Consider the following 72,089-nt stretch of genomic DNA (forward strand, 5'->3'; position numbering starts at 1 on the left):
GACATAATCTTTTCGTCAACTTGTCCTTCTGTGCAATAAATAAATATTCCAAAGATACTCTGGGATAGTTGTGGGATGCGATTGATCCCAAATGAATACAACCACTCACATAAAAAAAAAACTTTAAAGCAATGAGGCTGATCGTTTAGCTTAAATTTTTTATGAACTATTAAGCTATTTTTTCACATTATAAGTGCAGCAATGTGCACACGGCAGTAGGCTATAAGGGCGAATGTTCCAAAATGCAATCAATTGTTCTCGAAAGTGACGGCAAATGCGGTTATGCATGTAATGCTTTATTATAAAGGTGCATTTTTATGGTGAAGATTATCTTCCCCAAACTTGAAACTCACGCGCAGCCTATGTATGCCAGTTAGGCTCTACACCGGTTATAAAGAGGATTAATTTGCTTAATTTTTATAAGTTATTTGGACACTTTAGTTGTGATACAAACCTTATCAAAACATATAGGCCTATGGGCTAGGCTACATGAGGTGTGCGACTGATTTGAAAAAATCACACAAAAAAAGGTATGCGCTGTTTCATGCCTTAATGCACAAGTTGGGCATCATTCACAAGCGATAATACATCATTCACAAATGATAGCCTAATATTGTCACCCTTCAGACTATTCTTAATTTAATGTTGTCTTTACAAATACTAAATCATATATGTGATATTATTTTTGATTTAGAATGGACCATTATCGTGCACCTGTCTCGGAACAGGGGCATGGGAAATAAAATATGTAATGCACTTAAATAGCAAATGGAGGACTATGCACATAAATAGCGAATGGAGGACACTTTTTTCCCATTGTACATTTTCATGCCAGCCAGGTAGGCTATACTCCTGTTGTAAAGCAAAGCAATGTGCTTAATATTAGGAAACTTGACAAATAAATATAGAAGGCCTTGCCTATAGAAAACTGTTTTTTCAAGCAATTGCACAGCCTATAGAAATGTTGCATAACATGAGCACTTATGAAGTATTTGATTAGATTTTCGATAACATTTGCATTGACGTCAGAGTGATTTGGGACAATAGAGTGCTGAGTACCAGACAGTTATTAAGTTTGGTAGGCTACTAATGACCATCAGCAGCATCAGAGCTTGGAGAAGCCTAATTACCGTGACTAAACGGTCACATGGAATTTGACTGATGTCATGACTCGTGAATCACTGTAACAGCCCTAGTTGCACCACAACATAAGCAATCAATAGCCGTTTTGAGAAACACTGTAACGCCCTACCAGAATTTCCCTTCAGATCGAAATGGTAATTCTGAGGGCCTCTTTTTGAACAATAACCGCAAGAGAGTGGGGGAGAAGAGACTTACTCTCTGGGTCGCCATTTCTGTTCAAAACTAAAAGTAGATGAAGATAAAAAAAAGTGGAACACAAGCAAAACCATGATACATATTTTATCTACATCAAAGACAACTTACCATTGGCTCGAGGCCCAGAATTGACCTGCAAAATGTACAAAATCAATACAAATATTTTATGTATACCGGTAGAAAGGGGAATGTCAAGATTCAACAGACAGGGAAATAAGAAATTCTACACAAAGCCCAGCGATCCCTAGTGTATTTGAAATAAAGTTGCTTCTGGAATGACAACTAATGAAACTTTATTTACATATCGATTGTATCATTGCAAACACATTAACAATGCCATTTTATCATTATATAGTCAACCAAACCAATTGTCACAATGCAAATAACTTTCTAGCCTACTAAATATCAAAACATAATAACCTATGATAATAACGCTACCTGCGAGTCTCTTTGACCATAATCTCCACTCATTGTCAATTTGCTTGTAAAGCATAGACACAAGATGCCCAAGGTAAGAATATGAGGTTGACGGAGTAGTCTGGATAGACTGGAATCATTGCGCACTGGGTCCGGTTTTCTGGCAACTGCCATGCTGAAATCAATTAAAATAATGTTGCCTTCTGCCCTACATGGTTCTTCCCTACAACAGTTCACTGATTTCTGGTAAGATCACGTTAGAAACATGGAAACCGATGAGAAATAGGGTCACCTTCTGAATGACAGTAAATACTCAATTGTCAGCCTGCAATGCAAAGGTGACAGCATTTAACCATATTAAAAACGGTATATGAAACAATTCATGCAGCCATTTAAGTGTGAACTTTTACAGAATTTCACAGTACAATTTTGGAGGTCCAACACATTAAACCACTTCATCACAGGACAAATAAGTAGTAGAAAATTTATTCAGTTTTACAACATAATTATACAATTGAGGGAAGTTTTATTATCAGTCTTCACATGATTAATTAAACACACACAAACGCATCCTAGCTACAACCTCACATGATAGCAGGGACAAAACATAAACAATTATTTTTCAAATAATTATCTGTACATTTTCACCATCAAAAATTCATAATCCTGGAGAAAAAAAGCTCATCGAATGATTGACAGACAAAAATACATTTACAGTTCAGTTCAAGGGTTTCACTACTGTGGTCATTTAGACTTCCTTCTCTTAGCCTGGGTAGGACTGGCACCTGTTTCTGAAAGGACACACACAGAGACAGAGAGCGAGAGCGAGAGACATGTTTGATGAGACGAATATCTTTCAAATAAAAACGTAAGCTATATGTAAGAGTATGTTATGTCAGCGAGTTTGTGCCCTAAATCAGCGGGAAGTGTGTGTGTGTGTGTGTACCTTTAGCAGCGGCACTGGCTCCAGGCCTGGCCGGTCTCTTCCTCTGCATGCTGTCTGCCACAGTCTCCTCCTCCACCTCCTTGTCGGCCCGCGAGCTCCGTCTGCTAGGACCCTTCGGCTTCTCCACGGCAGCCCTGATAGATGCCAGACAGAAAACAGAGCCACAGACAACAGGGGAGATAGAAAAGAAAAGCAGGAGAGGTCATTTACAAAGATAAAAGGAGTAAATACAGTAGCTACCCAGTAAAAGCTGGAATATCGCTCCGGTATTCCTCTGAGTTGGGAAAACCGCTTCGGATTGGGCTGTTTTTCCTCGTCTACCACAGATACTGTCCGTCTTCACCGTAAACGGTATCCGATAGATAACAAAATGGTGGACACGACAGGGCTGCTGCGTGCGTCCTGGCAGCGCTCACGTGTAAATACATACCTTGAGACTAAGTTGACGGGCGTCTTTCTTTTCTTTGCCCATCTGTGATAGAAGTGGAAAAACAGCGGTAAACTAAACTGTGATGAAGCTGAACAAACATGGTTTTAGTCCCCCAACATACTCTTAGTGATAATAATCATCCCCAGAAGAAAACAATCATCATCAGACATGGCCATATTCATACTCAATTAGTACAGCCAAGTTCTTATGTAGTGGTAGTACTTGTCGTCTTTTGACATTTGGATATAGTTTGCATGCTAAGCATACATACACTATATATACACAAAAGTGTGAGGACACCCCTTCAAATGAGTGGATTCTGCTATTTCAGCCAAACCGTTGCTGACAGGTGTATAAAATCGAGCATACAGCCATGCAATCTCCATAGACAAACATTGGCAGTAGAATGGCCTTACTGAAGAGCTCAATGACTTTCAACGTGGCACCGTCATAGGATACCACCTTTCCAACAAGTCAGTTCGTCAAATTTCTGCCCTGCTAGAGCTGCCCGGTCAACTGTAAGTGCAAATATTGTGAAGTGGAAATGTCTAGGAGCAACAACGGCCCAGCCGCAAAGTGGTAGGCCACACAAGCTCACAGAACGGGACCTCCGAGTGCTGAAGCGCATAGCGCCTAAAAATCGTCTGTCCTCACTTGCAAAACTCACTAGCAACGTCAGCACAAGAGCTGTTCATCGGGAGCTTCATGAAATGGGTTTCCATGGCCGAGCAGCCGCACACAAGCCTAAGATCACCATGCGCAATGCCAAGCGTCGGCTGGAGTGGTGCAAAGCTTGCCGCCATTGGACTTCGGAGCAGTGGAAACGCGTTCTCTGTAGTGGTGAATCACGCTTCACCATCTGGCAGTCCAACGGATGAATCTGGGTTTGGCAGATGCCAGGAGAACGCTACCTGCCCCAATGCATAGTGCCAAGTATACAGTTTGGTGGGGGAGGAATAATGGTCTGGAGTGGTTTTTCATGGTTCGGGCTAGGCCCCTTAGTTCCAGTGAAGGGAAATCTTAACACTACAGCATACAATGACATCCTAGACTATTCTGTGCTTCCAACTTTGTGGCAACAGTTTGGGGAAAGCCCTTTCCTGTTTCAGCATGGCAATGCCCCCGTGCACAAAGTGAGGTCCATACAGAAATGGTTTGTCGAGATCTGTGTGGAAGAACTTGACTGGCCTGCACAGAGCCCTGACCTCAACCCCATCGAACACCTTTGGGATGAATTTGAATGCCGACTGCGAGCCAGGCCTAATCGCCCAACATCAGTGCCCGACCTCACTAATGCTCGTGGCTGAATGAAAGTAAGTCCCCGCAGCAATGTTCCAACATCTAGTGGAAAGCCTTCCCAGAAGAGTGGAGGCTGTTATAGCAGCAAAGGGGGGGGGACCAACTCCATATTAATGCCCATGATTTTGTAATGAGATCTTCGACGAGCAGGTGTCCACATACTTTTGGTCATGTAGTGTACCACATGGCTCATTGATTTTCCTCATGTAACCCCCCTGCCCTTGCCAACCAAATTAACTCCCTGAATTTCAGTTGTTACAAATGTCTAAGCATTTCTGTTTACAAACATGGCACTTACTGTAGACAAGGCAAACTACTAACAAAGACTTAGAGAATACTGATGATAACCTTTACAGGCAATGGAATAACCCAATCACCCCTGGCATGACAAGTATTTATTTCATACTGACATTTTGTTAAGTTTGAAATAAGTCTTGAGAACCTCACCCTTGCTCGGTTACAGTGGCAACTTCTTCTGCTGTAGAAGGAAAAAATACAAACAAAAAAGTTACTAAATATCACAGCAAGCAGCATGTTATGTTCACAGCATACAGTGCATCATTTAAAGCATGGTCCCAGAGCTGTACAAGTATATTATAGCAAAAGCATTTTCAGATTTGGTCCCAGACTATAACATTACTTAATACACTATATATACAAAAGTATGTGGACACCCCTTCAAATGAGTGGATTCGGCTATTTAAGCCACACCCGTTGCTGACAGGTGTATAAAATCGAGCACACAGCCATGCAATCTCCATAGACAAACATTGGCCTTACTGAAGAGCTCAGTGACTTTCAACGTGCCACTGTTATAGGATGCCACCTTTCCAACAAGTCAGTTCTTCAAATTTCTGCCCTGCTAGAGCTGCCCCGGTCAACTGTAAGTGCTGCTATTGTGAAGTGGAAACGTCTAGGAGTAACAACAGCTCAGCCGCGAAGTGGTAGGCCACACAAGCTCACAGAACGGGACCGGCGAGTGCTGAAGCGCGTACAAATCGCCTGTCCTCGGTTGCAACACTCACTACCGAGTTCCAAACTGCCTCTGGAAGCAACGTCAGCAAAATAATTGTTAGTTGGGAGCATCATGAAATGGGTGTCCATGGCCGAGCAGCTGCACACAAGCCTAAGATCACCATGCGCAATGCCAAGCATCAGCTGGAGTGGTGTAAAGCTCGCCACCATTAGACTCTGGAGCAGTGGAAACACATTCTCTGGAGTGATGAATCACGCTTCACCATCTGGAAGTCCAACGGACGTATCTGGGTTTGGCAGATGCCAGGAGAACGCTACCTGCCCCAATGCAAAGTGGCAACTGTAAAGTTTGTTGGAGGAGGAATATTGGTCTGGGGCTATTTTTCATGGTTCGGGCTAGGCCCTTTTGTTCCAGTGAAGGGACATTTTTACGTTACAGCATACAATGACATTCTAGACTATTCTGTGCTTCCAACTTTGTGGCAACAGTTTGTGGAAGGCCCTTTCCTGTTTCAGCATGACAATGCCCCTGTGCACAAAGCGAGGTCCATATTGAAATGGTTTGTCGAGATCAGTGTGGAAGAACTTGACTGGCCTGCACAGAGCCCTGACCTCAACCCCATCGAACACCTTAGTGGAAAGCCTTCCAAGACGAGTGGCGGCTGTTATAGCAGCAAAGCAGCAACTCCTTATTAATGCCCATGATTTTGGAATGAGATGTTCGACGAGCAGGTGTCCACATACTTTTGTAGTGTAACTTGTCCTTCTGTGCTGTAGTAGTTACATTTTATGGTGCCCTCATCATATACCGCAATCTTTGTATATGTTATGGGATGTTCCATTTGTGCTCTGTTACCAAGAAGCCATATCATGTCATTACATAAAGGGTCCGGAGCATCCACCATTTTCTTATAGATCAGTTAGTGTGACAGTACTTACCAGTCTTTTCGGTAGCTGCAGGCTCCACTTGCTGTAGCGGTTCAGGTTGGACTGACACTGGGAGGAAGGACATGGTGGAGGTTATTATTATCACTGAAAGGTCGACATGTGAGGAATAAGTTACTCAATCATTGATTGATTGATTGATTAGTACCTGGGGTGATCTGGGTATTCGCCGCAGGTGCTGGGGCCTCTGGTGGGGCTGGCTGGCTGGGAGCCTCCATGGCTGTGGGGACAGGCTGAGCCCCAGTAGAGGTAGGGGCCGCTGGGGAGGATATGGCTGAGGAGTCCCTGGGGGGATTGGAGGGTCCAGGGGTGGCAGCAACAGGAGAGGTAGATTGGGAGAGATTTGGTACCGGGACTGGGGCTGAAGGAGGAGCCGGATCAGGGAGAAACGTAGCAGTGGTAGGAACAGGGGCAGTAGTAGGGATTGGGGTGTTGACAGGGACTAAGACTGGAGGAGGGGTGGTGGGGGTAGAGGCTGGGGCAGAAACAGGGGACTGGGCTGGTGCAGCAGGTTGAGCACGGACAGGAGTTGGAGCTGATACGGGAGGAGGACGAGTGGTGACTTTCGGAGCAGCAGCAGAAGCAGTCTGAGTCTGTGCTCCAGACACCGTGGCCTCAGTCTGGGTGAGAGATGCAGGGGAAGTATGAGGGGGCATATCCCCAGCGTTCAGACCTGTCTGGAGCTGGGAAACCCCCCCTAAAGGCTGGGCTGGCCGTTCCTTAGAAACCTGCTGGGAATCTGGTGGACTACTCAATGGTGCAGAGCCAGGAGCCTGGACAGGCTTGCCCTGGGCAGCCGGGGAGGGGGAGCATGGAGGAGGGGACCCTAAGGGCTGCTGGAAGGGAGACATGGCAGACGCAGAGGCTTTGGGATAGGGGCTGGGACGGCCGGACGGCTGCCTAACTGGCGGGCTGGATTTCTGGCCGGGGGGCGCCTCACCAGGGGTCTCTGGCTTGGGAGTGCTAGGGCTTTGCTGCTGGGGAGGAGGCAGGTTACTAACAGGGACAGGGGAAGCCTGTCTAGTGGCCATCTGGACCTGCTCACCAAGCGTTCGGGCAGGCTGGGTGCTGGCCACACTGACCACAGAAGCCTGGGTCCAGGCAGAGCCTGTGACTGGGGCTTGGGCCTGGGTTGGAGCAGTGGTGAGCTGGATATTAGTGGTGGACACCTGTATGGGTCCTTCCATGGTGATCGGCTGGGACACCATTGTGGTGTTGGGGGCCACAGACGCAGAGGGGACCTGGAAGATTGGGGTACCGGTATTAATAAACACAGGCGTGGTAATGAATTGGGGCCGGGGGGCAGTGGTCTGATGGCTGAGCTGCTGGGGTCTGATGTTCTTATTGGGCATGGCCACCATAGTGGAGACGACGGCTGGGGGTGCCTGGGTGGTGGAGGTGGAACTGATAGGGTTGGAGGTGACAAACACGGTTATCTTGTTGGGGGAGATGGTGGCAGAGGACGCAGGGATCTGCAGGACTGTGGACACACTGGCCAGGGGTTTAGGGCTGGGGATTGGTTTGCGGCTAACTGCAGGGTTTGAGTTAGGGTTTGGGCTGGGGGAAACGTTGAGGCTGGGACTACTGTGACTGACTGTGGCTGTGTTGGGGCTAGCGCCCACACTGACACGGAGACTAGGAGTAGGGTTTAGAGTAGGGCTGGAGTTAGAGTTTAGGTTGGGGCTAGCAGTCGGGTTTAGATTGGGGCTAGGGCTGGGATTAGCATTAAGATTAGGGCTTGCATTAGGCTGCAGGTTAGGACTACCGGCTGGATTTGGGAGTTTGGAGCTGGGGGTTGAGCTGGGCTTGGGTTTAGCTTCTGGCTCGTTCACAGCAGCAGCAGTAGCAACAGCAGTAGCCCCCACATCTGAGCTCTGAAAAGCACTGGATGGGTTATCTTGATCTATGGAGGCTTTTGTGCTCTCCTTGCAGATAGTATCCCCAGCCAGAGCACTCCGAGTGGGCCTGGCAGGCACGCTGGGGGTGGCTGCGTTATCCAGCAGCTGGTTGAGGGAGGTAGGAGCATCCCTGAAAGCATGAGAGGCCTCATACACAGATACAAACTCCTGCTGAGGAGCTTTCTGTACAGGCTGCCTCTCCCCTGCTACCATCGTGTGCTCAAGCCCAGCTTTAGCCTCCTGAGGAGTTGGGACACGAGGGCTAGCTATCCGGGAGGCGGGGAGCTCCCTCAGAGGCTGGGGCATCTGCCGCTGCTCTACACCTGCCATTCCTTGCCCTTCCCTGGGCATCTCAGCTGTGTTACCCTGGAACCCCTGGAAGGGGCTCTGGATCTGATGGGCCTCCAGGCCCACCCCAACCGCTGGTGGGATAGAGACCGGGCTAGGAGGCACTGGGGTAGGGCTCAACATCATGGTCTGCGCTGTCTGGGGGTTGACTATGTATTGCTGGTGAGGAGGGGAGGTTAGGGCAATCTTGGCCCCCTTCTGCCTCCCCGGGCTGGGGGTAGTGGCTTTGCGGCCGGAGGCAGGGCTGGATCTGCGGCTGTTACTGGGACTAGCCCTTTTAGCCTGCCCTCCTCCAGACTGCTTGTCCTGTTTCCCCTGGCCTGAGTTGGCCATTCCACTGCCTGTAGGGAAAGACTGCTGACTGTTGTTAGAGTTACCTCCACCACTTCCATTGTTGCTGGGCATAGTTAGGCTGGGAGGGGCCTGTCCTATGGCTTTGAGAGTGGTGGGGTTGAGCCCACCCTGCTGGTCGAAGCCCCGGCTGAGGTTGGGCTGCCTGGGGGGCAGAGGGATGTTGATCTTCGGTGGAAACAGGCCTGCAATGGAGGCGTTCAGCCTCTCAGGGGAGAGGTTGATCTCAGAGGGCTCAGTGCTGGGAGGACGGTTGGTAGGGGTGAGAGGGTGGTGGTAGGGCCTGGGACTGGCCCGGTTGGGTGTTTTCGGCCTGGAGCTCTGGGAGGTGGTGGCGACGTTAGGGAAGTGGAGGCCTGGCATGGGGCCACCCTGCTGGGGCTGAGGGGGCAACTGCTGTTGAGGGCTGGCTCCAGGGTGCTGGGGCATTGGTGAGGGGCCGAGGCCTTGCTTCATCATGTGGGCGTTTGGGCCCTGGTTCACCACCATCTGTTGGGCCCCGTTCCCAGACTGCATCACCATCTCCTGGCCCCCGGGTCTGTCCTGCAGGGAGTGGAGCCCACCAGGGGCCTCTTCAGCCCCTGTACCCTGGGGACCAGGTCCTGCCTCGGGGTGAGACATCCGCCGGGCTGCCCCAGCCATCTACATAAGTAGAGAGAGAGAGAGAAAAATGATACACACACACCGGGAAATTAATTAATTAATTTGTCCAAACTGCCAAAGTCAACAGGCATAGAACATTTACAAGACAATAACAATAAATATGATATAATTCCATTTCAAAACATCTATCAGATAGTGTGTTCAACCTGTGGGTTGACCATGAGGGGCATCCCTCTGGGTTTGTCTGGGGAGGGGGGCACTCCTCCGTGCCCCTGGAGGTTGATCATGACGGGCATGTTGCCCTGCTGGGAGCCAGGCATCCTCTGGGCCTCCCCGGGGTTCACCATGCCTCTGGGGGGGTGCTGCCCGCCTGGATGGAGGGGCATCCGGCTTTTAGCCTGCTCCTGCTGCATCTTCATCATCATCAGCATCTGCTGCTATAACACAACGGGAACAAATTAGCTATATAATCCATAGTTAACATGGAAAATGTGTCTTTTGACGACACACACACACAGGCAGTCGATGGTACCTGCTGTTGCTGCTGCTGATGGTGTGGTTGTTGCTGCTTTTGTTGTTGTAGCTGATGAGGGTGCATCTGTGGCTGGCCTTGAGTCTGACCCAGAGCTCCAGCCACCCCCTGCTGCTGTCCTGGAGGAACCTGCATTCCCTGCATCTGCTGTTGCATCTGCAGCTGTTGCTGTTGCTGCTGCTGCATTTGCTGTTGCTGCAGCTGCTGCTGCTGTTGCAGCTGCTGCTGTTGCATATGCTGCATTTGTTGTTGCTGTTGTTGTTGTTGTTGTTGTTGCTGCTGCTGCTGCTGCTGCATGAACTGCATGGGCACCTGCTGTAGGACTCTCTGGTCTCCAGGCTGACCTGGGAAACCTGACATGAGAGAAAATGAGTGATAAGAAGCCACTTAACTAAAATATAACATTGTGAGTGAGCAAACCAAGAAACATGAACATGGCATACCTGCAGGCCTGTTGGTGAAGTCTGAAAGTTTGGGTCCAGAAGGGTCCATGCCCACCCCCTGTTCCCCACTCGGTCCTGGCAGCTCTGGGTCCTCCAGGCCAGCACCCACTTCCAGACACCTGGGGAGAAGAGAAGAAGAATACCTCAATGACAAACCATGTCCAATACCGACTACCTTATGAGGATATAGCTTTATATTTCAATAAAATTCAGCTATCTACCCTAGCCCCTCCATCGGCTGCTGTCCCTCCCCTACTTTGGGCTTCTTCTTGCGTGGTGGTTTCTTCTTCTTGGGTTTGGCCTGGCCAGGTCCTCCAGCCCCCTGCTTCCCCCCAGGTCCAAACTGACTGGCCGAGATATCACTCTGGAGCAGGTTGACCAGGAGAGGACTGGTCAGCGTCACGTCCTTGTTCACTGGGAACCCCCCTGCCTGAGCGCACGGCCCACTCATGGGCATTTGACCCCCGAACTGGGGGTTGAAGTTCATCCCATGACCCGAGAAGTGGCCGTTGCCCACCTGCATGTGCTGGGGGCCTCCAATTCCCATCATGCCTTGCTGCTGTTGCTGACCCTGCATGTCCTGGAGCATTTGTTGGACACTGCCCATGTCGCCTGTGCAGCCACTGGGTTCTCCGAGAGCGTGTGGGTGTTGTTGCGTGGCCTGTTGTTGCTGCTGTTGTAGCATGGCTTGTTGTTGTTTCTGTTGTTGTTGGAGCTGCTGCTGCTGTAGCTGCTGCTGGACCAGAGGATGACCACTGGGGAGTCTCATCTGTTGACCGTGCATACCCATGGCCTGGTTGGGGTTGCCGCCCATGGGGACCTGAACAAATTAAGGCATGAGCAAGTGAAATAACACCCTTTAAATGCTACCCAGAACGGAAATTGGGTTTTCCACCATCAATTGCCACAGTGCAAATAAAAAAGGAAAATAAGTATTGAAATACTTGTTGGGGCTGCTGCTGGGTCATCTGTTGTTGTTGCTGCTGTTGTAGCTGGTGTTGCTGCTGCTGCTGTTGTTGGAGTTGAGCCATTTGCTGCTGCTGTTGGTGCTGCTGCTGTGGAGTCATCTGTTGCTGCTGCTGCTGTTGGCCCACCTGAGCTTGCTGGAACTGAGACATGTTACCGGGCACGTTAGGAGACGGACCCCGCATCATCTGACCTGGCATGACCCCGGCTTGACCTTTCACCCCAAACGCCTGTTTGTTTCCTTGCATCTGTTGCATCTGTTCCATCATGGAGTTTTGCTGTTGTTGTTGCTGCTGCTGTTGTAAGAGCATCGCCTGGTGCCCCTGCCCTCCAACCACCTGGCCGTGCATCACCCCTTGGCCCTGCTGGGGCATCAGCTGCTTGGGTGGGGTCATGCCTCCTCTCTGCCCGGGGTTGAGGGGTCTGGAGAGGACCGTTTGCCCCGGACCCCCACCCTGGACCATCTGGCTGGGGGACGAGGACACAGGCTGGCCCTGGAGGCCCATCATCTGGGTCTGGATGCCGGGCTGGCCCATACTGGGGCCTGAGGTAGTGCCTGGGGGCTGGCCGTCCATGCCACTGTGGAGGCCAATGACGTTGGGCTGGGAGTGGGATGGACCTTGGATGGTGTTGGGGTTGGAGACTGATGACTGGGCCCCTGAAATCAGATCATAAGAGAATGACACTGAAGTTGGCATGATACAGCCTAAATCAAATCACTGTATTGTCTGCTGGGTCAGTCCATTTGATTTGAATCACTTTTTGACCGCACCCCTTTGGATTTTAACTAAAAACTTTCCATACATACTTGCCCATAGTAGAAGTGGTCAGAAAGTGACTTTTTAGACCTGAATGCCAAAACATTCAGGAGATAGAGGTGCCCAAAGTTGACTCATTTTGCACACCCCACCATACCATGAGACATCCATGTCTTCATCACTGGTAAAAAAAAAAATACAATGGTTGAGTTTGATATAATTTAAAAGCTTACAAACAGGGTTGTCAAACTATTTGATAATTTCTTGAAAAAAATAGGTTTTATATATATATATTTAAAAAAACTTTAACATCAGCTATCTAAAAACGTGCAAACTGCAATTGTTTTCCATTTTCGTATACGTTGTAATTTAGACCCCATTGTACATAATCTGAGGTGTCTGTGTTGTGCCCGCCATCGGTTGAGACAGAGCATGCTCTTGAATACAGGGTGGGTGTCATACTTTGGCTGATAAATGCACTAAAATGGGAATAGCATTGACATTTCAACTTTCAAATGGTACCACAAAGATGGTTGGAGGTCCACACATCACAGAATGTTGACTTGTATGAAAATATCCGTTGTTTTAACTTACACTGTCAATCTTCCATATGAAACCATAGAAATATAGATAATAGACATTACCATTTAAGTTGACATTCGACAGTGGGTGGACCGGTGGCCATCTTTGTGGTAGTAATTGGAAGTTAACATTTCTATTCAAATAACATTTTACTGGTGTGCGGTCAAAAAGTGATTGAAATCAAATGGAACGACCCTGCTATTAACCCTTTTCTCTCGTATATAGCTGAAAGGTATCGTTTTAACTGTGCTGATCTATTGTCTTGTACCTGTGTGTGCCATTGCCTGGGTGCTCTGGAGCTGGGGATTGGCTCCTCCCCCAGGGGTTCCTGGGGCGCTAGTCACTTGACCCTGGACAAAGTTCTGGTTCCCTGGGACGTTAGGGAACCCCATGGGCAGACGATTGGGCATGCCTGTGATCAAACACAACCGTGGGGAATTTCATCAGCCCAGCATACATGGTCATTGTAGTAAGTCTGTATTACACTTTAAATGTCTGAATATTACTTTGATTTAAGCATGACTTGTGTTACTAACTAATAAGTAATTTTAACTAATAAAGGCAATGCTTCAGGAGATCTTTTGTGGCCATGGAACAAACCTGTGAAAGTGAATGCATAATTTGTAATCATCTGCAGTAGTTCAATTTCTTACCTCCCATTCCTCCTTGATGAACCTGAGGTCCAGCCTGCCCATGTTGGGGCATTCCCATGAACACTTGCTGCATGTTACCCTGCTGTCCCAGTACCGCCCTGCCCGGTGAGCCCACCCCTTGAGGGAAACCCTGTGGGGTCGTAGGTCGCAGGCCCAGCTGGGCCTGACCCATCATGGGAGGAGTCCCTGGAGAACCCTGCTGGAAGGGGGAAGGTGAAGACCCAGGAGACTTGGCTGTGAGGTTTCCCTGAGGCCCTGCTGAAGGAGGCAGAGGTGGTGGAGGTCTAGGGGGTCCTGCCACCCCTCCATGCCCACCTTGTGGACCTTTAGGCTGGGGGGCCGCAAACTGACCAGCTCCTGGCTGCTGTTGTTGCTGGAGCTGCCCCTGCACCATAGCATTAAACACCTGGCCAGCCTGTTGGCTACCAAACGGGTACGGAGGTGGAGGGTGGCTGGGGGTCTGGACCGTAGCCAGCGAGGGGGGACGTTGAGTCATCTGGGCCTGGGGAGGGGCCTTCCTCCAGGCTGGGCCCATGGGTCCTCCTTGGGTTGGCGGGGGCTGGAGGACCCCTGAGGGGAGCTGGTTCCAGCCGGAGGGTACAGGCATCTGGCCAGAAGGGTTGAAGGGGGGACGGGGGCCACCAAGCTGGGAGAGCTGGGCTTGTTGCTGGGCCTGCTGCTGTTGCTGCAGCTGCTGGAGGGCAGCTGGGTTGAGCTGCCTACCCACCTGCATGGTCTGTGCTCAAAATACAGCCTTTATAAATACAGTACACTCCTGATACATTTAATCCTTGCATTCATTTGTAGTATTGATAGTGATTATAATGCATTGTTATTGTTAAGCTCCATTAGTGATTGTATACCTGCATGTGGTGAGCTGCCTGGGGGGGCATGGGTCCTTGGCCGTAGGGGCCAGCCTGGGGACGCTGAAGCTGCTGCTGCAAGGACATCATGGGGCCCATTGCATCTGAAGGAGGAGGGGGGGACGTATACGGTCAATACCTTTGAAGAAGTTTAGGGCTGACCCCATTTAGTCGACCGGTCGGTAGGCTGTTGGTCGACCAAGATTTCTTTAGTCGAGCAGTAGCAAAAAAAGTATAATACTCATGGTGTACAAGACACCAGTCTTTTTCGCGTGGACTGATCCATTGTGGAGGCTGTGGGGATGGCACAGTCCATCAGTCTCAGACATGTGCTACTGAAATTGTATATGGTTATATTACATAAGACAAATGGTGCAACACTAATACAAATAATATTATTTTACAACAAATGCGCTTTCTCCCCCGTTGGATAGCGGTCGGTGTCCACAGTTCTGAAACACATGAGTGCGCTGTTGAATTGGCGCCTTTTCCTAGACCATGTTGCTATGTGCATTATAGCAAAGTTAACCAGCATATTAGTGTTGAGAACAATGCCGCGGAGGCAGCAGCAGAATTAGGAGATGAGAAAACAGCCCTTGCCTTATTGTCTAAGAAAAGTGAGGAGAGAGGAAAATCAAACTTAATTAGGTCTATAATCAATAGCCAAACTGTTAAATGTGCCTGGCTTTATAAATCATCAATATATCTACAGAAATAAGACAGACCCTGCTTCTGTTGCCTGTTTGGAGTGTTTGTTTATTAGCCTACTGATTCCGTGAGCACCAAGCCTCACACAATGACATGTCAAGTAAACAATTTCACAAATTCGGCTGTTTTTAATCTTTGCTTTGCTGTAATAAAGGCATAACACTTTTTTTCTTTCATTAGAACAGCCTCTCTGGTATTATTTATAATTTATTTAGTGTTTACAATCTCCTTTTTCTTGACCTCCTCCTTATTTTCCATAAATAGTCACATTTATTCCACACATCTGACTTTCCCTTTACCTCCTGAGCAACCTGTAAATATTCCCCCGTTTCGAGTTTATTTGTCACGTCCTCTGCTTCTATTTTGCTGTCACATGTTACAGTGTTGAGTTTGTTATAACCAATTTATTGATGTGATTATGATATGCTATAGGCCAGGCCCTATTCTGACGGGATTAGTTTTACTGGGGGAGGTCGGGTAATGTAATTATTTGCAAGAACACAAAGCACAAAACACCACATCTGTCATTTTAGTCCCATCCGAATCTGCCATGTCAGTAATTTTTCCATGGCAAAAGAGTAACAATTCCAGCCAGAATAACCTACAGTTTTTTGGTGAAATCCAAGGTCCTCTGATCATACTAGTCCCGTGCGAATCAACATCCCTGTGTTTTGAGAGAAATGTCTGAGTTTGACTGGTGTTGCTTGCGGTTTGCGCAAGAAAACAATAACTGATTAGATAAATTGAACTAAGTATAAGCTATATATGAATGGCCTACATGTAACCTATCAACTCAGTGAATGATTTTGTTTATATGTTTTGTGCGTATGAATTGAATATTACCAAATGCATCAGTAAAAAATATTGAGCCTATTTAATGCAACCCTTGTTGTTAATAGATCGCAAAGCAGCAGCATACAACTGACCTAAACGTTTGAAAATGATAGTTAACGTTCTCATCCTTAGCCTTAAAATACATCTCAAGTGCAATTGCACTGTTTAGCTCACATCTGAAGGCTGGGGGACAGTACTGCAGATCGCTAAAATATCCTAATGATTATGATCACACTTCCTCAATTCAAATATTATGGCGACATTATAGGAAAGATGGTTTGGTGTGGTTTAGAAACCAAGCTTGAGATATCAGTGAGACCCTATCACCTAGACATGTTGAAATACTGTATCTTCACGCCTAGAATAAAAACCTCCAGGCTTCTGTCATAACTATCAACTCATAAAAATAATAAAGAATTACATGGGGCAGTTTGGAAAAAACGATTCCTGTCTGAATCGTCCATTGGAACAACTGACATTCTGGAGTAATAATTACATAACCAATGTTCTCTAGTAATACTAGTCCCGTGTGAATAGGTCTTTGGTCATGTGCATGCGCTGCATACATGTGTCACGTAAAGAGAGCAAGGGTTGAGGGAATAGGGAATGTTTTTCCTAAACAAATTAGGGATTTCGGTAACAGAACTTTTCAGTCAGTAATGGCTGTAGTTACAGTGCATTCGGAAAGTATTCAGACCCCTTGACATTTTCCATTATTCTAAAATGGATACAATTATTTTTATCCCCCTCAATCTACACACAATACCCCATAATGTAGTCCTGTGTAGCTCAGTTGGTAGAGCATGGCGTTTGCAATGCCAGGGTTGTGGGTTCGTTTCCCACGGGGGACCAGTATGAAACTCACTAACTGTAAGTCGCTCTGGATAAGAGCGTCTGTTAAATGACTAAAATGTCTAAATGACAAATCGAAAAACAGCTTTAGACATTTTTGCTAATATATTAAAATTAAAAACAGAAAAAACGTATTTACATAAGTATTCAGACCCTTTGCTATGAGACTCGAAATTGAGCTCAGGTGCATCCTGTTTCCATCGATAAACTTTGAGATGTTTCTACAACTTGATTGGAGTCGATCTGTGGTAAATTCAATTGATTTGACATGATTTGGAAAGGCACACACCTGTCTATATAAAAGGTCCCACAGTTGACAGTACATGTCAGAGCAAAAACCAAGCCATGAGGTCGAAGGAATTGTCCGTAGAGCTCTGAGACAGGATTGTGTCGAGGAACAGAACTGGGGAAGGGTACCCAAAAATGTCTGCAGCATTGAAGGTCCCCAAGAACACAGCGGCCTCCATCATTCTTAAATGGAAGAAGTTCTGAACCACCAAGACTCTTCCTAGAGCTGGCCGCCCAGCCAAACTGAGCAATTGGGGAGAAGGGCCTTGGTCAGGGAGGTGACCAAGAACCCATTGGTCACTCTGACAGTGCTCCAGAGTTCCTCTGTGGAGATGGGAGAACCTTCCACAAGGACAACCATCTCTGCAGCAGTCCACCAATCAGGACTTTATGGTAGAGTGGCCAGAATGAAGCCACTCCTCAGTAAAAGGCAAACGACAGCCCGCTTGGAGTTTGCCAAAAGGCACCTAAAGGACTCTCAGACCATGAGAAACAAGATTGTCTGGTCTGATGAAACCAAGATTGAACTCTTTGGCCTGAATGCCAAGCGTCACATCTGGAGGAAACCTAGCATCATCCCTACAGTGAAGCATGGTGGTGGCAGCGTCATATTGTGGGGATGTTTTTCAGCGCTGGGACTGAAAGACTAGTCAGGATCGAGGGAAAGATGAACGGAGCAAAGTACAGAGAGATCCTTGATGAAATCCCCATCCGACTTGACAGAGCTTGTGACGATCTGCAGAGAAGAATGGGAGAAACTCCCTAAATACAGGTGTGCCAAGTTTGTAGCGTAATACCCAAGAAGACTCGAGGCTGTAATCGCTGCCAAAGGTCCTTCAACAAAGTATTGAGTAAAGGGTCTGAATACTTATCTAAATGTGATATTTCAGTTGTTGTTTTTTTATATAAAGTTGCAAAAAATCTAAACCTCTTTTCGCTTTGTCATTATGGGGTATTGTGTGTAGATTGATGAGCAAAAAAACAAACGTAATCCATTTTAGAATAAGGCCGTAACGTAACAAAATGTGTAAAAAGTCAAGGGGTCTGAATACTTCCCGAATGCACTGTATGTTGTAGCTTCAGCAACACTGACAGCGCGATAAACACGTTTATGTTCTGTGTTGGTCGCTGCAGCAGGGAGGAGAGAGAGAGACAACGGGTGCTAGTCACAGTCACTCGCTGTGTTTTTTTAATTTTTTTAAACAGTCTGAGCACAGCCCGGCACAATCAAATCAATTGCGGGTCGGACTCTCTCTAGTCATTTGTGTGTCTTAATTATTTAATCAAACCGTGTGCTTAAAACAGACAAGCTCAGTGAATATAGTTGATTTGATTCAAACACATAGGATGTGTCAATATATGGAAAAATAAACGTTTAAACATTTCGACCAATCGATTGGCCGAAAGAACAGACAACTCTTCTTTTTTTTTGGTCGGGACAGCCCTAAACAAGTCAAACATATTTTGGACGTGTAAATGAGTTAACTGGTTGCTTATTAAGCATGTATGTCCTCACCAGTCTGTGAGGGGGGTCTGGGGTGCATCTGTCCACTGCTGCCGGGAACCATTGCCTGTCCAGACATACTGGGGCAAGGGGGGACCATCGATGGGTTGCTCATTCTCATGCCTCCTACGAGAGATTGGTATGGGAGTTGGTTTATATTTTAACAACTAAAAGACGAACAATGAATGGATAGAATTCATCTTGTCACTGTCCTGCCCCAAGTCACCTGTGCCTGGTTGTCCTGGGAATCCCAAATCCATCCTCATCTGACCGGATGCACCGATTGGTCCGTTCACCCTGACCTCCTGACCTCTGTTCTGCCCAATGGCCACGTTGATGGCTCCTTCACCTGGACGAAACAAACAAAAACAAATATTAACAACAATCAGGATCTACATTGCATTCGGAAAGTATTCGGACCTCTTGACACATTTTGTTACGTTACAGCCTTATTCTAAAATGGATTATTATTTTTTTTATTTTCTTAAATCAATCTACAAACAATACCCCATAATGACAAAGCGAACAGAGGTTTAGATTTTTTTTTGCAAAAAACGGAAATATCACATTTACATAAGTATTCAGACCCTTTACTCAGTACTTTGTTGAAGCTTTGTTGAAGCACCTTTGGCAGCGATTACAGCCTCAAGTCTTCTTGGGTATGACGCTACAAGCTTGGCACACCTGTATTTGGGGAGTTTCTCCCATTATTCTCTGCAGATCCTCTCAAGCTCTGTCAGGTTGGATGGGGAGTGTTGCTGCACAGCTATTTTCAGGTCTCTCCAGAGATGTTTGATCGGGTTCAAGTCCGGGCTCTGGCTGGGCCACTCAAGGACATTCAGAGACTTGTCCCGAAGCCACCCCTGCTTTGTCTTGGCTGTGTGCTTAGGGTCGTTGTCCTGTTGGAAGGTGAACCTTAGACCCAGTCTGAGGTCCTGAGCACTCTGGAGCAGGTTTTCACCAAGGATCTCTCTGTACTTTGCTCCCATTCCATCTAGCTGAAAAACATCCCTGACCAAGGCCCTTCTCCCCCTGATTGCTCAGTTTGGCTGGGCAGCCAGCTCTAGGAAGAACATCCCTGACCAAGACCCTTCTCCTCCTGATTGATCAGTTTGGCTGGGCAGCCAGCTCTAGGAAGAGTCTTGGTGGTTCCAAACTTCTTCCATTTAAGAATGATGGACGCCAGTGTGTTGTTGTGGACCTTCAATGCTGCAGATATTTTTTGGTACCCATCCCCAGATCGGTGCCTCGACACAATCCTGTCTCGGAGCTCTACGGACAATTCCTTCGACCTCGTGGCTTGGTTTTTGCTCTGACATGCACTGTCAACTGTGGGGCCTTATATAGACAGGTGTGTGCCTTCCCAAATCATGTCAAATCAATTGAATTTACCATAGGTGGACTCCAATCAAGTTGTAGAAACATCTCAAGGATGATTAATGGAAACAGGATGCACCTGAGCTCAATTTTGAGTCTCATACCAAAGGGTCTGAATACTTATGTAAATAAGGTATCAGTATTTTTATTTTTAATACATTTGCACACATTTCTAAAAACCTGTTTTCACTTTGTCATTATTGGGTATTGTGTATAGATTGATGAGAGAAAACAATAATTTTATCAATTTTAGAATAAGGCTGTAATGTAACAAAATGTGGAAAAAGTCAAGGGGTCTGAATACTTTCCGAATGCACTGTAAGTACTTTTCAGGATGCTTACTATAAAATAAACCATACATTTTGGGCCTGATCATACCCATGGCTGCTGCTATCTGGGTACTGTACATACCCTCTATCTGTACAGAAAGGATGCCCAGGTCTCGGAGCTGCTGCTGGTTGTTCTGGGCCAGCAGCCTGAGGCGCTCTGCCGCGTCCCGGGGAATGTTAAAGGTGACGCGCACACTGTTCCACGGCTCCACACGCTGTGGCTGCAGTCTGTCTGAGTCTGGAGAAGGATAGGAAGACATGGAGAAAGACAGGATGAGACGGGGGGTTGGGGGGAAGGAGTACAATATCACTGTTCATTATCAGTATAGAAATAATACAGAGCTCTGAAATGATGGCTTTCAACATTTTCTAACTACTTTCATAATACATTCAAAAGTAGGAAACTGTTAGAAAGGTGCACCACATCACCAACCATTACTAACCCAATTCAAGCATACTAGGCATCCTTTTAAGTATGTGGTCAAGTTTCTCTTGGAAGTCCTCATCATCCATGTTTCCCCGAAAGGAAACAAAGATGTTGAAATCTCCCTCTTCCCCTCCGCCTCTCTCTCCAACTCCCTCCTGCCGGTGCGAAATGTCATTGCCATGGTGAACGCCAGCATCCTCTCCGACTCCAGAGTCCCGGTCGGAATCTGAGTCAGGGTCCCCATCTGGGACTGCTGTCCACTGGGGAAGCTCTGTTGTGGGGTGTTGATGTGCCATCCTCCCCTCTCAGTAGGACTGGCGTGGGGAAGACTGGAACCGTTTATGCTGTAGAACCAAAAGAGAACGTTACCTCTAAAGATATGCCCAATTGAGACAAATATTATATGTGATTCAATTACATGTAAATCCATGAAATGTCATGCAAAAAAAATTATTTTCAATGCAAAGAACATACAGTGCATTCGGAACGTATTCAGACCCGTTGACTTTGTCCACGTTTTGTTACCTTACAGGCTTATTCTAAAATGGATTTAAAAAATAATAATAATCCTCCTCAATCTATACACAATACCCCATAATGACAAAGCAAAAACAGGTTTTTAGAAGTTTTTTCAAATGTATAAAAAAAAAAAAAACTTAAATAATCACATTTACATAAGTATTCAGACCCTTTACTCAGTACTTTGTTGAAGCACCTTTGGCAGCGATTGCAGCCTCAAGTCTTCTTGGGTCTGACGCTACAAGCTTGGCACACCTGTATTTAGGGAGTTTCTTCCATTCTTCTCTGCAGATCCTCTCAAGCTCTGTCAGGTTGGATGGGGAGCGTCGCTGCACAGCTACTTTCAGGTCTCTCCAGAGATGTTCGGACGGGTTCAAGTCCGGGCTCTGGCTGGGCCACTCAAGGACATTCAGAGACTTGTCCCGAAGCCGCCACTCCGTTGTTTTGGCTGTGTGCTTAGGGTCATTGTCCTTTTGGATGGTGGACCTTCGCCCCCCAGTCAGAGGTCCTGAGCGCTCTGGAGCAGGTTTTCACCAAGGATCTCTCTGTACTTTGCTCTGTTAATCTTTCCCTCAATCCTGACTAGTCTCCCAGTCCCAGCCGCTGAAAAACATCCCCACAGCATGATGCTGCCACCACCATGCTTCACCATAGGGATGGAGCCAGGTTTCCTCCAGACGTGACGCTTGGCATTCAGGCCAAAGAGTTCAATCTTGGTTTCATCAAATCAAATTGTGTTTGTCACATGCGCCGAATACAAAAGGTGTAGACCTTACAGTGAAATGCTTACTTACAAGCCCTTAACAAACAATGCAGTTTTAAGAAAGAATACACCCCCCCCCCCCCCAAAAAAAAAAAATATATATATACAATATAAAATAATACGAAATAAAAGTAACAAACATTAAAGTGCAGCAGTAAAAATAATAATAGCGAGGCTATATACAGGGGGTACGGAGTCAATGTGCGGGGGCACCGGTTAGTCGAGGTAATTGAGGTAATATGTACATGTAGGTAGTTATTCAAGTGACTATGCATAGATAATAAACAGAGAGTAGCAGCAGCGTAAAAGAGGGGAGTCTATGGCTTAGGGGTAGAAGCTGTTTAGAAGCCTCTTTGACCTAGACTTGGCTCTCCGGTACCACTTGCCGTACCAGATAATTGTGTTTCTCATGGTCTGAGAGTCCTTTAGGTGCCTTTTGGCAAACTCCAAGTGGGCTGTCATGTGCCTTTTACTGAGGAGTGGCTTCCGTCTAGCCACTCTACCATAAAGGCCTGATTGGTGGAGTGCTGCAGAGATGGGAGAACCTTCCAGAAGGACAACCATCTCCCCAGAGGAACTCTGGAGCTCTGTCAGAGTGACCATTGGGTTCTTGGTCATCTCCCTGACCAAGGCCCTTCTCCCCCGATTGCTCAGTTTGGCTGGGCAGCCAGCTCTAGGAAGTCTTGGTGGTTCCAAACTTCTTCCATTTAAGAATGATGGAGGCCACTGTGTTCTTCAATTCTGCAGACATTTTTTGGTTGACTTCTCTAGATCTGTGCCTTGACACAATCCTGTCTCGGAGCTCAATGGACAATTCCTTTGACCTCATGGCTTGGTTTTTGCTCTGACATGCACAGTCAACTGTGGAACCTTATATAGACAGGTGTGTGCCATTCCAAATCATGTCCAATCAATTGAATTTATCACAGGTGGACTCCAATCAAGTTGTAGAAACATCTCAAGGATGATCAATGAAAACAGGATTCACCTGAGCTCAATTTCATAAATAAGGTATCCGTTTTTTGTTTTTTATTAATCCCCCCCCAAAAAAAAAAAAAAAAACTATTTTCACTTTGTCATTATGGGGTATTGTGTGTAGATTGATGACAGAAAAAAAATAAGTTAATTAATTTTCGAGTATTGCTGTAACGTAACAAAATGTGGAAAAAGTCAAGGTGTCTAAATACTTTCCGAATGCACTGTAAGTGTCAATTAGGGCTGTCTCCGACAAAAAAAAAAAATGTGTCGACCAATAGTTGTCTGTTCTGTCGACCAATCGATTGGTCGCCTTTTTTAAACCTGTATTTTTTCCAGATATTGACACATCGTATGTGTTTTATTAAAATCAACTATATTCACTGAGCTACATTCTCTGATGCTTTAAGCACACGGTTTGATTAAATAATTAAGACACACAAATGACTAGAGGAAGTCCGACCAGCAATAGATTTGATTGTGCTGGGCCGGACTCAGACTGTGTAAAAAAAAAACAAAAAAAACACAGCGAGTGACTGTGACTAGCACCCGTTGTCTCGCTCTCTCCTTCCTGCTGCAGCGACCACCACAGAACATCAAAGTGTTCATCGCGCTGTCCGTGTTGGTGAAGTTAACATAATTACAGCCATCTCTGACTGAAAAGTTCTGTTACCGAAATCCCTCATTTGTTTAGGAAAACATTTCCTATTCTCTCAACCCTTGCTCTCTACGTGACACATGTATGCATCGCATACACGTGACCAAAGACCTATTTGCACAGGACTAGTATTACAATAAAACGTTAGTTATGTAATTATTATTACTCCAGAATGTCAGTTATTCCAGAGGATGATTCGGACGGGATGAGTTTTTTCCCTGTAATTCTTTCTTTTTTCCCAATAAAGTGACAGTTATGACGCAAGCCTGGAGGTTTTTATTCCAGGCGTGAAGATACAGTATTTCAACATGAACCATCTTTCCTATAGTGTCGACGTAATATTTCAATTGAGGAAGTGTGATCTTAATCATTAGGATATTTTAGCGATCCGCAGTACGTCCTAAATGACCCCCAGCCTTCAGATGTCAGCTAAACAGTGCATTTTAAGGCTAAGGGTGAGAAAGTTAACTTATCATTTCCAAATGTTTAGGTCAGTTGTAGGCTGCTGCTTTGCGATCTACTAACAACAAAGGGTTGCATTAAATAGGCTCTATATGTTTTACTGATGCATTTGGTAATATTCAATTCACACGCACGAAACATATAAACAAAAGTATTCACTGTGACAGTTGATAAGCTATACGAATAGCCTACATGTAGCCTATGCGCAGCACTTACTTCAGATTTAATCGAAACAGTTATTGTTTTCGTTGCCAAAAAAAAGCAGGTTATTCTGGTTGGAGTAAAAAAAAAATCACTGACATGGCAGATTCGGACGGGACAAAAAAATACAGATGTGGTGTTTTGTGCTCAAGCACATAAATTACATTACCCGACCTCCCCCAGTAGAACTAATCCCGTACGAATAGGGCACAATAGGGCCTGACCTATAGCCTGGGTCGGTTTGTACCCTTTTGCAGCCATAGGAGACCAAAAAATGCCACTCCCCCAAAAACAATAATAGTCCCAGTAAGTGACGTTGAAAAGACGTCTAAATTATGTATTTTCCAGACGTTGAAGTTAGGTTTAATTTGGGTTCTGAATGAAAAGTGAAAAGGTATTTTCCGTATGTCATTTATAGACGTCTATGTTTGTACCAAATCAAGGCTGGTCCAGAACGGAGAAAATGTGAAACATACATAAATGTCTATGATTGGTTCAGAATTGGTTCGTACCGGACCAAAAACCAATGTCCGTGGATGTGGAAATCAAGGCCAGTCCGGAACTGCACAAAAAAAATTACTTTGGTCAGTCCTTACTGGAAGTGTAGCCTACAGTGTTGCCTGAAATTAGATTTTCTGAATGCCCATTTTACTGTTTGTAAAACACAAAAAAACGATGACCGGACAGGACCAAAAAAGAAGTCCAAAAGACATCTTCTCATGCTTACTAGGTTGTAGCCTACCATGTCAGCCCACAATGGAATTTTATGAATGTCCATCCATGTGGTAGGCCCAACATTTGTAAAACAGGCCATTGTGTTGGCTTTATTAGTCCTGATTCAAATTAAATTAAATTGTATTTGTCACATGCGCCGAATACAACAGGTGTAGACTTTACAGTGAAATGCTTACTTACAAGCCCTTAACCAACAATGCAGTTAAGAAAAATAAGTGTTAAGTAAAACAAATATATACAGTATCTCACAAAAGTGAGTACACCCCTCACATTTTTGTAAATATTTGAGTATATCTTTTCATGTGACAACACTGAAGAAATTACACTTTGCTACAATGTAAAGTTGTGAGTGTACAACTTGTATAACAGTGTAAATTTGCTGTCCCCTCAAAATAACACAACAGAGCCATTAATGTCTAAACTGCTAGCAACAAAAGTGAGTACACCCCTAAGTGAAAATGTCAAAATTGGGCCCAAAGTGTCAATATTTTGTGTGGCCACCATCATTTTCCAGCACTGCCTTAACCCTCTTGGGCATGGAGTTCACCAGAACTTCACAGGTTGCCACTGGAGTCCTCTTCCACTCCTCCATGACGACATCACAGAGCTGGTGGATGTTAGAGACCTTGCACTCCTCCATCTTCCATTTGAGGATGCCCCACAGATGCTCAATAGGGTTTAGTTCTGGAGACATGCTTGGCCAGTCCATCACCTTTACCCTCAGCTTCATGGCATTCATGGTTCCCTCAATGAACTGTAGCTTCCCAGTGCCGGTAGCACTCATGCAGCCCCAGACCATGACACTCCCACCACCATGCTTGACTGTAGGCAAGACACACTTGTCTTTGCACTCCTCACCTGGTTGCCGCCACACACGCTTGACACCATCTGAACCAAATAAGTTTATCTTGGTCTCATCAGACCACAGGACATGGTTCCAGTAATCCATGTCCTTAGTCTGCTTGTCTTCAGCAAACTGTTTGCGGGCTTTCTTGTGCATCATCTTTAGAAGAGGCTTCCTTTTGGGACGACAGCCATGCAGACCAATTTGATGCAGTGTGCGGCGTATGGTCTGAGCACTGACAGGCTGACCCCCCACCCCTTCAACCTCTGCAGCAATGCTGGCAGCACTCATACGTCTATTTCCCAAAGACAACCTCTGGATATGACGCTGAGCACGTGCACTCAACTTCTGTGGTCGACCATGGCGAGGCCTGTTCTGAGTGGAACCTGTCCTGTTAAACCGCTGTATGGTCTTGGCCACCATGCTGCAGCTCAGTTTCAGGGTCTTGGCAATCGTCTTATAGCCCAGGCCATCTTTATGTAGAGCAACAATTCGTTTTTTCAGATCCTCAGAGAGTTCTTTGTCATGAGGTTCTATGTTGAACTTCCAGTGAACAGTATGAGAGCGATGACACCAAATGTAATACACCTGCTCCCCATTCACACCTGAGACCTTATAACACTAACGAGTCACATGACACCGGGGAGGGAAAATGGCTAATTGGGCCCAATTTGGACATTTTCACTTAGGGGTGTACTCACTTTTGTTGCCAGCGGTTTAGACATTAATGGCTGTGTGTTGAGTTATTTTGAGGGGACAGCAAATTTACACTGTTATACAAGCTGTACACTCACTACTTTACATTGTAGCAAAGTGTCATTTCTTCAGTGTTGTCACATGAAAAGATATACTCAAATATTTACAAAAATGTGAGGGGTGTACTCACTTTTGTGAGATACTGTATATAACAAATAATTAAAGAGCAGCAGTAAAATAACAGTAGAGAGGCTATATACAGGGGGTACCGGTACAGAGTCAATGTGCGGGGGCACAGGTTAGTCGAGGTAATTTGTACATGTAGGTAGAGTTGCCATGCGGTAGCAGAGAGAACAGTCTATGACTAGGGTGGCTGGAGTCTTTGACAATTTTGAGGGCCTTCCTCTGACACCGCCTGGTATAGAGGTCCTGGATGGCAGGAAGCTTGGCCCAAGTGATGTACTGGGCCGTACGCACTACCCTCTGTAGTGCCTTGCGGTCGGAGGCCGAGCAGTTGCCATACCAGGCAGTGATGCAACCAGTCAGGATGCTCTCGATGGTGCAGCTGTAGAACTTTGAGGATCTGAGGACCCATGCCAAATCTTTTCAGTCTCCTGAGGGGGAATAGGCTTTGTCGTGCCCTCTTCACGACTGTCTTGGTGTGTTTGGACCATGATAGTTTGTTGGTGATGTGGACACCAAAGAACTTGAAGCTCTCAACCTGCTCCACTACAGCCCCGTCGATGAGAATGGGGGTGTGCTCGGTCCTCCTTTTCCTGTAGTCCACAATCATCTCCTTTGTCTTGATCACTTTGAGGGAGAGGTTATTGTCCTGGCACCACACGGCCAGGTCTCTGACCTCCTCCCTATAGGCTGTCTCATCGTTGTCAGTGATCAGGCCTACCACTGTTGTGTCGTCGAAAAACTTAATGATGGTGTTGGAGTCGTGCCTGGCCATGCAGTCATGAGTGAACAGGGAGTACAGGAGGGGACTGAGCACGCACCCCTGAGGGGCCCCCGTGTTGAGGATCAGCGTGGCAGATGCGTTGTTACCTACCCTTACCACCTGGGGGCGGCCCCTCAGGATTTTTTAATTGGCAAGATTAGCAAAGTTAGGCATGACATGCCAACATAAACCTCTGAACCTTCACATCCAATCATAACTGACCAAATTATGAAAGACAAGCACTGTAATTTTGAATTCCATAAAGTGAGTGTGGAAGAGGTGATATTTTTTGGGTTAAACAATGACAAGCCACCTGGGTCTGACAACTTGGATGGAAAATTACTGAGGATGATAGCGGACTATATTGTCTCTCCTATGTACCATCTATTCAATCTCAGCCTACAGGAAAGTGTGTGCTCTCAGGCCTGGAGGGAAGCAAAAGTCATTCCACTACCCAAGAATAGCGAAGCACCCTTTACTGGCTCAAACAGTCGACCAATCAGCCTGCTACCGACCCTTAGTAAACTTTTTGTAAAAATGGTGTTTGACCAAATACAATGCCATTTCACAGTAAAACAAATTAACAACTGACTTTCAGAAATGCTTAAAGGGAGAGGCACTCAACATGTACAGAACTTACACAAATGTCTGATGATTGGCTGAAAGAAATTGATAAGATGCTTGTGGGAGCTGTTTTGTTAGACTTCAGTGCAGCTTGACATTATTGATCATAATCTGCTGCTGGAAAAACGTATGTGTATGGCTTTACATCCCCTACTATATCTTGGATCAAGAGATACCGGTCTAACAGAACACAGAGGGTGTTCTTTAATAGAAGCCTCTCCAACATAATCAAGGTACAGTCAGGCATTCCACAGGGCAGTTGTCTAGGCCCCTTACTTTTTTTCAATCTTTACTAATGAGAGTTGCAGTTGGTTTTAGAATGGGTGGCAAGTAATAAGCTAGTACTAAATATTTAAAAAACTAAAAGCATTGTATTTGGGACAAACCATTCACTGAACCCTAAACCTCAACTATATATTGTAATGAATAATGTGGAAATTGAGCAAGTTGAGGGGACTAAACTGCTTGGTGTAACCCCCTGGATTTTTAAACTGTCATGGTGAAAACATATTGATGCAACAGTAGCTAAGACGGGGAGAGGTCTGTCTCGTAATAAAGCACTGCTCTGCTTTCTTCACATTGCTATCAACAAAAAAAGTCATACAGGCCTTAGTTTTATCACACCTGGACTACCGCCCATTCATATGGTCAAGTGCCACAAAGACAGACATACAGTACCAGTAAAAAGCTTGGACACACCTACTCATTCAAAATAAAATAAAAATGAGAGGGCTTTTCTTTATTTTTACATTGTAGAATAATAGTGAAGACATCAAAACACATATGAAATCATGTAGTAACCAAAAAAAGTGTTAATCAAATCAAAATATATTTTATATTTGAGATTCTTCAAAATAGCCACCCTTTGCCTTGATGACAGCTTTGCACACTCTTGGCATTATCTCAACCAGCTTCATGAGGTAGTCACATGGAATGCATTTCAATTAACAGGTGTGCCTTCTTAAAAAGTTCATTTGTGGAATTTCTTTCCTTCTTAATGCTTTTGGTGGGGGGGGGCTATTTGGTAAAAAGACCAAGTCCATATTACGGCAAGAACAGATCAAATAAGCAAAGAGAAACAACAGTCCATCATTACTTTAAGATATAAAGGTCAGTCAATATGGAACATTTCAAGAACCTTTCAAGTTTATTCAAGTGCAGTCGCAAAAACCATCATGCGCTATGATGAAACTGGCTCTCATGAGGACCACCACATGAATGGAAGAGCCAGAGTTACCTCTGCTGCAGAGGATAAGTTCATTAGAGTTACCAGCTTCAGATATTGCAGCCCAAATAAATGGTTCACAGAGTTCAAGTCATAGACACATCTCAACATCAACTGTTCAGAGTGTGAATCAGGTCTTCATGGTCGAATTGCTGCAAAGAAACCACTACTAAAGGACACCAATAAGAAGAGACATGCTTTTGCCAAGAAACACGAGCAATGGACATTAGACCGGTGGAAACTTGTCATTTGGTCTGGAGTCCAAATTGGAGATTTTTGTTTCCAACCGCCGTGGCTTTGTGAGACACGGTGTGGGTGAACGGATGATCTCCGCATGTGTGGTTCCCACCGTAAAGCATGGAGGAGGAGGTGTGATGGTCTGGGGGTCATTTGCTGGTGACACTGTCTGTGATTAATTTAGAATTCAAGGCACACTTAACCAGCATGGCTACCACAGCATTCTGCAGCGATACGTCATCCCATCTGGTTTGGGCTTAGTGAGACTAACATTTGTTTTTCAAAAGGACAATGACCCATCACACCTCCAGGCTGTGATGGAGTGCTACACCACATGACCTGGCCTTCACAATCGCCCGATCTCAACCCAATTGAGATGGTTTGGGATGAGTCGGACGGCAGAGTGAAGGAAAAGCAGCCAACAAGTTCTCAGCATATGTGGGAACTCCTTCAAGACTGTTGGAAAAGCATTCCAGGTGAAGCTGGTTGAGAGAATGCCAAGAGTGTGCAAAGCTGTCATCAAGGCAAAGGGTGGCTATTTGAAGAATCTCAAATATAAAATATATTTTGATTTGTTTAACGCTTTTTTGGTTACTACATATTCCATATGTGTTATTTCATAGTTTTGATGTCTTCAATATTATTCTACAATGTAGAAAATAGTTAAACATAAATTAAAACCCTTGAATGAGTAGGTGTGTCCAAACTTTTCACTGGTACTATAGGCAAATTACAGTTGGCCCAGAACAGAGCAGCACGCCTGGCCCTTAAACGTACACAGAATGGTAACATTAATGACATGCATGTATATCTCTCCTAGCTCAAAGTAGAGGAGAGATTGACCTATCACTACTTGTCTTTGTGAGAGGTATTGATATGTTGAAAGCACCGAGCAGTCTGTTCAAACAACTAGCACACAGCCCAGACACCCATGCAACCAGGGGTCTCTTCACAGTCCAAATCCAGACTCCGGGAAATGCACAATACTAAACAGAGCCATGACTACATGTAACTCTATTCCACATCAAGTAACTCATGCAAGCAGTACATTCAGATTTAAAAAACAGATAAAACTACACCTTATGGAACAACACAACTGTGAAGAGAGACACACACACACATTTTAATATTGTTGTATGGTGGTATTATACATTTTGTGTTATAGCTATGTAGTGGTGTAATGTATAGTTTTATTATTTTGTTTGATGTGCCTTAATGCATTTGTACCCCAGGAAGAGTAGCTGCTGCATTGGCAGCAGCTAATGAGGATCCATAGTAAATACAAATGCAAAACTATCCAACAAGTAACATCAATTTAACATTTACATTACATTTACGTCATTTAGCAGACGCTATTATCCAGAGCGACTTACAATTAGTGCATACATTACTTAATTTTTTTATTGTTATTTTTTTTTTTTTAATCATTTTTTTAATCTTATTTTTTTATTTCGTTCTATTTTATTTTAAAAAAAATGTTATATATATTTTTAAAATATATATATTTTTTTTCATACCCCCCGTGGGAATCGATGTAAACAGCATGACCTTGCAAGTGTCAAGATTTGTTGATCATAATAATGGATAACAAATTACCGACTTTGATTCTAGTTGCTATGATAACTTTGCTATGAAAAAGGCAAAAATATATATGTACAGTAAAGTTGGAACTGTATAGCTAGAAATCCTAAACAAGTTGCGAGTCGGTACCAATGAGACTACTCTAGGCTTAGTCTAGCAACATTGGAGCTCAAAGTACAATACTGCTGATGTTGCGGGCGTTGTTACTTTGTATCAAGCAGTGAAAGCAGTATTTATAATGTTGTTACATTTAGCTAATTACAAGTCCAGCGTGCGATACAAAGTTGCTTGTTATCATAATAATGAACATCATGACAGGTAGAAGTAGCTAGCTAGCGTTAGCTTGCCTCGTTAACTGTTGATGAGTTATTAACAAAACACCAATGGGGTAACGCTAGTGAACACCAAATAGTTAGCTAGCTACATGTTTCAGCAATAACTAATAAGACGACTCCTACAAAAGATTTAGCCACCACTAGCTAGTATCTGGCAAAAGCGATTCAATAATTTCCTCGATCGGCTAACTTATAAGGAGAACGATTACAAGGCCTTCGCTAACTGGCCATCTAACAAGACCTTGACAAGCGTGCAATGCATAATACCGCGCAAGTAAGCTAAAAACCTTGCAGTTGAACACTAGAGATCACCAAAACACCAATTGGTGGTAAGCTGTCATTACACAGTGCAATACAATTAGAAGAGTTAGCTAGCTAGTTAGCCTATATAACGACACAGTTAACTAGGCCTGCTGGCTAGCTAGATCCAGCAGTTCGCTTTTAAATTGTATTAGCTTGCTGCAAGCTACATTGATTCATTATACACCGGTTAGCTAACTAACGTAGCTAGCTTACTATTTCATCATCATCGTTCCAGCTAACGTTACGTAGTTGTTGCTGATTAGCTAACTACATACAACTGCTTCAGCCAAATGTTTAAAACAGATAACAATGAAATCCATACCAGATAAATCCATTTGGGAGCAAGTCCAACGATGCAACTAACAAAACATGAACCAGGGAGCCGTGGCAAAAAGGTCGTCACTAGTTACCACAGCCACAAAGTCAGAAGGCCCGCCTACTCGACCAATCAGATGAGGGATTGTGATGACGCGAATACCGACTGCCTTGCTGGGGCAGACAAGATACATGCATTTATTTTATTACATTTACATTTACGTCATTTAGCAGACGCTCTTATCCAGAGCGACTTACAAATGGGGGGTTAGGGGGTTAGAAGGATTACTTTATCCTATCCCAGGTGTTCCTTAAAGAGGTGGGATTTCAAATGTCTCCGGAAGGTGGTGAGTGACTCCGCTGTCCTGGCGTCGTGAGGGAGCTTGTTCCACCATTGGGGTGCCAGAGCAGCGAACAGTTTTGACTGTGCTGAGCGGGAACTGTGCTTCAGCAGAGGTAGGGGAGCCAGCAGGCCAGAGGTGGATGAACGCAATGCCCTCGTTTGGGTGTAGGGACTGATCAGAGCCTGAAGGTACGGAGGTGCCGTTCCCCTCACAGCTCCGTAGGCAAGCACCATGGTCTTGTAGCAGATGCGAGCTTCAACTGGAAGCCAGTGTAGTGTGCGGAGGAGCGGGGTGACGTGAGAGAACTTGGGAAGGTTGAACACCATACGGGCTGCGGCATTCTGCATGATTTGTAGGGGTTTAATGGCACAGGCAGGGAGCCCAGCCAACAGCGAGTTGCAGTAATCCAGACGGGAGATGACAAGTGCCTGGATTAGGACCTGTGCCACTTCCTGTGTAAGGCAGGGTCGTACTCTCCGAATGTTGTAGAGCATGAACCTACAGGATCGGGTCACCGCCTTGATGTTAGCGGAGAACGACAGGGTGTTGTCCAGGGTCATGCCAAGGCTCTTCGCACTCTGGGAGGAGGACACAACGGAGTTGTCAACCGTGATGGCGAGATCATGGAACGGGCAGTCCTTCCCAGGGAGGAAGAGCAGCTCCGTCTTGCCAAGGTTCAGCTTGAGGTGGTGATCCGTCATCCATACTGATATGTCTGTCAGACATGCAGAGATGCGATTCGCCACCTGGTTATCAGAAGGGGGAAAGGAGAAGATTAGTTGTTTGTCGTCTGCGTAGCAATGATAGGAGAGGCCATGTGAGGATATGACTGAGCCAAGTGACTTGGTGTATAGCGAGAATAGGAGAGGGCCTAGAACTGAGCCCTGGGTGACACCAGTGGTGAGAGCACATGGTGCGGAGACAGCTTCTCGCCACGCCACTTGGTAGGAGCGACCGGTCAGGTAGGACGCAATCCAAGAGTGAGCCGCGCCGGAGATGCCCAGCTCGGAGAGGGGGGAGAGGAGGATCTGATGGTTCACAGTATCAAAGGCAGCAGACAGGTCTAGAAGGACAAGAGCAGAGGAGAGAGAGTTAGCTTTAGCAGTGCGTAGAGCCTCCGTGACACAGAGAAGAGCAGTCTCAGTTGAATGACCAATCTTGAAACCTGACTGGTTTGGATCAAGAAGGTCATTCTGAGAGAGATAGCAAGTGAGTTGGCTAAAGACGGCACGCTCAATAGTTTTGGAGAGAAAAGAAAGAAGGGATACTGGTCTGTAGTTGTTGACATCAGAGGGATCGAGTGTTGGTTTTTTGAGAAGGGGTGCAACTATCGCTCTCTTGAAGACGGAAGGGACATAGCCAGCGGTCAAGGATGAGTTGATCAGCGAGGTGAGGTAAGGGAGAAGGTCACCGGAGATGGTCTGGAGAAGAGAGGAGGGGATAGGGTCAAGAGGGCAGGTTGTTGGGCGGCCGGCCGTCACAAGTCGCAAGATTTTATCTGGAGAGAGAGGGGAGAAAGAAGTCAAAGCATAGGGTAGGGCAGTGTGAGCAGGACCAGCAGTGTCATTTGACCTAACAAACGAGGATCGGATGTCGTCAATCTTCTTTTCAAAATGGTTGACGAAGTCATCCACAGAGAGGGAGGAGGGGGGGGGGAGGGGGACGAGGATTCAGCAGGGAGGAGAAGGTGGCAAAGAGCTTCCTAGGGTTAGAGGCAGATGCTTGGAATTTAGAGTTGTAGAAAGTGGCCTTAGCAGCAGAAACAGATGAAGAAAATGTAGAGAGGAGGGAGTGAAAAGATGCCAGGTCCGCTGTGAGTCTAGTTTTCCTCCATTTCCGCTCGGCTGCCCGGAGCCCTGTTCTGTGAGCTCGCAATGAGTCATCAAGCCACTAAGCTGGAGGGGAGGACCGAGCCGGCCGGGAGGATAGGGGAAATAGAGAGTCAAAGGATGCAGAAAGGGAGGAGAGGAGGGTTGAGGAGGCAGAATCAGGAGATTGGAGGGAGAAGGATTGAGCAGAGGGAAGAGATGATAGGATGGAAGAGGAGAGAGTAGCGGGAGAGAGAGAGTGAAGGTTGCGACGGCGCATTACCATCTGAGTAGGGGCAGAGTGAGTAGTGTTGGAGGAGAGCGAGAGAGAAAAGGATACAAAGTAGTGGTCGGAGACATGGAGGGGAGTTGCAGTGAGATTAGTAGAAGAACAGCATCTAGTAAAGATGAGGTCAAGCGTATTGCCTGCCTTGTGAGTAGGGGGGGATGGTGAGAGGGTGAGGTCAAAAGAGGAGAGGAGTGGAAAGAAGGAGGCAGAGAGAAATGAGTCAAAGGTAGACGTAGGGAGGTTGAAGTCCCCCAGAACTGTGAGGGGTGAGCCATCCTCAGGAAAGGAACTTATCAAGGCGTCAAGCTCATTGATGAACTCTCCAAGGGAACCTGGAGGGTGATAGATGACAAGGATAGTAAGCTTAAATGGGCTAGTGACTGTGACAGCATGGAATTCAAATGAGGAGATAGACAGATGGGTCAGGGGAAAAATAGAGAATGTCCATTTGGGAGAGATGAGGATTCCTGTGCCACCACCCCGCTGACCAGATGCTCTCGGGGTATGCGAGAACACATGGTCAGACGAGGAGAGAGCAGTAGGAGTAGCAGTGTTTTATCTAGTGATACATCAATTATTTGGTTATTTATTAGATATAATTTAACCAACCGTTCTAACTGCAAAGTGTTAATTTGATGTCTTATTCAAACTCAGCTTGCAAGCTATTATTATGTTTGCCCTTATTCATAGTTACTCAAATCATCAAATACAATTGTATCGGTCACATGCGCTGATTACGACAGGTGGTGCTAGCTGACGTAATTGTGGCTAAGGATGGAACTGGGATGGCTCGAGTTTGAAGTGCAGGGAGTACAGGGCTTAGCATCTCTCGAGGAGGCTAAAAATAGATTTTGGGTTGGAAAAGTTGAATATTTTCAGGAGTCGAATAATTGGTTAAGGGAGGAAGAATTGAATGGAAAGAGAGAGAAGGTTGAAAAGACTGAGGGAGGCAGAGGATGGGTTTGAATTTGTTGAAGCTACCAATAACAAGGGAGAGGGTATGTCAAGGAAGACTGGTGTCAAGTTCAAACAGACAGTGGTGGAAAAAGTACCCAATTGTCATACTTGAGTAAAAGTAAAGATACCTTCAAAGAAAATGACTCAAGTAAAAAGTAGTGGAGTAAATGTTGTAAAAAATATAAATAGTAAAGTAAAGTACAGATACCCCAAAAATATATTTAAGTAGTACTTTAAAGTATTTTTACTTAAGTACTTTACACCACTGCAAACAGAGTGAGCCGGATGCCAGTTTGAGTTCTGGAGGTGAAATGGCAGGAGTTGTGAGGAACGCTGAGCCTTGCATTGATGGACATGGTTATTATAAAGATACGTTCGGTCCAGTGGAAGTGAGATTCTTGAAGAGGGTGGAACCAGGCCTTTTGGCTGATCCATGGGTGGTTTCAATTTGGGTGGAAAAGATGGTGGGTGCTGTTGAGTCGGTGAAGGTAACCCGAAGTGGACTTGTGATGTTTGTTTGTGTTTCTTCAGATCAGAGGGAGCAGGCGCTCTGTGCGCCGCAACTTGGGGAAAGACCTGTGTCTTGCTTTGCGCTTAGGTACAGGGCACCATTGACGGAGCAATTTCTGGGGTAGCCTTAAGTGTGGAGGTGGAGCAATCTAAGTTGAAGATTCCTGCTGGTTGTGATGCCCACCGTTTGGTGCGACGCAGATCCGGTGAGGAGCGTGGTGAAACAGAGGTGACAGTCTGTTCTTTTGAGCTTTGATTCAGTCTTTACCGGACAAAGTAATGTTAGGTTATGAGTTATGCTGTTAGCGCTTTTGTGCTGAATACACTGCAGTGTTATAGGTGTCATGTTTATGGGCATGTCGCAGCAGTGTGGGACAGAGGAATGTGTAGTGTCGGTGGAAAAAGTTGTCAACTGTAGGGGTGCCCATGTTGCCGGTGATCGGAGGTGTCCGGTGCAAGTTGAGGTGGCCAGGGTCAGAGTAGGGCAGAAGATCTCTCAGAAGATATCTCTACAAAGACATGGTCTTCAAGCTATGGAAGATGGCAAAACATTTAATAATAATTGATTGGGCTTACATGGCACTTTTCTAGACACCCAAAGGTCTTTACAGTGTAAGGGGAAACTCACCACCCTAACCCGAATTACATACTCTTTATTTGTATTTATTTTATGGGCCTCTCTTCGGAGGACAAAAGTAACTTTGTTTTCGTTTTTTACAGATATTTTTTTACATATACATTATTCATGCACTTTACATACATGGTACTTTTATACACAGTATTACATGATAGGAATACAGTTTGATATACACATTAGACCTAAAATGGTACTCACTACATAGTCTTGCAAAACGATGTGCGTGCTTCCATGGGGCAGAATTCAGCTTGTTATTGTGATTTAGGATGGCCAGATTGCTAGCAAGAATGACAAGAAACTGCCATGTGGGGAATCGTAAGTGGCTTGTTTCAGCTCATTTCATCATGTTATTAATACCATGTCTTGTTTTTGAGGTGTGTTGACTGATTTCATGTCAATGCTAATGTGGCTAAAATGTGCTAACTAACTAACAACTGTAACGATCAGTGGTGTGTTTTCATGGTTGCCAAGGGAAGCAGGCTTCCCCCAAAAGTTGAGCAACAAAAAAAACAACATACTAAATAATGTATCTTTCGTCTCTCTGTTCCATAAATGTCCTTCAATTCGCAAGAGCCTGAATGTATCTCACCGGAGAAAACATCAGAGCAAACGAAACAGCGCCCCACTGTCTCAGTATGTGTAGCATATCTATCTGATGTTGTCTGGTCAGAAAGAGTATGACATTGCTGCCGCCTGTAGCATTGAACGCAAGGAAAGCCAACGAGCATTTGGCCTCCCTTGATAAAATAAAATAAAATGATATCCAATCAGCGTTGAGCTAAGAGACAGATCGAAATTTACTGGGAAGAGGGGTGGTCCAAAATAGGTGAGGGTTGTGGTTTCTTTGGGGAGGGTTGTGTGTTTTTTGAGGGAGCATAGGGTAGGGTGGTGCATTTTTTCCCTGGTTTACATTTGCTCTTCTGCTCGTATTTTCCCTATAAACAATGGCTTGACTTACTTTTGGTATTACCCTAATAAAGTTTAGAAACTTTTGTGAAGGTTTGGTATGGTGTAGCTATTATTAAGCTTTAGCTACGGTTTCAGGCCTACCAGAGTTACTCCTATAATCTAACAATATATTGCTTATCTTTATACAAAATATTCTGATCGAAAATGTACAAATTACCCTCCTGTACGTCTATATCTGTATAGCAGTAGCCATCTGACAAAGAAATGTATGTCGGTGTCGTAGCATGCCACCGGCATATCTCTGGGGTTAGCTTCTCTTTTTATATATATTATTTATATATATATATATATATATATATATATATATATATATATATATATATATATATATATATACAGTTGAAGTCAGAAGTTTACATACACTTAGGTTGGAGTCATTAAAACTAAAACTATAGTTTTGGCAAGTCGGTTAGGACACCTACTTATTGCATGACACAAGTAATTTTTCCAACAATTGTTTACAGACAGATTATTTCACTTATAATTCACTGTATCACAATTCCAGTGGGTCAGAAGTTTACATACACTAAGTTGACTGTGCCTTTAAACAGCTTGAGAAATTCCAAAAAATGATGTTATGGCTTTAGAAGCTTCTGATAGGCTAATTGACATAATTTGAGTCAATTGGAGGTGTACCTATGGATGTATTTCAAGGCCTACCTTCAAACTCAGTGCCTCTTTGCTTGACATCATGGGAAAATCAAAAGAAATCAGCCAAGACCTCAGAAAAAAAATTGTAGACCTCCACAAGTCTAGTTCATCCTTGGGAGCAATTTCCAAATGCCTGAAGGTACCACGTTCATCTGTACAAACAATAGTACGCAAGTATAAACACCATGGGACTACGCAGCCGTCATACCGCTCAGGAAAGAGACGGGTTCTGTCTCCTAGAGATTAACGTACTTTGGTGTGAAAAGTGCAAATCAATCCCAGAACAACAGCAAAGGACCTTGTGAAGATGCTGGAGGAAACGGGTACAAAAGTATCTATATCCACAGTAAAACAAGTCCTATATCAACATAACCTGAATGGCCGCTCAGCAAGAAAGAAGCCACTGCTCCAAAACCGCCATAAAAAAGCCAGACTATGGTTTGCATCTGCACATGGGGACAAAGATCGTACTTTGTGGATAAATGTCCTCTGGTCTGATGAAACAAAAATAGAACATTTTGGCCATAATGACCATTGTTATATTTGGAGGAAAAAGGGGGTTGCTTGCAAGCCGAAGAACACCATCCCAACCGTGAAGCATGGGGGTGGCAGCATCATGCTGTGGGGGTGCTTTGCTGCAGGAGGGCCTTGTGCACTTCACAAAATAGATGGCATCATGAGGAAGGAAAATTATGTGGATATATTGAAGCAACATCTCAAGACATCAGTCAGGAAGTTAAAGCTTGGTCACAAATGGATCTTCCAAATGGACAATGACCCCAAGCATACTTCCAAAGTTGTGGCAAAATGGCTTAAGGGCAACAAAGTCAAGGTTTTGGAGTGGCCATCACAAAGACCTGACCTCAATCCTATAGAACATTTGTGGGCAGAACTGAAAAAGTGTGTGCGAGCAAGGAGGCCTACAAACCTGACTCAGTTACACCAGCTCTGTCAGGAGGCATGGGCCAAAATTAACCCAACTTACTGTGGGAAGCTTGTGGAAGGCTATCCGAAACGTTTGACCCAAGTTAAATAATTTAAAGGCAATGCTATCAAATACTAACTGAGTGTATGTAAACTTCTGACCCAAATGGAATGTGATTGAAGAAATAAAAGCTGAAATAAATCATTCTCTCTACTATTATTCTGACATTTCACATTCTTAAAATAAAGTGGTGATCCTAACTGACCTAAGACAGGGAACTTATACAAGATTAAATGTCAGGAATTGTGAAAAACAGAGTTTAAATGTATTTTGCTAAGGCGACTAGGTGAAAAATCTGTCGATATGCCCTTGAACAAGGCACTTAACCCTAATTGCTCCTGTAAGTCGCTCTGGATAAGAGCGTCTGCTAAATGACTCAAATGTCAAATGTAAATGTGTATGTAAACTTCCGACTTCAACTGTATATACTACCATTCAAAAGTTTGGGGTCACTTAGAAATGTCCTTGTTTTTGAAAGAAAGGCAATTTTTTTGTACATTAAAATAACATCAAATTGATCTGAAATACAGTGTAGACATTGTTAATGTTGTAAATGGCTATTGTAGCTGGAAACGGCTGATTTTTAATGGAATATCTACATAGGCGTACAGAGGCCCATTATCAGCAACCATCAGTCCTGTGTTCCAATGGCACGTTGTGTTTGCTAATCCATGTTTATCATTTTAAAAGGCTAATTGATCATTAGAAAACCCTTTTGCAATTATGTTAGCACAGCTGAAAACTGTTGTGCTGATTTAAAGAAGCAATAAAACTGGCCTTCTTGAGACTAGTAGTGTATCTGGAGCATCAGCAATTGTGGGTTCGATTACAAGCTCAAAATGGCCAGAAACAAATAACTTTCTTCTGAAACTCATCAGTCTATTCTTGTTCTGAGAAATGAAGGCTATTGCATGTGAGAAATTGCCAAGAAACTGAAGATCTCGTACAACGCTGTGTACTACTTCCTTCACAGAACAGCGCAAACTGGCTCTAACCAGAATAGAAAGAGGAGTGGGAGGCCCCGGTGCACAACTGAGCAAGAGGACAAATACATTAGTGTCTAGTTTGAGAAACAGATGCCTCACAGGTCCTCAACTGGCACCTTCATTAAATAGTACCCGCAAAACACCAGTCTCAACGTCAACAGTGAAGAGGCGACTCCGGGATGCTGACATTCTAGGCAGAGTTGCAAAGAAAAAGCCATATCTCAGACTGCCCATCTTAATCTTTTCTTTTTATTGGCCAGTCTGAGATATGGCTTTTTCTTTGCAACTCTGCCTAGAAGGTCAGCATCCTGGAGTCTACTGCTATTAGCCCATACAAACGCATTGAATAACAGATTCACTACATGGAACAACAGGTAGTCCCCAAAAATATCAAAAGGAAGTTTGTTCTGAAATGTCTCTCCTATATCTGAGAGATATAAGAAAGATCAGGAAACATTTATATATACTTCCAGTGAGGACCAGTGGAGGCAGCAACAGGTACAGTGAGGGGGAAAAAGTATTTGATCCCCTGCTGATTTTGTACGTTTGCCCACTGACAAAAACATGATTAGTCTTTAATTTTAATGGTAGGTTTATTTGAACAGTGAGAGACTGAATAACAACAAAATAATCCAGAAAAATGCATGTCAAAAATGTTATAAATTGATTTGCATTTTAATGAGGGAAATAAGTATTTGACCCCTCTGCAAACATGACTTAGTACTTGGTGGCAAAACCCTTGTTGGCAATAGCAGAGGTCAGACGTTTGTTGTAGTTAGCCACCAGGTGTACACACATCTCAGGAGGGATTTTGTCCCACTCCTCTTTGCAGATCTTCTCCAAGTCATTAAGGTTTTGAGGCTGACGTTTGGCAACTCAAACTTCAGCTCCCTCCACAGATTTTCTATGGGATTAAGGTCTGGAGACTGGCTAGGCCACTCCAGGACCTTAATGTGCTTCTTCTTGAGCCACTCCTTTGTTGCCTTGGCTGTGTGTTTTTGGTCATTGTCGTGCTGGAATACCCATCCACGACCCATTTTCAATGCCCTGGCTGAGGGAAGGAGGTTCTCACCCAAGATTTGACGGTACATGGCCCTGTCCATCGTCCCTTTGATGCGGTTAAGTTGTCCTGTCCCCTTAGCAGAAAAACACCCCCAAAGCATAATGTTTCCACCTCCATGTTTGACGGTGGGGATGGTGTTCTTGGGATCATAGGCAGCATTCCTCCTCCTCCAAACACGGCGAGTTGAGTTGATGCCAAAGAGCTCGATTTTGGTCTCATCTGACCACAACACTTTCACCCAGTTCTCCTCTGAATCATTCAGATGTTAATTGGCAAACTTCAGACGGGCCTGTATATGTGCTTTCTTGAGCAGGGGGATCTTGCGGGCGCTGCAGGATTTCAGTCCTTCACGGCGTAGTGTGTTACCAATTGTTTTCTTGGTGACTATAGTCCCAGCTGCCTTGAGATCATTGACAAGATCCTCCCGTGTAGTTCTGGGCTGATTCCTCACCATTCTCATGATCATTGCAACTCCACGAGGTGAGATCTTGCATGGAGCCCCAGGCCGAAGGAGATTGACAGTTCTTTTGTGTTTCATCCATTTGCGAATAATCGCACCAACTGTTGTCACCTTCTCACCAAACTGCTTGGCGATGGTCTTGTAGCCCATTCCAGCCTTGTGTAGGTCTACATTCTTGTCCCTGACATCCTTGGAGAGCTCTTTGGTCTTGGCCATGGTGGAGAGTTTGGAATCTGATTGGTTGATTGCTTCTGTGGACAGGTGTCTTTTATACAGGTAACAAACTGAGATTAGGAGCACTCCCTTTAAGAGTGTGCTTCTAATCTCAGCTCGTTACCTGTATAAAAGACAACTGGGAGCCAGAAATCTTTGATTGAGAGGGGGTCAAATACTTATTTCCCTCATTAAAATGCAAATCAATTTATAACATTTTTGACATGCGTTTTTCTGGATTTTGTTGTTGTTATTCTGTCTCTCACTGTTCAAATAAAACTACCATTAAAATTATAGACTGATCATTTCTTTGTCAGTGGGCAAACATACAAAATCAGCAGGGGATCAAATACTTTTTTCCCTCACTGTAGGTAGCAGGTAGAGGGGGGGCAGGTAGGATTGGTCAGGCATGTCCAGGTGTCTGGCCAGAGTGTCCTCAGTCGCAGTCCAAGAGCCTCAGGCCCTCTGGAAGGGGAGACAGGTAAAGAGAAAATATTAGGGTTAGTGAGAGCATGGCTAAAACCATAGTACACCACATGCACTGGGGGTAGAGAATAATCAATAGTGTTGCTGTAGACACTGGATAACCTGACTAACACACACACACACACACACACACACACACACACACACACCTGTTTGACCTCTCAGTGATACTGTAAGCCTACTTATGTTACTTTTCTGAGTCAATTCAGGTAGCATTCAATGTTCTTTGTTTGAGTTAACCATGCCAGCCAACATTGTATATAAACAGATGTGCAGAAAGATAATCAGCCTCTGTGTCTGTGGATCCTTTCCCCTTAATGTATTTTTCATGTCAGCCAGGCCCATTTTTCAAAGAAACACTATGTATTTCAATCTCTAGTTGAGTAAAATAAGGAGTCTATTGCTTCAGTCCTTGTTTCGTTTTCACTTCTTGTTACCTGGTAAATAACCAACAACCATGGATAACCGCAAGGAGAATAAGGTGAGGAAACAGTCCATGTCAGCCAGGCCCATGTTTTTATAGAAACACCAGTTATTTAAATCTCTAGTTGAGTATAATAAGTAGTTTTTTTCTGGTCACAAGATAATCCAGAAATGTGTGGTAAACAGCGCCACACTCAGGCAGAAAACTGAATGTTCTAATCTCAGCCAGGCCCATCTTTCCAAAGAAAACAATTTAATTCAAATAAAATCAAATAGTATTGGTCACATACACATATTTAGCAGATATTGCTGGTGTAACGAAATGCTTGGGTTTCTAGCTCCAACAGTGCAGTAATATCTAACAATACACAACAATACACACAAATCTAAAAAGTAAAAGAATGGAATTAAGAAATATAGATAGACATATTAGGATGCGCAATGTAGGATGTGCTCCCCAATTAAGGTGCCACCAACCTCCTATGGTATATATACAGTACCTGTCAAAAATGTGGACACACCTACTCATTCAAGGGTTTTTCTTTATTTTAACTATTTTCTACATTGTTGAATAATAGTGAAGACATCAAAACTATGAAATAACACATATGGAATCATACCCAAAAAAGTGTTAAACAAATCAAAATATATTTTATATTTGAGATTCTTCAAAGTAGCCACCCTTTGCCTTGACAGCTTTGGAAACTCTTGGCATTCTCTCAACCAGCTCAACCAGCTTCACCTGGAACAATTGGCTCTCATGAGGACTGCCACAGGAATGGAAGACCCATAGTTATTTGACCAAGGAGAGTTATGGAGTGCAGCATCAGATGACCTGGCCTCCACAATCACCCGACCTCAACCCAATTGAGATGGTTTGGGATGAGTTGGACCGCAGAGAAGGAAAAGCAGCCAACAAGTGCTCAGCATATGTGGGAACTCCTTCAAGACTGTTGGAAAAGCATTCCTCATGAAGCTGGTTGAGATAATGCCAAGAGTTTGCAAAGCTGTCATCAAGGCATTACCTCCCCTTTATATGTCCCTCCCTTACGTTTAGTCCTCAGTCGGTATTGTCCTGAGTTTATGCTATATCGCCACTGTTACGCTGTCTCGTTTAATGTTTGTTGTTTTATGAAACGTTTCACCTGCACCTGCTTCTCGACTCACAGCGTCATTGTTACAGAATACCGTCTCAAACCATGGAAGCAGCAGGAAATTTGAATATCTCTCAGACAGTCGATGAACAGGGTTATCGTCTACGTCAACACCATGACCAGCTGGCACAACTGGGATCACAACTGGTGGAGGTTCTTTGCAGTGTACAACGTCTCGAACACACCCAGCAGGCGTTGTCTTCATCCAGCGGAGGACACTCTACAACCAGTCGACCCAACAAGCCAGCACATCAGCCCATTCAGCAACCCGCTCAGGTCAGCGATGCCCATTTATCTCTCCCGGATAAATATGACGGTACACCATCAAAATGCCGTGGCTTCCTACTTCAGTGCTCTATCTATTTTTCGCATCAGAGGGGAGCTCCCACCACCGAGAGATCCAAGGTTGCCACGGTGACTGGGCGGGCGTTGGAGTGGGCTACGGCCGTCTGGGAGAGAGGAGAGGAGGAGCTTGATTCTTATGAGGGGTTCATGGCTCTGTTTAAATGTATTTTTGATAATTCCCCGGAGGGTAGAGAGGGAGGTGAGCGGCTACTGCAATTACGGCAGGTAAACAGACGGCTGCTGAGTACGTGCTCACCTTTCGGACAGTAGCAGCATCCAGTGGATGGAATGAGCCGGCGCTTCGTACGCTATTTAGAAGAGGTTTGTGTGAAGAGGCCCAGACAGAACTGGCCTATTGAGACGACAACCTCTCCTTGGACACACTCATTGTGATGGCCATCCATCTGGATAACCTACTTCGGGAGCGCCGGTACTCTCATCGCTTCTCTCCCTCCCTCAGTGAACACTCAGAATCAGAGTTTAAACCCATGGAGGTAGGGGTCACTCATCTCCCTGCGGCAGAGCGCCGCAGACAGATACACCTGGGGCTCTGTCTGTGCTGTGGAGAGGGAGGGCACAAGCTCCAGAGGTGTCCGGCATGTCCAAATCCGGGATCCACAAGAGCAGAGGGACGGTCACGTGATCTTCCACCCCCTAGGGCAGGAGTATTCCATCTTCATCACTGTCTACTAGGCTCTTTTTGGTGTCCAGTACATTATCTGACTGTCCCTCATGTACTGTGTCTACAGCGTTAGTGGATTCCAGTGCTGCGGGGAACTTTATTGACCAGACCCTTGCATCAACTCATACCTGCTCTCCTCTCCTTTTCCGGTTCAAGCCCTGGATAGTCAGCCTTTAGGATCCGGAACCGTCACCCACATCACTCAACCACTCACCCTCACCGTGGAGTCCATTCATCAGGAGAACATTCCCTTCTTCATTACCAGTGCACCAGTCCACTCGATCAAATCAAATCAAATTGTATTTGTCACATACATGTGTTTAGCAGATGTTATTGCGGGTGTAGCGAAATGCTTGTGCTTCTAGCTCCGACAGTGCAGTAATATCTAACAAGTAATATCTAACAATTTCACAACATATCCCCAATACACACAAATCTAGTAAGGAATGGAATTTCAGAAAATATACATATATGGACAAGCAATGACAGAGCGACATTGACTAAGATACAGTAGAATATTATAGAATACAGTATATACATATGAAATTAGCAGTGCAAGAAATGTAAACATTATTAAAGTGACGAGTGTTCCATTTCTTAAAGTGGCCAGTGATTTCAATAGGCAGCAGCAGCCTCTAATGTGCTAGTGATGGCTATTCAACAGTCTGATGGCCTTGAGATAGAAGCTGTTTTTCATTCTCTCGGTCCCAGCTTTGATGCACCTGTACTGACCTCGCCTTCTGGATGATAGCGGGGTGAACAGGCAGTGGCTGGGGTGGTTGATGTCCTTGATGATCTTTATGGCCTTCCTGTGATATCGGGTGCTGTAGGTGTCTTGGAGGGCGGGTAGTTTGCCCCCGGTAATGCGTTCGGCAGACCGCACCACCCTCTGGAGAGCCCTGCGGTTACGGGCGGTGCAGTTTCCGTACCAGGCGGTGATACAGCCCGATAGGATGCTCTCAATTGTGCATCTGTTAAAATTTGTGAGGGTTTTAGGTGCCAAGCCAAATTTCTTCAGAATCCTGAGGTTGCAGAGGCTCTGTTGCGCCTTCTTCATCACACTGTCTGCGTGGGTGGACCATTTCAGTTTGTCAGTGATGTGTACGCCAAGGAACTTGAAGCTTTCCACCTTCTCCACTGCGGTCCTGTCAATGTGGATAGGGGGGTGCACCCTCTGCTGTTTCCTGAAGTTCACGATCATCTCCTTTGTTTTGTTGACGTTGAGTGAGAGGTTATTTTCCTGGCACCACACTGCCAGAGCCCTCACCTCCTCCCTGTAGGCGGTCTCGTCATTGTTGGTAATCAAGCCTACTACTGTTGTGTCGTCTTGCAAACTTGAAGATTGAGTTGGAGGTGTGCTTGGCCACGCAGTCATGGGTGATCAGGGAGTACAGGAGGGGGCTGAGCACGCACCCTTGTGGGGCCCCAGTGTTGAGGATCAACAAAGTGGTGATGTTGTTTCCTATCTTCACCACCTGGGGGCGGCCTGTCAGGAAGTCCAGGACCCAGTTGCACAGGGCGGGGTTCAGACCCAGGGCCTCGAGCTTAATGATGAGCTTGGAGGGTACTATGGTGTTGAATGCTGAGCTATAGTCAATGAACAGCATTCTTACATAGGTATTCCTCTTGTCCAGATGGGATAGGGCAATGTGCAGTGTGATGGCAATTGCATCGTCTTTGGATCTATTGGGGCGGTAAGCAAATTGAAGTGGGTCTAGGGTGACAGGTAAGGTAGAGGTGATATGATCCTTGACTACTCTCTCAAAGCACTTCATGATGACAGAGGTGAGTGCTATGGGGTGATAGTCATTTAGTTCAGTGACCTTTGCTTTCTTGGGTACAGGAACAATGGTGGCCATCTTGAAGCATGTGGGAACAGCAGACTGGGAAAGGGATAGATTGAATACGCCTGTAAACACACCAGCCAGCTGGTCTGCACATGCTCTGAGGACGCGGCTAGGGATGCCGTCTGGGCCGGCAGCCTTGCGGGGGTTAACATGCTTAAATGTCTTACTCACGTCGGCCACGGAGAAGGAGAGGCCACAGTCCTTGGTAGTGGGCCTCATCGGTGGCACTGTGTTATCCTCAAAGCGGGCAACGTAGGTGTTTAGCTTGTCTGGAAGCGAGACGTCGGTGTCGGCGACGTGGCTGGTTTACCTTTTGTAGTCCGTGATTGTCTGTAGACCCTGCCACATACGTCTCGTGTCTGAGCCGTTGAATTGCGACTCCACTTTGTCTCAATACTGATGTTTTGCCAGTTGAATTGCCTTGCGGAGTGAGTAGCTACACTGTTTGTATTCTGCCATATTCCCAGTCACCTTGCCATGGTTAAATGCAGTGGTTCGCACTTTCAGTTTTGAGCGAATGCTGCCATCTATCCACAGTTTCTGGTTAGGGTAGGTTTTAATAGTCACAGTTGGCACAACATCACCTATACACTTCCTGATAAACTCAGTCACCATTTCAGTGTATTCGTCTAAATTATTTTCGCAAGCCACCAGGAACATATCCCAGTCCGCGTGATCAAAACAATCTTGAAGCGTGGATTCCGATTGGTCAGACCAGCGTTGAATAGTCCTTAGCACGGGTACTTCCCATGCTCGGCCTCCCTTGGCTTCAACGCCACAACCCTACCATCTCATGGTTGAAAATGAGAATTACAGACTGGTCACACGAATGCCAGAGGACCTGCTTCCCTGTCCCTTGTGGATCCACGTCGGTTGAGAGTCCTGTGGTTGCCCTTCATTCCAACATCCCGGAGGTATATCAGGACCTGCAGGAGGTATTCTTCAAGACTCGCGCCACCTGTCTTCCTCCTCATCGCCCCTGGGACTGTGCCATTAACCTGCTTTCAGGTTCTGCACCTCCGCGCAGACGCATCTACCCTCTGTCGGTGGCTGAGACCCAGGCCATGGAGGATTACATCCAAGAGGCGCTTCAGGAGGTGGACGCTTCAGAGGTAGGCGTGGGGGCAGTTCTGTCTCAACGACAGGGTAACCCACAGAAGTTTTACCCATGTGCGTTTTACTCTAAGAAACTGTCCCCTGCAGAGAGGAATTACGACGTCGGTGATCGTGAGCTGCTGGCGGTGAAGTTGGCATTAGAGGAGTGGAGAAACTGGCTGTAGGGCGCCAAGGAACCATTCGTCATTCTCACCGACCATCGGAACCTGGAGTACATACGGACAGCGAGGAGGCTGAATCTGCGCCAAGCAAGGTGGGCCCTTTTCTTCACGGTTTGACTTAATAATAATAATAATAATATGCCATTTAGCAGACGCTTTTATCCAAAGCGACTTACAGTCAAGCGTGCATACATTTTTGTGTATGGGTGGTCCTGGGGATTGAACCCACTACCTTGGCGTTACAAGCGCCGTTTTCTACCAGCTGGCTGAGCTACAGAGGACTTCACGCTGACCTATCGCCCAGGTTCTAAGAACACCAAGGCTGATGCTCTGTCCTGTCTCTACGATTCGGGGGATGGTCCTTTCCAGAATGCGCCCATAATTCCATTCTCCTGAGTTGTACAGTGAGGGAAAAAAGTATTTGATCCACTGCTGATTTTGTATGTTTGCCCACTGACAAAGACATGATCAGTCTATAATTTTAATGGTCGGTTTATTTGAACAGTGAGACACAGAATAACAACAAAAAAATCCAGAAAAACGCATGTCAAAAATGTTATGAATTGATTTGCATTTTAATGAGGAAAATAAGTATTTGACCCCTCTGTAAAACATGACTTAGTACTTGGTGGCAAAACCCTTGTTGGCAATCACAGAGGTCAGACGTTTCTTGGAGTTGGCCACCAGGTTTGCACACATCTCAGGAGGGATTTTGTCCCACTCCTATTTGCAGATCTTCTCCAAGTCATTAAGGTTTCGAGGCTGACGTTTGGCAACTCGAACCTTCAGCTCCCTCCACAGATTTTCTATGGGATTAAGGTCTGGAGACTGGCATGGCAACTCCAGGACCTTACTGTGCTTCTTCTTGAGCCACTCCTTTGTTGCCTTGGCCGTGTGTTTTGGGTCATTGTCATGCTGGAATACCCATCCACGACCAATTTTCAATGCCCAGGCTGACGGAAGGAGCTTCTCACCCAAGATTTGATGGTACATTACTCCGTCCATCGTCCCTTTGATGCTGTGAAGTTGTCCTGTCCACATAGCAGAAAAACACCCCCAAAGCATAATGTTTCCACCTCCATGTTTGACGGTGGGGATGGTGTTCTTGGGGTCATAGGCAGCATTCCTCCACCTCCAAACACAGCGAGTTGAGTTGAGCCAAAGAGCTCCATTTTGGTCTCATCTGACCACAACACTTTCACCCAGTTCTCCTCTGAATTATTCAGATATTCATTGGCAAACTTCAGACGGCGCTGTATATGTGCTTTCTTGAGCAGGTCGACCTTGCGGGTGCTGCAGGATTTCAATCCTTCACGGCGTAGTGTGTTACCAATTGTTTTCTTGGAGACTATGGTCCCAGCTGCCTTGAGATCATTGACAAGATCCTCCCATGTAGTTCTGGGCTGATTCCTCACCGTTCTCATGATCATTGCAACTCCACGAGGTAAGATCTTGCATGGAGCCCCAGGCCAAGGGAGATTGACAGTTATTTTGTGTTTCTTCCATTTGTGAATAATCGCACCAACTGTTGTCACCTTGTGGTCCTCTGTAGCTCAATTGGTAGAGCATGGCGCTTGTAACGCCAGGGTAGTGGGTTCGATCCCCGGGACCACCCATACGTAAAAATGTATGCACACATGACTGTAAGTCGCTTTGGCGTCTGCTAAATGGCATATTATTATTATTTACCTTCTCACCAAGCTGCTTGGCGATGGTCTTGTAGCCCATTCCAGCCTTGTGTAGGTCTATAATCTTGTCCCTGACATCCTTGGAGAGCTCTTTGGTCTTGGCCATGGTGGAGAGTTTGGAATCTGATTGATTGATTGCTTCTGTGGGCAGGTATCTTTTATACAGGTGACAAGCTGAGATTAGGAGTACTCCCTTTAAGAGTGTGCTCCTAATCTCAGCTCGTTTCCTGTATAAAAGACACCTGGGAGACAGAAATCTTTCTGATTGAGAGGGGGTCAAATACTTATTTCCCTCATTAAAATGCAAATCCATTGATAAAATGTTTGACATGCGTTTTTCTGGATTTTTTTGTTGTTATTCTGTCTCACACTGTTCAAATAAACCTACCATAAAAATTATAGACTGATCATTTCTTTGTCAGTGGGCAAACGTACAAAATCAGCAGGGGATCAAATACTTATTTCCCTCACTGTAGCTCCTGTGGTCTTGGATGTATATGCAGACATCCGCCAGGCTCTGGAGAGGGATTCCGCACCCACTAATTGTCCTCCGGAGTGCATTTACGTTCCCACAGGGATAAGGGATCGGCTGCTGACCTGGGTGCACACAGTGTCGTCGCTGGACATCCAGGTATTTCCGCACTACCCAATCCATCTCTGGGAAATACTGGTGGCCCACCTTAGCGTAGGATAATCACACGCTATGTCAACTCCTGCTCCATATGTACTCAAACCAAGTCCCCCCGGAACGCTCCAGCAGGGAAGCTCCTGCCACTTCCCGTGCCTCAGCGACCCTGGTCACATCTATCCATTGACTTTGTAACCGATCTTCCGTCCTCTGATGGTTTCACCACCATTTTGGTGGTAGTGGATATATTTTCTAAGTCCTGTTGTTTAATCCCTCTTCCTGGTCTCCTCACTGCTCTACAGGTCGCTGAGACACTCTTCCAGCAGGTTTTCCGGCATTATGGCCTTCCTGAGGACATCGTCTCTGACCCGTGGGCCCCAATTTACATAGCGAGAATGGAGGGCCTTCATGGAGAAGCTCCGGGTACCGGCCTCAGTCCAACGGTCAGGTGGAGAGGATATACCAGGAGCTGGGGAGGTTCCTGAGGAGTCACTGTCAGGACCGGCAGGGTGAGTGGGCACGATTCCTTCCATGGGCAGAGTATGCCCAGAACTCGCTACGTCATTCCTCCACTGGGTTGACCCCCTTCCAGTATGTTCTGGGTTTTCAGCAGGCCCTGGCCCCGTGGACCCTGGGCCAGACCGTCGCTCCTGCGGTTGATGAGTGGTTCCGGCGCACAGAAGAGGTGTGGAGCTACACTCAAGTGAGACTCAGCGCGACGTCCATCGTCAAAAGGAACAGGCAGACCGCCACCGCAGTGAGACCCCTGTGTTCCACCCTGGGGATTGCGTCTGGCTTTTTACCAGGAACCTCCCGCGCATCAGAAGGGGGGAGGGGGGTACTGTCACGTCTACTCCTGCTCCTCCCCTCCGGCGTGCGACGTCGCCGGAATACTAAACACCGGTCCTGGGATTCATCATTACGCACACCTGGCTTCCTGCAGATCATTATGATTCACACCTGGACTCCATTACCTTCCTTATTACCTCCCCTTTATATGTCTCTCCCTTACGTTTAGTCCTCAGTCGGTATTGTTCCTGTGTTTATTCTATATCGCCACTGTTACGCTGTCTCGTTTCATGTTTGTTGTTTTATTAAACGTTTCACCTGCACCTGCTTCTCGACTCACAGCGTCATTGTTACAACTTTTTGGTTACTACATGATTCCATATGTGTTATTTCAGTTTTGATGTCTTCACTATTATTCAACAATGTAGAAAATAGTACAAATACAAAAAAAAAACATGGAATGAGTAGGTGTGTCCAAACTTTTGACTGCTAATGTATGTTTAAATCATCTAACTTATTTTTATGCGCTCTAGAGAACAACATATACTTAGTTTTAACTGCATTCATTACTAATTTCAGGTCAATTAAGTTTGTCTGTAATACAATGATAGCAGACTGTAGTTCAGAGAGAGCCTGGTCAACCGTGGGGGCAATAGCATACACAACAGTATCATCGGCATGTATAATACTTACAGTTGAAGTCGGAAGTTTACATACACTTAGGTTGGAGTCATTAAAACTTGTTTTTCAACCACTTCACAAAATTCTTGTTAACAAACTATAGAAGTAATTTTTCCAATAATTGTTTACAGACAGATTATTTCACTTTAAATTAACTGTATCACAATTCCAGTGGGTAAGAAGTTTACATGCACAAAGTTGACTGTGCCTTTAAACAGCTTGGAAAATTCCAGAAAATGATGTCATGGCTTTAGAAGCTTCTGATAGGCTAATTGACATCATTTGAGTCAATTGGAGGTGTACCTGTGGATGTATTTCAAGGCCTACCTTCAAACTCTGTGCCTCTTTGCTTGACATCATGGGAAAATCAAAAGAAATCAGCCAAGACCTCAGAAAACTAATTGTAGACATCCACAAGTCTGGTTCATCCTTGGGAGCAATTTCCAAATGCCTGAAGGTACCACGTTCATCTGTACAAACAATAGTCCACAGGTACACCTCCAATTGACTCAAATGATGTCAATTAGCAGTCAGAAGCTTCTAAAGCCATGACATAATTTTCTGGAATTTTCCAAGCTGTTTAAACGCACAGTCAACTTAGTGTATGTAAACGTCTGACCCACTGGAATTGTGATACAGTGAATTATAAATATAAATAATCTGTCTGTAAACAATTGTTGAAAAAATTACTTGTGTCCTTACCAACTTGCCAAAACTGTAGTTTGTTGACAAGACATTTGTGGAGTGGTTGAAAAACTAGTTTTAATTACTCCAACCTAAGTGTATGTAAACTTCCGACTTCAACTGTATATGCTGATACTGTATATGTGTGACACATGTAGTATTAAAATGTTTATTGCATATATTTCCCTTATGTCATAATATACTGTACGTTACCTTCTATGCTCATATATGTGTGACACAGTTTTCAAATGTTTATGACAAATATGTCACAATAATGTTAACAATATGTGTTAACATACAGTATATGTTACGGGAGCATTATTTCAGTGATACTTGTAGTCATGGTAATAAAACAGAACAAACAACACAAAACAGCAAAAACTAAATGTAATCCTATTCATTTAATTTTTTTCCTCTCATGGCTTCTCAATTCAGCCATTTTACTGTTTTAAGCTGTTCCCACTTGTCCCGTTGTTGCAAACGGGAAGCGCTTCATGACAGCATTTGTGGAGTGAAAGCAACAAATATATACTTAACAAAAGTATAAACGCAACATGCAACAATTTCAATGATTTTACTTACTTTCAATGAGTTACAGTTCATATAAGGAAATCAGTAAATTGAAATAATTTCATTAGGCCCTAATCTATGGATTTCACATGACTGGGAATACAGATATGCATCTGTTGGTCACAGATACCTTAACAAAAAGGTAGGGGCGTGGATCAGAAAACCAGTCAGTATCTGGTGTGACCACCATTTGCTTCATGCAGCGCGACACATCTTCACATAGAGTTGAACAGGCTGTTGATTGTGGCCTGTGCAATGGTGTCCCACTCCTCTTCAATGGCTGTGTGATATTGCCAGGAACTGGAACACGCTGTCGTACACGTCGATCCAGAGCATCCCAAACATGCTCAATGGGTGACATGTCTGGTGAGTATTCAGGCAATGGGAGAACTGGGTCATTTTCAGCTTCCAGGAATTATGTACAGATCCTTGCGACATGGGGCCATGCTTTATCATGCTAAAACATGATGTGTTATGGCAGATGAATGGCATGACAATGGGCCTCAGGATCTCGTCACAGTATCTCTGTGCATTCAAATTGCCATCGATAAAATGCAATTGTGTTCATTGTCCGTAGCTTATGCCTGCCCATACCATAACCCAAGCCACCATGGGGCACTCTGTTCACAACGTTGACATCAGCAAACCGCTCGCCCACACAATGTCATACACGTGGTCTGTGGTTGTGAGGCCGGTTGGATGTACTGCCAAATTTTCGCCTGCCCAGGGCACCCGCCTGATCCACCACCGGCTGTCCGTCGGTGGTTGTTGATTGCTGTTCCCAGGTTGTTCAACTTCTCCCTCGATTTTTCCATGCAGCTAACCAGCTAAAGATAGCCAAGCTCGCGAGTTGCTGTTAGCTAGTTGACGTGCTGATCCCACCGCTGTCACCAATTTGTAACGAACCTGTAAGGCCACCGAAACTCGCACGTAGTTTGTTGTCTGGCGTAAACAGTCTAGGACACTGATTTCCCATGAAATAATCAGGTTGTATTTTATTTGGATGAACAGACAGTGCACCCCAGCACTGACCCGCCACACAAACGCCTTCCCAAAAACTCTCCCTCAGCATGCCCCAGCATCCTCACATACGGCAACTCATTTGCATAACATTGTGTGATAGGCTGAGAGACTTTCGAATGTCTAAAACATTACAATATTTCACAGCGGTTTAGATGGTACAATGATTCTCTACACTATACTTGCTTGTTTTGTCACATAAACTGAAATTGGTCCTCTGTAGCTCAACTGGTAGAGCACGGCGCTTGTAACGCCAAGGTAGTGGGTTCGATCCCCGGGACCACCCATACACAAAAATGTATGCACGCATGACTGTAAGTCACTTTGGATAAAAGCGTCTGCTAAATGGCATATTATTATTATTATTATTAAATTAGGCAAACTATCAGAATTTTAGCAACCAGGAAATGGCGGGACAGTAATCTGCACCGCTCGGTCATGCTGTCAACAATGCATGGTGCATAATCAAGAAACATACAACATTTATTTTTCATAGAATATGTTTGAATTTTTTTATTAGTTTTCATTGGGAAGGCAGATAAAGTGTTTTTATCAAAAGCAATCCATTTTGCATGTGAAAACAGAATCCTACTCATTACTCCACATGCTTAATTACGTCACTTTTTTGATCCCACTTCGGTGCTTTGAATGGGGCACCTGGCACAAGCCCTGGAGGCAACCCGGTTCCAAAACTAATGCAATCAACTTGAACCTGGTACAAAAAATGCCTCAATGTAATTGTCTGCATCACTTCCAATCCCCATATGTTTTTTTTCTTCTCGCAAATATATATATACACACACATATACATACACATATATATATACACATACATGCACATACACATATACTTTTAAAAATATATTTCCCTTTATTACTTTCCAACCCCACCACCCCTTCCCTAATTGGAGTAAACTAGTGAACAACAATGCTTAGGCCTCTACTTCCAGCTTATACATACAGTGGGGAAAAAAAGTATTTAGTCAGCCACCAATTGTGCAAGTTCTCCCACTTAAAAAGATGAGAGAGGCCTGTAATTTTCATCATAGTTTGAATTTATTTGCAAATGATGGTGGAAAATAAGTATTTGGTCAATAACAAAAGTTTCTCAATACTTTGCTATATACCCTTTGTTGGCAATGACACAGGTCAAACGTTTTCTGTAAGTCTTCACAAGGTTTTCACACACTGTTGCTGGTATTTTGGCCCATTCCCCCATGCAGATCTCCTCTAGAGCAATTATGTTTTGGGGCTGTCGCTGGGCAACACGGACTTTCAACTCCCTCCAAAGATTTTCTATGGGGTTGAGATGTGGAGACTCGCTAGGCCACTCCAGGACCTTGAAATGCTTCTTAGAAAAACAGCCCCAAAGCATGATGTTTCCACCCCCATGCTTCACAGTAGGTATGGTGTTCTTTGGATGTAACTCAGCATTCTTTGTCCTCCAAACACGACGAGTTGAGTTTTTACCAAAAAGTTATATTTTGGTTTCATCTGACCATATGACATTCTCCCAATCCGCTTCTGGATCATCCAAATGCACTCTAGCAAACTTCAGACGGGCCTGGACATGTACTGGCTTAAGCAGGGGGACACGTCTTGCACTGCAGGATTTGAGTCCCTGGCGGCGTAGTGTGTTACTGATGGTAGGCTTTGTTACTTTGGTCCCAGCTCTCTGCAGGTCATTCACTAGGTCCCCCCGTGTGGTTCTGGGATTTTTGCTCACCGTTCTTGTGATCATTTTGACCCCACGGGGTGAGATCTTGCGTGGAGCCCCAGATCGAGGGAGATTATCAGTGGTCTTGTATGTCTTCCATTTCCTAATAATTGCTCCCACAGTTGATTTCTTCAAACCAAGCTGCTTACCTATTGCAGATTCAGTCTTCCCAGCCTGGTGCAGGTCTACAATTTTGTTTCTGGTGTCCTTTGACAGCTCTTTGGTCTTGGCCATAGTGGAGTTTGGAGTGTGACTGTTTGAGGTTGTGGACAGGTGTCTTTTATACTGATAACAATATCAAACAGGTGCCATTAATACAGGTAACGAGTGGAGGACAGAGGAGCCTCTTAAAGAAGAAGTTACAGGTTTGTGAGAGCCAGAAATCTTGCTTGTTTGTAGGTGACCAAATACTTATTTTCCACCATAATTTGCAAATAAATTCATTAAAAATCCTACAATGTGATTTTCTGGAAAAAAAAAGCTCAATTTGTCTGTCATAGTTGACGTGTACCTATGATGAAAATTACAGGCCTCTCTCATCTTTTTAAGTGGGAGAACTTGCACAATTGGTGGCTGACTAAATACTTTTTTTGCCCCACTGTACTATATACATTTTATGGACACAGTCAATTTTACAATAATTATATTTTGTTTGTTTTTACTCCTGAACTTCCTCTACCCTCAACCTCTCCGATCATTTGCATGATGTCCATCCGGTTTGCTTCTATATGCCATATATTTCTAACTGTGCTCTTTCAAAAAAAAAATCTATAAAGTTAATTGCCTTTATAGTACAAATAATATTATAGCATTGATATTATTGTTAACAGCTTTCAAATGAATGATTATTAGATAGTTATCATGGTAACAACAGTAACACAAATAACAAAACATTATTTACACTCCTACTATTAATAATAATACTAATAATATTAATAACAATATTGATAATAATAATAATAAATCAACTTTTGAAAACATTTTAAAATCACATTGTTAATTAGCCCAATCTTATTGCACAATGTTCAGTACATTTTTCATATTGGACATACTGCACCATGGTACATATTTTCCTGTACATTGTGGTGGATATTTTAATCAATAATGAGGAGAGACAAGGTCAACCACCAATCAGGATATTAACTTTATTAACCTCTACGGGATCGGTGTCTTGTATACGGGACAGTTGAGCTAACGCGTGCTAATGTGATTAGCATGACTGTTGTAAGTAACAGCAAACTTTCCAGGACATAGACATGTCTTATATGGGCAGAAAGCTTAAATTATTGTTAATCTAACTGCACTGTCCAATTTACAGTAGCTATTACAGTGAAAAAATACCATGCTATTGTTTGAGGAGAGTGCACAACAACAAAAAATGTATCACGGCAACTGGTTTGATACATTCACCTCTGAAGGAAAATAATGTACTTACATTGATATTGTGGACCTAAAAATGCTTAGTCATGGCTGGTTCCACCCCTCCCCGGCAGATCAGGAGCTACCTTGTTTTCTTCTTATGGCTATGTGTATTGGGTCATAGCGCACAAACAAGTGATAACGGGGTCCCCGAGTGGCGCAGTGGTCTAAGGCACTGCAGCGCAGTGCTAGCTGTGCCACTAGAGATCCTGGTTTGAATCCAGGCTCTGTCGTAACCGGCCGCGACCGGGAGACCCATGGGGCGGCGCACAATTGGCCCAGCGTCGTCCAGGGTAGGGGAGGGAATGGCCGGCAGGGGTGTAGCTCAGTTGGTAGAGCATGGCGTTTGCAACGCCAGGGTTGTGGGTTTGATTCCCACGGGGGGCCAGTATAAAAAAATAATGTATGCACTCACTAACTGTAAGTCGCTCTGGATAAGAGCGTCTGCTAAATGACTAAAATGTAAATGTAAAATAACCTTAGTTCCGTTTCTGCTCATATCTCCACACAGCTGTGCCCTTGGAAGATAGCAAAAGACAGGATGAACTGAAAAACTGTGGTCACTCTGAAGCTCTTTGTCTTATGCCATGTGACCTGGTTACTCAGAAGCAAAGAGAAATTGAAACAATACAGGTCTATCTGTTCCTCAAGTTTATCTCTATCCCATCTCCTTGACTACACGCCCAGACCAGCTGCAGGGAGTGAACGTGGAAGAGATTAACCTTCCTTTCTCAGAAGCACAGCATTGGCACTTAAATAAATGTCTCTACTATTGTTAAGCATATTAATTGTTAACTATTAATATTAAACAAATCAGTTAAATACATGATTTTTCTCCAACATTCCCCTCTTAGAAGATTCAATCTTCTATAAAATAATATGACAAATTCACACCATATGTAAATATAAAAATAAAAAATTGAAAACCTTCCAGATGTAACATATTAAATGTATATCATCCTTATGAGGAACACCCCTTCGGGCTTCTGAGTCTCAAACCTTTTACCTTCTACACATATACAGTTATAACTTGCCAGTGTCTGCAGATGATTAGGTATAACAAAGATAGCCAAGTTGATTCTTTCTCAGTAAAGCGTTTGCTCCCAGAGTGCGGCTGCTCAGGAGAGAACACCAGGCAATCACAGTGTCTGGGCGTTCAGCCAATATTCCACTCCTACTGAGCTGACCTTGTGAGCAAACCTCTGTCTACAACAGGCTCATTTCTAAGTATGCAACAGGTCAAACATCACTGACCTCAGACATTATTTAAAGACATTTCAAACATTGTGTACCAGGTTTACACTGGGTTATTCAGTACATTTGTTATCAGGATAATTTACATGTGTGCAACCAAAACTCTGGCAATAGAAAATTCAGAAAATGTCATTTATGTGCCCTTTAAGGTGTATCATTTCCAACCTGTGAAAAATACACTAAAACCAAAATAAAAAACACACAATAAATCAAACACGGTATTAACACCATTAACAAATATTCATAACATAAACATTTCCTTAGTTTTACCTTTGCTAAATCTTAATCAGTCCAAATCATTTAAAATGTGAATTCTTACTCTAATTAACTTCACCTTCATATGGTGCAAAACATTTTTAAGGGAATCATTTAAACAATTAAGAAGTTATACAGAAGGAAACTCTTCATCTGTACAAAGAGGACAATCATCACGTTGATGAATCGATCTCAGTCTTCTTAAACAATGGGGCGGCTATTGTTTGCTGGACTCCTGTCCTGAGCCTGCCGTTGGCTCGAGCTGGAGCGGCGGGACTATGCTGGTATTCTTCAGTTGCATTGTGGCCACTTCTCCCAGGGCCCATACAACATCTGCAATGAGAAGACTGACCACGAAAACAACAAACATGATGCGTTGAGGCCGGTCCTGGTCCTTCCATGGCCAATGGGGTCGCCTATGACGATTAATCGGCTGGTACATCTTCGTCTGGGTTGTGGGGCACCTTCCTGCAGTGGCTGGCATCAACCCACGTTGACCTCTCTGCAACCGTCAGGAGCACCTGGAATGGACCAGTCCAGCGCTGTTGGTGCCAAGTCTTTCTGTGGAGGTCCTTGACGACCACCCAATCTCCTGGCTGCAATTTGTGGAGTGTCCTCCCTTTGGTTCAGGCAAAGACGCTTTTATCCTGGGGAGAATAGACTTCAGAACACTGTAAAGTGCAGCACAGTAGCTTACCATTTCATCCTCACAACCCATCTGTGTCAATTTGTTCTGTGGAAAAGGGGGGTTTACACATTTTGCACAAAATTGTGTATGTACATTTCGTGTTTCAGAGACAAAATTCCACTGGCCCTGCAGTAGACTGCAGGTCAGACACATCCTGTAAAGAAAAAAAACATGTTTTTAACAGAGACAGGAAGTGCAACAAAATAGCCTCCAACAAGTTTTCAACCAATTTAGAATGTGAAATTGTCTCACCAGATGAGGTGAGGAAACCATACTGCTTCCAGAGTGTACCGAAGTCATGCACAACCCCAAATGCATACCTGCTGTCAGTATAAACCGTAACAGTTTTATCCTTAGCCAAAATAAATGCTCTGGTAAGAGCAAACAATTCTGCAGCCTGAGCTGACAGATGGGGTGGTATTTTAGCACTTTCTAAGATAGTGGCAGCCGTGGTTATTGCATTAGCCACTAATGGTTTTTCTTGAGGTGATTTTTGAGTGGAACCATCAACAAATAGTTCCAAATCAGCATTAATTAAAGGCACATCTGATAAATTGGGGTGTGGCTTACATACCTGGTCAACTAGGACAGCACAATCATGGGGCTCACCCTCATCGTCAGTTGGTAGGGACATGGCACATTGACATTGCTACAGCTCTGAGGCAACGCACCAACCCTCTCTCCACACTGTCAAGTCTCTTAGAGTAGTATGCAACGGGCCGCTGCTTCCCACTGTGATCCTGTATAAGGACAGATGACGTAAAACCATTTTATTTTTTTCAAACACCAATAGATGAAATGGTTTAGAATGATCCGGCAAACCTAAACAAGGAGAAAAGGTTAGCAACTGTGTCAAATTTTGTCAACTGCCTGCAAACCCTCAGGGTCCACTTTATATTGTCCTTCATCGCCATCTTGTGGCCATGGGTGAAATCAGAAAATGGTTGAGTGATTTCAGCCATTTCTGTAAGTGTCAACATGTGTTAAACAGTTCAAACAGTTCATCATTATGCAATCATTCATTCACAATAATTATGTTATTGCAGGCGTCCACACATTAATTAATAGGGGTACCCCTCTTTATTTGTTTAGTTCTCTAACGGTATCTACATATCTTAACTGCAGTCAAATGTTAGATCAATCAGTTAACTAATTCCAGGCCTATTTTAAATTAAATTAGGTTAACTTAAATTCAATTACAAAGATCAGTCAACACAATTCTCACTACTTAAACTCAGTTCCCGAAAGTACAGGTATTCTTACTACATGTATCAACTCACTTGAAAACCAGGAATCGGTTACATCCAGAACACCTTTTTAAAATTTTGTACACAGGCCTTCTCTACACTAGACTCAAAGCATTTAACTTATAAAACTTAGAATTCTAAAGTCTTCACCGGTAGTGCTGTGAAAGCAAAGGCTAGCGTTTACAACACTGCTACAACTAGCAGGCAGACAGAAAATGGTATTGTTGGAAATCAATCATAACTCCTTCAGTCAGTAGCTTAGTTATAATTTTGTAAAACTACAGTCTACCGCAATTGTAGATCTTATAAAATGTATGAAGATCTAAAGGAGTCCACGGAGTTAAAGGTACTAATTCATTCCAATACCAAATTAATTCCCCTTTTAAGAAATCATATATTTCAATGCTAATTTTCTAATAATCTTCAAATTTATAATTTCAAAACAATTCAAAATCTTTCTGGGCCATCAATCTTAAATAAAAACAACAGCAGTAAATGCTTTTCAACATCAATCTTCAATAAAAACAACAGCAGTAAATGCTTTTCAAGCAGTACATTTCCCTTACAAAACAATCATCAAACGAAATCACATCTAAAGCAACCTTAAACAACTATAACCCGCTAATTTAACCGACAAATAATTTTCCCAGAGCAGTAATTTTTCTACATACCATCGCCATTAGTTTTTTTCATCACAACACCCAAAAATTTTTTTGCGTTTCCTAAACTTAATCCAGCCAATTCCGTCTGTCACCTTGTAATTGTAAATGGTGTCCACACGCATCCCAGTTAATGAGATACAGTGCCTTGCAAAAGTATTAATCCCCCTTAGCGTGTTTCGTTTTATGTTGCATTACAACATGTAATGTAAATTGATTTTTAATTGAATTTCATTTAATGGACATATACAAAATAGTCCAAATTGGTGAAGTGAAATGAAAAAAACTACATGTTTCAAACAATTCTAAAAAAATAAATAACGGAAAAGTGGTGCGTGCACCACCTTTGCTATGAAGCCCCTAAATAAGATCTGGTGCAACCAATTACCTTCAGAAGTCACATAATTAGTTAAATAAAGTCCACCTGTGTGCAATCTAAGTGTCACATGATCTGTCACATGATCTCAGTATATATACACCTGTTCTGAAAGGCCCCAGAGTCTGCAACACCACTAAGCAAGGGGCACCATCAAGCAAGCTGCACCATGAAGACCAAGGAGCTCTCCGAACAGGTCAGGGACAAAGTTGTGGAGAAGTACAGATCAGGGTTGGGTTATAAAAAAATATCCGAAACTTTGAACATCCCACAGAGCACCATTAAATCCCTTATTAAAAAATTGAAAGAATATGGCACCACAACAAACCTGCCTAGAGCGGGCCGCCCACGAAAAAACTCACAGACCAGGGAAGGAGGGCATTAATGAGAGAGGCAGCGGAGATTGGAGTATCTGTCCATAGGACCACTTTAAGCCATACACTCCATAGAGCTGGGCTTTATGGAAGAGTGGCCAGAAAAAAGCCATTGCTTGAAGAAAAAAAATAAGCAAACACGTTTGGTGTTTGCCAAAAGGCATGTGGGAGACTCCCCAAACATATGGAAGAAGGTACTCTGGTCAAATGAGACTAAAATTGAGCTTTTTGGCCATCAAGGAAAACCCTATGTCTGGCGCAAACCAAAACACCTCTCATCACCCCGAGAACACCATCTCCACAGTGGAGCATGGTGGTTGCAGCATCATGCTGTGGGGATGTTTTTCATCGGCAGGGACTGAGAAACTGGTCAGAATTGAAGGAATGATGGATGGCGCTAAATTCAGGGAAATTCTTGAGGGAAACCTGTTTCAGTCTTCCAGAGATTCGAGACTGGGACGGAGGTTCACCTTCCAGCAGGACAATGATCCTAAGCATACTGCTAAAGCAACACTCGAGTGGTTTAAGGGGAAATGTCTTGGAATGGCCTAGTTTGAATAGTTATGCAAACTCAAGTTTTCAGTTTTTTTGTCTTATATCTTGTTTGTTTCACACAAAAAAATGTTTTGCATCTTCAATGTGGTAGGCATGTTGTGTAAATGAAATGATACAAAACCCCCCAAAATCAATTTTAATTCCAGGTTGTAAGGCAACAAAATAGGAAAAATGCCAAGGGGGATGAATACTTTCGCAAGCCACTGTAAGCAGGGCTTGGTTAAAACACTGGATGGGAGACCAAATAGATAGCTGTAGATAGATCAATTATCTAGTAGGAGGTGCTGTCAAGCCTTTTTTTCTTTCTGATAACGTTGTAGAGCTGACGTTTCAAACATACAAATTCAACACATTTTATACAAGATTTGTCTATGTTAAAAATTGGTTACCATGATGACATAATCCTATGGTTGAAATTTCACCCCCATAAAACAACAGTCTACATTGATGTGTTTTTGCAAATCCAATGTATTTTACACGAATCCATATCACAATACGTTGACAAATTTAATTGAAACAACATCAATTCAACCAGTTTGTGCCCAGTGGGCTGTTACTATCTTACCTGAGGGAATCTTTCACCCGCTCCTTCAGGAGAGGTCTGGTGGAGTGAGTCTGTCTTCTGGCCAACTCGTCCAGGACAAGCTCATTCATAACATCCCTCTCCACGTAAAATTCACCAGCTTTCTGCTCCTTAACTCCCATGGCTGTCTTCCAACACTGAATGTCTGTGTGTTTATTGCTTTGTGTGTCTCTCTCTTTTATTTCTGTCTATGTCGCTTTGTCTGTCCTTCTAGTCTGAAAAAGTGTGCAGAGGAAAAACCTCTTGGTCCAAAACAACAGAGGTCTCACAATTATCAACACACTGTCAAACACCCTGATAAGATTTACAAAAAAAAAGAAGCTACTCTATGTTCCAAGCTAGTCTGAGTGTACTCCTGGCTGTGTCAATGTTTGTGTCTCAGTTTGGACCTTCCTGATATCTGGGTGAAGGACACAATCCCTGATATTCTGGTTCTCACAGAGAATTGGCTGAATGATTCGGTCTCGGATAAGGACATTGAGATTTGTGGTTAAAATATCTTCAGGTGTGATATATTCCAAAAAGGGAAACGAGTGGCTATTTATGTAAAAACAAAACACATGGCATCATGTTGTCTAAATATTACTGTTCCCAAGAAAATTTGCTGGTTATAGATAAGCCCAAATACGCATGTATTTGTTGCTGGGATTTACCACTGTTATTAATGAAAACAGAGGATGGATCAACAACATTGTAGGTAGATACAGTATAGGATCTTAATTTGTGCCAGGAAAATAATCCTGCAGCAACAGGAAATGTGATTTATTATGTGGATTGTAATTAATGGACATTTTTGTAGGGGTTGATACATTTTTCGTAAGGGAAAATCAAGTCTGAAATTTCTAAGTGTAAATTATAATCTTCAGAATACTTTTTATACCTCAAATACGCTACACATTTTAAATTTCCTGCATTGCAGGAAAGGTCTCCTGCATCAGGCTGATCAAATTAACCACGGTTAATGTAATAGCTTTTCTAAATGTAATAACTTTTCAATTATTTTTTATAATAAAACCGGTTAATGTAATAACATGCCGGATAACGTAATAAAATGTTGAAAGGTTGACATAATAACTTTTCCTGCTAAATGTAATACGTTATTACATTAACCAGTGGTTATTACCTTAACCGCTGAGTAACAACCATTTTGATGAATAATGTAATAACTTCAACCGATCATGTAATAAAATACCAAAATCAATGTTTATGTACTATTTCCCTCAATTTGATACACATAACACCACCCACAAACAAACTCATGCATATCATACAGTAATACTCATACATTCAGTATAGACATTCACAAGCACACATTGGAATGTACAAACATGCAGTGGCAATTTTAGCATGTAAATCATGGTGGGGCAAACCCCCCCAAAATTGGGGGGATGCATGCCAGCAAAGCCACTACACAACACTAAACAATACATTAATTGCACTAGAACGGTGACAAATGGTGCCCACAAACTGTTAGGGCCTACATAAAGCTGTCCCAACAGCAGAGTCCAAACAGCAGTCCCAAGACCTTACCACTGCTACACCTGGCTATCAGCGGTGCCTTGCCTTGCAGCGAAACAGTTAATTCAGCCTAATTTACTGTCTTTAAAAAAACATAGCTGATATGACTGACCTGCTTAAACAAATGTGGTTTCTACTGACAATCGAGATGTACAAACTTTGGCATAAGAGGATGAAAAGCGGATAAGAGGCAATCCGTAATTTCTATTAAGACATTAATGAGCGACGTAGTCAATATTACTATTTGTTCAGCACTTTTGAAATGTACAGCGACAGAATTCAGAACATGGGCCATTCTTACAGTGTTCTCCCTGTACACCAAGTCAGAACCGTAGGATAAATAAAGGGGTCATAGAAGCAGACAATGAAAGCTCTTACAATATTCGATGATTACATTTCTCTAAAACAGGTTATAGGCTACATGTGCACCAACAAGTCAGAACAGTAGGCGAAATTAAGAGCGGAAAATAGACAAAATTATTAGGGTGAGGCAAATGGGCCACTAACAGCTTACTACACAGCATACACTTAGTATTACTTTCTTAGCTGCAGTATACATATCTCCCTGGCACATTACATAATTTATGTAGCAGCATACAATACATTTTTGGACTCACCTTGTTGTGCTGTGCTCACTTGAACAGGAAGGTGGGCACGGGGGTCCTTCGTGGGCAAATTTTGTCATCAAAGTCTGGCATTCTCTGGGTTTATGGTGCTTTCAAGACAACTGGGAACTCGGAAAAAAACAAGGTCGAATCATGATGACGTCAGTGATCTTCAGATCGTAGCGCTAGAAAGAGGCCTGAGTTCCTGACTTACAATTCCAAGTTGGATGACCGTTCAAAACGTATTTTCCCAGTCGAAGCTTGTTTTTTTCCCAAGTTCCCTGTTGTCTTGAACTCACTGAAGTCAGATTGTTTTGAACGTGGCAGAAATCATGCTGGATTGACAGCATGGCCAATATTGAATGTTTATCATTTTAAGTTTGGAAAAGATAACCTTAAACAGAGAATTGGGATCACACACCCACTCCACTGAATAGCAGGCTAGTGATTGCTTTGCAATGCTTGCAGTTAGCCACTGATGCCTTCCAAAGCACTCATTGTTGAATTTGCGATGACCAACTTGTTGAGTAATGTTTTTGTCCAATACATTTTATCTATAATTTCTCTTCATTATTTATCTTCATATGACAAGGATTAAAAGGGATTTGCCAGTAGATTGTCGACTTGATTCATGATGATGACTGCTAGCTAAGATTTTGAAAGTATGATGTTTACATGATCAGTCCAATCAAAGCTACTGTAGATATAACGTGATTTGACGTCATTTTATCTGTGGCCAATGACTTTGAGCCTTCTTGGATGGGCACTTCTAATGTAACTCCATGGCAGCACCCAGGGGGCTTGAATTTTCGAGCTCTACCCTTAGATTTGGCAGTGATGTAGTGTCCCCATGAGTGTAGCTGCCCCACCACCACAGAAAGCACTGAGGGAGGCTGAAACACCTGCATTTTGGAGCTGCCTTACTCAAGAAAGCAAAAATTAGACCATGTTTGTATGGAGGCTTTATTAACTTCATTATTTTTATTTCTTTTTTACATTGTTTGTAAACTGATATGTGACACGTATTAATGCCAAAATAACATGCAAAACAGGCTCTGCCCCACCTGCCCTGAATGATGGGTCGCCATGGCACACATGCACAGTCATAGAAACACACACACACCAAAGTAATGGAATACTCATTCACTCATACAAGACACACAAGTGTGGTTCACCAAACCACAATGAAATGTATACACACACACACACACACACACACACAGTCGCCTGAGCAATGGAGCAAACGGAGCAGCTGCATCCCCACTTTCAAAATAGGGGTGTAAATGTGTTTTTGCACCCCCACTTTTTTACCAGAAAGTATCATTATCCATTGGGTATTTGTCATTTTCAATGATTAATAATGTTTTGAGCTAGTCTGTATTCAAATAGATATGACCATTTTATATGTGATATAATAATTAACAGATTGCATTTTGCACACCCTCCCCCTGTCGCATCAAGATGAATGGAAAGTTTTGCTTCCTTAGTGCTCCACTGTTTTGGTTCTGCACAGTTAGGAAGTACTAGTTGCAAATAAAAAAGCACCAGCAAAATAAAAAGTTGTTATATATCATTTGAGAGGCATTCACCATGAGCAAATTTGGTCATTTCACTTTGCCTGTAAGAACCATGATGAGCACAGGCATGTCTGAGTAGGCTTTGCTGTTTCGCCTAATATTACATGATTAAATCTGTGAATTATTTTTATCTTCAAGCTGTTTACAGGCATTTAGTACCATTCTGCATTTTGCCATCTTTTTTCCCAACATTAATCAGTTAAATCACATTGCTAAAATGTTTCATTCAGTTACAAAACTAAGTCCTGGCTGAGCCCCATATGCAAGCGCATTGTGGCCACTTGGCGGTTACAATATAGCCACGCTGTATAGTGTGTGCCTATGCACAAAATGAAAAAGCACAGGATATTTGTACCTCTATAAAACAGCTCTGCTTTGCTTGGTAAGTAATATCAACCAAATAAAACACTTTTACACTCGATGGATCAAATATGTTTGTTGCTGAGACAAGTTTTTAAAATGTTCATGGTGATACTGTGACAGCGCTTCAAACAAAACAAAAAAGTCAATTTTAGAGGTAGGGAGGGGCATGAGTCTCCAAGGAAAACAAAACTCTATCTTAAACCAGAGATCACACATTTTGTAATGTCTTGAAGACCACGTTAATTTGCTTTGACTTGTGTTCCATAGGCCTACATGCGCATTTGCTGGGCACAACAAAAAAGAAACCATTCCAAGTTCTTCTCCGTAAATTCCCTTTCCCCTCTGTGTCTCACTCACTCAATTGTGTTCTGACCACTCCCTCTACACACGTGTCCTGAGTGTGTGCACAAGCTCCCAGTAGGCATACAGAAATAAATGCCTTATCACGTTTCAGGAGAAGACTCAGATGCAGACAGTGTCGAAGTAACAAAAGTTTATTACAAAAACATGGGGCAGGCAAACGACAGGTCAAGGGCAGGCAGAGGTCAGTAATCCAGATCAGAGTCCAAAAGGTACAGAACGGTAGGCAGTCTCAGGGTCAGGGCAGGCAGAAATGTCAAAAATGGGTAAACTAGAATGCGCATCACTTTGCACTGCCAACTTTTTTCATTTGAAAAAATATTCTGTTATATTTGATTCTGTTATATTACATCATATTCTTTACTATAAAATAGGTGTGTCTTGACTGTGATAAGGGTTTTGGAAATAAGGAGCATTAACTAAACAATGCTATGTCATTGCACAGCCATAGGCTTCTACAAGCAAGAGCCACTGCTGAGGTTACTACCTTTTTGAAGATTGTGTTCCACAATATAATATAACCAGTTGATATTACTGTTTTAATAAATCAATCTTGAATGGCACATGTTTTTTTTTTTACTGAATATACAGTATATGGGGCAATTTAGCAATTAGGATTTGTTATCTGTAATCGTAATGAGATATTAGGCATTGTTGTGCACTGTTACCATATAGATAAATGCACACATATTTTTTCCTGGACTATATATATACAGTTGAAGTCGGAAGTTTACATACACTTAGGTTGGAGTCATTAAAACTAGTTTTTTCAACCACTCCACAATTTTCTTGTTAACAAACTACAGTTTTGGCAAGTCGGTTAGGATGTCTACTTTGTGCATGACACAAGTAATTTTTCCAACAATTGTTTACAGACAGATTATTTCACTTTTAATTCACTATCACAATTCCAGTGGGTCAGAAGTTTACATACACTAAGTTGACTGTGCCTTTAAACAGCTTGGAAAATTCCAGGAAATGATGTCATGGCTTTAGAAGCTTCTGATAGGCTAATTGACATCATTTGAGTCAATTGGAGGTGTACCTGTGGATGTATTTCAAGGCCTACCTTCAAACTCAGTGCCTCTTTACTTGACATCATGGGAAAATCAAAAGAAATCAGCCAAGACCTCAGAAAACAAATTGTAGACCTCCACAAGTCAGGTTCATCCTTGGGAGCAATTTCTAAATGAAGGTACCATGTTCATCTGTACAAACAATAGTATGCAAGGATAAACACCATGGGACCACGCAGCTGTCATACCGCTCAGGAAGGAGACTCGTTCTGTCTCCTAGAGATGAACGTACTTTGGTGCGAAAAGTGCAAATCAATCCCAGAACAACAGCAAAGGACCTTGTGAAGATGCTGGAGGAAACAGGTACACAAGTATCTATATCCACAGTAAAACGAGTCCTATATCGACATAACCTGAAAGGCCGCTCTGCAAGGAGGAAGCCACTGCTCCAAAACCGCCATAAAAAAGCCAGACTACGGTTTGCAACTGCACATGGGGACAAAGAGCGTACTTTTTGAAGAAATGTCCTCTCGTCTGATTAAACAAAAATAGAACTGTTCGGCCATAATGACCATCGTTATGTTTGGAGGCAAAAGGGGTTACTTGCAAGCCGAAGAACACCATCCCAACCGTGAAGCACGGGGGTGGCAGCATCATGCTGTGGGGGTGCTTTGCTGCAGGAGGGACTGGTGCATAAAATAGATGGCATCATGAGGAAGGGAAATGATGTGGACATCAGTCAGGAAGTTAAAGCTTGGTCGCAAATGGGTCTTCCAAAAAGACAATGACCCCAAGAATACTTCCAAAGTTGTGGCAAAATGGCTTAAGGACAACAAAGTTAAGGTATTAGAGTGGCCATCACAAACATATTTTGTCATTTGACTACTCCAGTTCAATATAACTTATTGTGGCAGAACTTAAGAAAAATAGTTGTGTTCTGTTCATAAATATGGATTCCACTTGTGAAGAAACAGTGTAGAATTGCAGGAAATGGTTTAACATTAAAAAAAAAAAAAAAATCTGAAGTGTTTAATTCTATATAAAAAAAATTAACGTTTGCAGTTTTAAAGCACATTTTCTTGCAATTCTATACATTTTGCAATATCTAATGTCTATTCTTGAACAGCTGCGCCCCCCCTGCTGACACCTCGGCACACCCCGCAATTTGGGAACCACTGTGCTGCAGTACTGTAAATTATAGTACATTACACTGTTTTCACATATGCAATACACTTGCACTACCCATCAAAATTGACTGAAAATCTAATTTCTATAATTTCTATCCCATGTGTGATCAAAGGTGTGATCATTGAAGACATATTTCAGAATCACTGATGCAAAAAAATCTATATATTGTTCAGTTTGGTGAAAAACTGACTGTATGATGTTGTGTGTTGTACTTAGTCAATTGAAAATGTGCTTAGAGTTTTGAAACAACTGCCTTTTTGATTATCTGTTTTGAGTTTTGTACTAACCATTGTGAAAATGTACCACATACTTGTGAAAATTGCACAAAAGCAATTGAAAAAAAAACTGTAAATACTGCAGATGTTGGCTCAATCCTTTAAATGTCAACCGCGCTACAATACGGATCGGAATTGAATCCTGGCCTTAGCCACTGTTCAACTGGAACTTTTTTTTTGCTGTCACAGTACCCAACCCCTGACACGCCATACACACAACAGGATGTATATCATGATGAGTAACCTTGCTTGAGACCTTGTGGTAGACCGGGTTAGAGAGACCCGGGTTACAATCCAGTCAGTGCCCAGATGGGTCTAAAAGTGTAACAGAGGGTGGTTTGGTAATTTGGTTAACCGTACTTGTATGTTGTGTAATTTTGTGTGGGACCAGCAAGCCTCCATTTGCCGGTTCACATCCACCAGATTTTTCCAATCAGACCCAGGATTCAAACCAGCAACCCTCCGGTATTTAGGCTGCCCCTCTAACCTCTATGCTACATAGTTCAGCAGGGTAAAAAGTGCCCCAGGTACTGGTCCTAGTACTCCTGTATATACTGTAGCTTCATTGTTGTGTATTTTATTCCTTGTTTTACTATTTTATTTAAAATAATTTTTCACTCTTCATCGTTAGTAAGTGCTCGTAAGCAAGCATTTCGCGCTAAAGTCGAGACCCGCTGTATTTGGCGCATGTGACAAATAAAATGTGAAATTATTTGAACTTAGTCGATAACACCAGCAACTGTCTAGCTCACACCCGCCAGATTTTTCCTGACAGCCCTTGGTTTCAAACCGACAACCTTCCAGTTACTGGCTTGCCACTTTAACCTCTTTAGGTATAAAAAAAGGTTTCTAAATACACAAGCATGGTTTACAGAACCACCTTTGTTACACTCCACCACCCATATTTCACCTCCTCACAGATACCTATCCAGGTCACAGCACCAATGGGACAAACTGGTTTCTAACCTAGGTCTCCTGCAGGCCACAAGACTGTGTTACCCACCTACATTACTTTTCAAGTGCTATCCCCTACTGCCTTGGTGGCCATGAGTAAAGCACTTTGCCCCTAAACTGATGCAAGGGAAATGCTGACCCTCTTCTCTTGCTGTACAGTATCCTTGGGTTTCATGCTTTAAATCCCATCTATTATTATTTTTATTATTATTATTACTACAGTTTTTCATAATCGCATACAAGCATATCTTGGAACAATGTTGTCGATTTTCAAAACAGTGTTCTCAAGACATGGTACTCTGTGGCCTTTTGCAAAACAGTAAATGCGTTTTTCAAAATGTATTTTCCTTCACAAAACATAAATACATTCATAAAAACTGTATGACAGTTTGCAAATTGCAAATACATTAATCAAAATAACAGTTCTGTCTGCAAAAAGATGAACACAAACATTTAGTCTGTCCTTTTTTAACCCTTGTGCTTTGCTGGAAAAAAATGACATCCATTATGTTACGGGTCAAATTGACCCGCACAGTTTAAACACACTCAAGACAGTCAAAGAATTAAGTAAAAACAGAAACAACTTTATTTTGTCTTATCAGACATTTCAGAAAGAAGAAATACAATACTTTTTATTTTTTTTAAACAATATTTAAGAACTATTTGTTAAACATATTTCCTTTCTCACAAACAAGATTTTTCAGTTTCCCCAAGTAGGTTTTTTCCCCCTATTGGTCCATATTATCCCTTCAGTCTTTCTCTCTACATGTTGAACACAATGTGTGTGTGTGCTTTCTGCAGATGTATTTATTGCATTCTACACAAGTGGTGCTTGTTTTACTGTCTTGTCGAGGGGGGCAGAGCTGGCATCTTTT

General features: G+C 43.8%; 1 protein-coding gene across 1 annotated transcript; it reads right to left on the minus strand.

Annotated features, from left to right (window-relative positions):
• Positions 1–2,225: 2,225 nt before the first annotated feature.
• Positions 2,226–32,179, minus strand: LOC121537311 (nuclear receptor coactivator 6-like). The gene is made up of 20 exons (XM_045207349.1): positions 32,093–32,179; positions 20,683–21,010; positions 20,322–20,477; positions 18,760–18,882; positions 18,546–18,659; positions 14,348–14,451; positions 13,485–14,220; positions 13,100–13,243; positions 12,407–12,430; positions 11,470–12,149; positions 10,747–11,345; positions 10,526–10,644; positions 10,083–10,435; positions 9,757–9,987; positions 6,499–9,589; positions 6,345–6,401; positions 4,878–4,908; positions 3,132–3,173; positions 2,702–2,835; positions 2,226–2,546 (listed from the first exon to the last, which is right to left on the minus strand). The coding sequence occupies exons 2-20, from the start codon at positions 20,960–20,962 to the stop codon at positions 2,500–2,502; spliced, it is 7,065 nt and encodes a 2,354-aa protein (XP_045063284.1). The 5' UTR covers positions 20,963–21,010; positions 32,093–32,179; the 3' UTR covers positions 2,226–2,499.
• Between the last annotated feature and the right edge of the window lie 39,910 nt (positions 32,180–72,089).

Source organism: Coregonus clupeaformis, chromosome 24 (genome assembly GCF_020615455.1).
Source record: "Coregonus clupeaformis isolate EN_2021a chromosome 24, ASM2061545v1, whole genome shotgun sequence".
Taxonomy (NCBI): Eukaryota; Metazoa; Chordata; class Actinopteri; order Salmoniformes; family Salmonidae; genus Coregonus; species Coregonus clupeaformis.

Coding starts and splice junctions, on each gene's coding strand:
- LOC121537311 (XM_045207349.1), bottom strand. CDS start 20,962: ATGGCACATCAACACCCCACAACAGAGCTTCCCCAGTGGACAGCAGTC. Junction 18,883..20,321: donor CCTTTCTGTACAGATAGAGG/GTATGTACAGTA, acceptor TGTTTCGTCCAG/GTGAAGGAGCCATCAACGTG. Junction 14,452..18,545: donor CAGACCCCCCTCACAGACTG/GTGAGGACATAC, acceptor CTCCTCCTTCAG/ATGCAATGGGCCCCATGATG.